Raw genomic sequence first — 72,089 nt, 5'->3', positions numbered from 1 at the left:
GTTTCCAAAAAACAGGAATGATTACTGCGAAATGGATGAAAGAAAACACCTTTCCTGTGTTAACTGCAAAATATATATAAGAAGATGGAAAATTAATTCAGAAAATGTGAAATACCCTTTCTCCCATCAAAAAGGCATCTAGACTCCACATATGCAAGCCGGTGTTTTCCTATGTTTTGACGTGTTGCTTTTGGCCAGTTTTTGGCAGCTGGCGTGAGTCTCTATGATTCTGGATCACGGTAAAACAGCATGGCACATTTTACTAACAAATTGCAATTGGACACTTTGAGACACTTTCATTATTTTAACTTAGGTAATAATTAGTCACTGTCAGAACCAGGACAGAGGTTGTGTAAATCAGAATAAATTTACTTTGCTGTAGCAGCAGTCACAAATGAAGCAATAAATTAAAAATAGCAAATTGTTACAGACTCTAGAGATCGCAAATCAAGATCTCTATCCGAAGATAGGAAATAGCGTGTGTGCGAGATTACTTCATTCTACCCTTACAAGGCTAAGTGTCAGTCTGAAAATAATACACTGCATATACAGTAGTTTCAGGAGAGCACATATTACTGGATTGTGGCTGAAACCGAATGGAACAGATATACTGTGGGTATCTTCATGTCATGTTCTTTACAACAAAATTTGGCATGTTTAAATAGAACTTTTGTGTTATTGAGTTATAAAAGCATAAATAAAGTAAACACGATAATAGCTGAGGGGTTACTGGGAATCTCTTATCCTCTGCTTGATGTTTCCAAATTAGGGAGACCACAATATTATTTAGCCGAAAAAGGTTTCACGTCAGTGCTATAGTGCTACCACTTGCAGGGTCAAGTTTTGCCTCTGGTGGGCACCTATTCCTATTTGTAGCTCTCTCCGTGCTCCCAAGACCCTACATTAACTTCCACTGGGTGCTCCCTACAACCCTACTTCCATCCCCCCTCCCTACTCTTAACTGGTCTCATACAGTGGAGGTAATTTCAACTTTAACTTTTTAACTTTAGCAATGCAGAGGGTGTCCACTGCAGGATCCAGTGGCCATTTTGAGAAAGTCTCACAGTGAGATATACAGTAGTGCTCTTCTGAGGATATGATGGATGCTGAATCTAGCAAACATTGCATTTGAAAGGCATTTCTACTAATGGAATGTATGCAGCACAGGGTAACTTAGCTGCATATAAGTTAGTCTTATGCAAAATGATTTGGCAAATACTGCTAACTAGATAAACCATGCCAGACAGTAAAGTGTCTATGTACTGCAGTATTGTTACAACAGATGTGTGCCATGTTATGGATATATGTATGCTCTTAGTTGGGGGATATGTCTAGTGACAGGTGAGGCTTATGAAACCATTGACGTATTAATTGCAGACATTTATATAGGACCAACAATTTGTGTAGTACTTTACATAATGTACCCTCACATCATTCCCCGGCCTCAAGGAGCTTACAATCTAAGGTCCTTGTCTCATATGCATACATACACATACTGAGTCAATTCAGACAGGAACCCAGAATATTCAGATGACACCCATGCAAGCACAGGGAGAACATGCAAACTCAAGGCCAAGATTCAAACCAAAGACCCCAGCATAGCAGGGCGAAAGTGCTAACCACTAAGCCACAGTGCTGTCCAGTTACATGGTCGTGGACAATGATCACAAGAAGTAACGGAGAAGGTGAACTTTTCTAACAGACATCAATTATAAAATTTAATAATTAAAGTAAAAACACGGCGCTGGATTAAAACCAACAGTAGATCAATCAGATCTCAATAATACACAGTGACACCGAAAAGCTGCTCTCTTTGTATCCCAAAAGCCAGGAGCGCAGATTTGAAGATATACATGCAGAATAAGAGGGCCAAACAAAGGTCTGAGAGTCCAAACACTTTTTTTTTTTAACAAAAGGTTTTTATTGAACAAATTCACATATACAATAGGTACATAAGCGTGTTGAAGGCAATACATCTGTTACATGTGAAAAAATAAAGTTCTATCACAGATATGTGGTAAGTCCAGTGCAAACCTTAATACAGATAGAGACATATCTATCAGGGCTCAATTAGTGATCCCCACATGGTAATAAAGGCGTGGGGTACCTACAGACAATGAGGAATCTTTCTAGGGACCATCATGGTGTTTATGTACATGTTTCAGAAACCTGGAGCCAACGATCCCAAATTTTATTGTACTTGGTTGGGCACCCCCGTTTTATGTACAATAATATTTTGTATGGAAGCGTGTTATTCTCATCTACCTTCCAGTCAGTAAAATTAGGTGGCTGATTTTCCTGGCTGATAATAGTTTCGTGCAAAAAATATCTTTGTGAACTTATCAATTTCAGAGTTGGGGAATATCCCCAATAGGCATTGTTTTGGATCCAAGGTAGGTGGGGAGCCCATCGTGTCATGCAGGAAATCCACAATTTGTTTCCAAAGTGCTTGTAACAACGGGCATGCCCAAATTAGGTATAAGAATATACCTACTTCCTGATGACACAATAGACAGTTGGTAGATTGCCCCCTCCGATATCTAGCTACCCTCAATGGGGTGAGATACTGTATGCCCGATGCAGGATATAGATTTGAGAGAGTCTATCGGAAAGTTTAGGAGAGACAATTTTGATGGCTTCTAAAGCTTCACTCCAATCCTCATCTTCCATTGCTCCCACCTCTCTTTCCCAACGGGGTTTAATATCATAAGCTATTTGGGTGGATGAAGGAGTAATAAGCATATTGTTGGAAGTGGGCTGAGGAGGAGAGTGAGGGAATTGGGAGTGTATGTCATGACAGATCTGTAAGAAGCTGAAGAACATACTATTTTGGAGCATGAATTCACTGTGAAGGGCATCAAAGATCTTCAGACCTCTATCGGAAAGCAGGTGGTGCAGGTAGTAGATCCCTCTCGTGACCCAGATCTCTGTGTTGGGAATCTGTAGGAATTCAGATAGAATTTTGTTGTGCCATAATGGAGTGAAATCGTTATATTGAGGTATCTCGAGTTTGACCATAGCTAGGTCCCAGATTTGCCTATAGTGGTATAATAGGGTCTTGCTATCCCCCTCTGAGCCAGCCCCCCCCGAGCCCACCGACACTGCTCAGAGAGGATCTGAGGTCTGTTGCGCCCACTGTGGGCAGAGTGCAAACACATTTAATAACAATATTTGATCACAAGGAAAAGACCTGGGGCAGCCGATGATTTTAAAGGGCTCAAAGATCTCCCCCTTCCTTAGGACTTACATAGTTACATAGTAGGCGAGGTTGAAAAAAGTCCATCATGTCCAACCTATGTGTATGAGTATATGTCAGTATTACATTGTATATTCTTGTATTTTGTGGTTGTTCAGGTGCTTATCTAATAGTTTTTTGAAACTATTGATGCTCCCCACTGAAACCAGGGAATTCCACATCCTTGCCGCTCTTACAGTAAAGAACCCTCTATGCAGTTTAAGGTTAAACCTCATTTCTTCTGATTTTATTGTGTTGCCATGTGTCTTATTAAACTCCCTTCCACTGAAATGTTTTATCCCTATTGTGGGGTCTCCAGTGTGGAATTTGTAAATTGAAATCATATCCCCTCTCAAGCGTTTCTTCTCCAGAGAGAATAAGTTCAGTGCTCGCAACCTTTGCTCATAACTAATATCTTCCAGTCCTTTTGGCTTTGTTGCCATTCTCTGTACTTGCTTCATTTACAGTACATCCTTCCTGAGAACTGGTGCCCAGAACTGGACAGCATACTCCAGGTGAGGCTGGACCAGAGTCTTGTAGAGTGGGAGAATTATTGTTTTATCTCTTGAGTTAATCCCCTTTTTAATGCATGGCAATATTCTGTTTGCTTTGTTAGCAGCAGCTTTGCATTGCATGCCATTGCTGAGCCTATGATCTACTAGGACCCCCAGGTCCTTTTCCATCGTAGATTCCCCCAGAGGTTCTCCCCCTAGTGTATAGATTCCATTCATATTTTTGCCACCCAAATGCATTTTTTTACATTTTTCTACATTAAACCTCATTTGCAATGTAGTTGCCCACCCCATTAATTTGTTCAGATCTTCTTGCAAGGTTTCCAAATCCTGCGGAGAAGTTATTGCCCTGCTTAGCTTAGTATCGTTCGCAAATACAGAGAACTGTTTACCCCATCCTCCAGGTCGTTTATGAACAAATGAATACGATTGGTCCCAGCACAGAACCCTGGGGGACTCCACTTTCCACCCCTGACCATTACGAGTACTCCCCATTTATCACCACCCTCTGAACTCACCCTTGTAGCCAGTTTTAAATCCATGTACTCACCCTATGGTCCATGCCAACGGACCTTACTTTATACAGTAAACGTTTATGGGGAACTGTGTCAAATGCTTTTGCAAAATCCAGATACACCACGTCTATGGGCCTTCCTTTATCTAGATGGCAGCTCACCACCTCATAGAAGGTTAATAGATTGGTTTGGCAAGAACGATTCTTCTTCATGAATCCATTCTGATTACTGCTAATGATACACTTTTCACTACTAAAATCTTGTATATAGTCCCTTATTATCCCCTCCAGGAGCTTGTATACTATTGATGTTAGACTAACTGGTCTGTAATTCCCAGGGCTGTATTTTGGTTCTTTTTTAAAATATTGGTGCTACAGTTCCATAAGGACCCTTGGGTGCAAGCCATCTGGTCCCAGGGACCTATTAATGTTAAGTTTTCCAAGTCTATCTTTAATTCTATCCTCTGTTAGCCATGAGGGTGCTTCCTGTGATGTGTCATAAGGATAAAAACTGCAGTTTTGGTTACTGAAGCCCCCTGATTCCCTTGTGAAGATTCCCCCTGATTCCCTTGTGAAGATTTAGGTGCAGTCCGTCCCTTCTATAGAACTGGTGACTGACCAGCCCAGTTCTCCAGGAACCCAAATCCCTCCTTACTACACCAGCTCCTCAGCCACTTGTTAACTTCCCTAATCTCCCTCTGCCTTTCTGGTGTGGCTCAAGGTACCGGTAGTATTTCTGAGAATACTACCTTGGAGGTCCTTTTCCTCAATTTAGCTCCTAAGTCCCTAAAATCGTTCTTTAGGACACTCTATCTGCCTCTGACTTTGTCATTGGTGCCAACGTGCACCATGACAGCCAGGTCTTCCCCAGCCCCTCCCAGTAATCTGTGCACCAGATCCGTGAAGGTGCCAAACCCGAGCGCTCGGTAGACAGCAGTCACTTTAGGTCTTTGTCGCAGATTGCCCTCTCTGTCCTTGTAAGAATTTAGTCCCTTACCACCAGAATCTGTCTTTCCCTTCCCTTCGATCCCCCCTCCACTCTCACTGGAGGAGTTCTTCCCCTGGCAGCTAGGGGAGTCCCTCAGCTCCAGCAGTGATGGTCCCTGACTGGTTTCACAAATGTCACTCAATGGAGTGTACTTATTGGGATGTTCCAGTCTAGGATCGGCCTCCCTGGCACTTTCCCTTCTATCCTTCCTGACTGTCACCCATCTACTCTTTTCTAGTGCCTGCACCTCTTTGTCTCCACCCGCCTCTGTGCTGGCCCCTGCCGGTTACGTTCCCGGCTCTCCTTTAGTATGGAAGGTTTTCTCACTGCTGACAGTTGCTTCCCTAGATTCAGATAGGAAATACATCGGCGCTTGCGCCAGGCTCAATGTGAACCCACCAACCTAATTGCATATAGGGGAAGGGAATAGTTAAGATGAATTTTAAAAAAACTGGCTCATATAAAAGTCCATAAAGTCCATATAAAAGCAACTTGAAGGCAGCCCAGTGGAAGATAAGAAGAGTCTTCTGGAACAGCTGAGAATAAAACACAGGCGCCACTCAAAGTGCTGTATGACAGCAAGTTTAATTTCACAAATGGAAAAATGGGTACTCACAAGAGTAAATGGTAACAGGCATTTAGTGATAATTTGTCAGACATCCATGAAGTCGGTGCATCTGTGGGGCTGCTTGCTGGGGGCTCAGAGCGGGCTGCGTCGGTGATCACCTACACTTCCTGGGTCTGGAACACACGCAGAGGGAGCCAAGGGATGCCGTCATGTGTTTGCCTCTGGAGGCCTGAAGAAGGAGCGCATGCTCCACAAACATGTCACCTATTGGTTCTCCTCTACCCGCAAGTGATGGCATCCCTCAGCTCCCTCTGCATGTGTTCCAGACCTAGGAAGTGTCTGCGATCACCAGTGCCCCACAGATGCACCAAATTCATTAATAGTGCTGGTGAAGTGGTAACCTCAGGTGATCCTAAGGCTTCATGTACACTGCTGTTTAGGAGCAGTTGGGCATTTTTTTCAGCTGCCCCTCAACTCTCCTCTATGTTATCTTATCAGTACATGCACACAGGGTCGTTTACAGACGTTTCTAGGCAGTTGAGTTTAGAAGCATTTTTTGGAAAGCAAAAAAATGCGTTCAAGACGGATGTTCAGAGGCATTTGAAATGCCAAATACCTGTAGCAGATTGTAAAAGCGGTAACTTGCTTTTAGCCGCATTTCGTTTACAGGCGTTTTTAATGGAGATACATTTTTGACTATTTGAAAAAAAAAAAATATATATATTTTTTTAAATGCTCCTAAACGCAAACGCGGCTAAACGCAGCATGTAAACGTGGCAAAACTGACGTTTTTAAACGTAGTTTACTATCTGTCAAGTTGAATTGTTAAAGGAGGTTTTAAAATGTCCCATGTACGTTAAGCCTAAGGGTACAGAGTGATTGATGTGCAGCAAATCCTCTAGATGTTTCGTGGTGACAAACACTTCTTCAGGAGGAATCGATTATTACCATCTACAATGAAAACAGTACATCACAACAACAAAATACTGGACATACACAATTTTAAGCATAACTGGTGAAGAAAATGGGAAGGAAAAAAGTTGTTTTGTTGCTTACTTACGGAGTACCAGCAACTGAAAATAGTGGCAACAGCAGGGGCACCCGAGGGTACTCCCTCCGGTGGACACGGAAGGCAAACCACAAGCACATATATCTAGAAATGATTCAAAATAAGAGATGTTGTACTTCATAGCTTTATCCACTTCAGCCCCGGAAGGATTTGTCCCCTTACTGACCAGGCCATTTTTTGTGATACGGCACTGTGTCAACTTAACTGATAATTGCATGGTAGTGCGACGTTCTACCCAAACAAAATTTATGTCCTTTTTTTCCCCACAAACAGAGCTTCTTTTGGTGGTATTTGATGTGGTTTTTATGTTTTGCGCTTTAAACAAAAAAAGACCGACAATTTTGAAAAAAGCACAATATTTTGTACTTTTTGCTATAATAAATATCCCCAAAAAAATAAATACATTTCTTCATCAGTTTAGTCAGCTATGTATGCTTCTACATATTTTTGGTTAAAAAAAATCACAATAGGTGTATATTGATTGGTTTGCGCAAAAGTTATAATGTCTACGAAATAGGGGATAGATTTACTGTATGTCATTTTTATTATTATTTTTTTTTACTAGTAATGGCAGCGATCTGCGATTTTTATCAGGACTGTGATATTGCGGCAGACAGATCGGACACTTTTGACACTATTTTGGGACCATTGACATTTATATAGCGATCAGAGCTAAAAATAGCCACTGATTACTGTATAAATGTCACTAGCAGGGAAGGGGTTAACAATAGGGGGCGATCAAGTGTTTAACTGTGTTCCCTCAGTGTGTTTTAACTGTAGAGGGGATGGGACTGACTAGGGGAGAAGACCGGTCGGTGTTCATACTTAGAATGAACACACGATGTGTCTCCTCTCCCCTGAGAGAACTGGGATTTGAGAGAACCGTCCCAGGGTTGCCAACCGCCAGTAAATTTACTGACAGTTTGTAAAAATCTATGATTTTTTTTACAACTGCCAGTAAATATCAGGGGATGATAATTTCATGCTGTGTTGACTTTTTATGGGTAAATCAAGCAAATTACTTTGTTATAGGTATTGTTATGCCGCGTACACACTATAGCATTTTCTGACAACAAAACCGTGGATTTTTTTCCGACGGATGTTGGCTCAAACTTGTCTTGCATACACACGGTCACACATATGTTGTCGGAAATTCCAAACGTCAAGAACGCGGTGACGTACAACACGTACGAAGAGCCGAGAAAAATGAAGTTTAATAGCCGGTGCGGCTCTTCTGCTTGATTCCGAGCATGCGTGGACTTTTGTGCGTCGGAATTGTGTACACACAATCGGAATTTCCGACAATGGATTTTGTTGTCGGAAAATTTGAGATCCAGATCTCAAATTTTGTTTGTCGGAAATTCCGCCAAAAAATAGAGCCTATACACGGTCAGAATTTCCGACAACAAGCTCCCATCAAACATTTGTTGTCGGAAAATCCTATTGTGTGTACGTGGCATTAGTGTTCCATATCATGTTTATACTGTTCAAACATTCACTGTGTTAGTTTTCAATAGCAGTTCTGTAATTTCTCAGGTTGCCAGTAAAAAAATGTTCTCCGCCAGTAAATTTGCCATGTTTTGTCAGTATAAAAATGCTCCGGGAGGTTGGCAACCCTGAACCATCCCCGTTCTCGTTCTGTCACGAGTGATCGTGGGTGCCCCGGCGGTCACCGCACCTGCCGGGCAGGCGCATCGGCTCAGGAGACACGCGGTGCGCTCCTGCTGTGACGTCTTAAAGGAGCGACGTACACCTATGGCGATTTGCACAGCCGTGCCAACCTGCCGCAGTATAACTGCGGCGGCTGGTCGGCTAGCGGTTAAAGAAAAGATCAAAGAAGAGATCACTTAAATATCCTTTCTTCCCCATGCTGATGCTTGGTTTGAACTTCAGCAAGTTGTCTTCACCATGTCTAAATGCCCAAATGCATTGAGTTGCTGCCACACACGGTCGGACTTTGTTCGGACATTCCGACAACAAAATCCTAGGATTTTTTCCGACGGATGTTGGCTCAAACTTTTTTTGTCTACACACGGTCGCACAAAGTTGTCGGAATTTCCGATCGCCAACCACGCGGTCACGTACACCACGTACGACGAGACTAGAAAAGGCCGGTTCAGAACCAAGCGCGGCACCCTTTGGGCTCCTTTTGCTAATCTCATGTTAGTAAAAGTTTGGTGAGAGACGATTTGCGCTTTTTCAGACTCGTGGCTTTCAGATCGTTTTCTGCCGTTCAGTTTGTGCTTGTGGGTTTGTATCTGCTCTTCAGTGCGTGCAGTCAGTTCGTATCGGAGTTTTCTGTGCGATCTTGCCCGCTCGTTGTTGTTTTTCAGGTCGCTCTTCACAGGCCTTGCTGTTCTTCAGTGCGTTCTGTTACTTCATTCTGAGCAGCCGACCGTTTTCTAGCCATGTTTCGTATGCGTACTCCTCGTAGAGTTCGTGCTGTGCGGGGGCTTGGTGTTGGGGTCCTGACCTTGACACAAGTCCAGTCCATGAACAGGGTGGGGAGGAGTTCATGGACCAAGAATTGGTTGCTTCAGCGTGACCAGTTCTCTCATATGCCTTTGCTCCGTGAGATCCGTGAGAATAATCCTGATGATTTCAGGAACTTTCTCAGGATGACGGACCCCGTGTTTCACCGTTTGTTGGCTTTGCTGACCCCCTATATCAGCAGGCAGGATACCTGCATGAGGCAAGCCATCACTCCGGAGCAGAGGTTGGTCGCTACCCTGCGGTATTTGGCCACAGGGAGAAGCCTGCAGGACTTGAAGTTCTCGACAGGCATCTCCCCCCAGGCTCTGGGTATCATCATCCCAGAGACCTGTTCTGCCATCATACAGGTCCTGCAGAAGGAGTATATGAAGGTAAGATTTTTATCCTTTAATATCACATTTTATTGTATTGAATGTTTGCTAATATATTGTATTTCTTTCCTCATTCTCTAATTACCATGCTTGTAATATGCTGTGAATGTCCCCTTTGTCCTCATGCATGCAGGATTTTTATGTAATTATTATTTTAGGTCGTTCATACATATTTGCCCTTCACTAACCTCCCCAGCATGGTGTCTCCTGGCCTATATTCACCTCATGTAGTCACTTAACAATGTATTTTATCTGCTCCATAGTAGTGCTTTACCCCAAACACCCCCTAAAATGTTTGGAAATGTTATTTTTGATTTAAATTCAGGCAGAGTGGCAGAGGCTTTTTTTTGTGGTGTCCCCAAATAATTTTTAGTAACCCTCCCTCCCCCAACTGCTAAGTCAGCTGATGCCAATTCTCTATCCTCAATCATCTATCTGCTGACTTTGCCAAACCCATACACGCTATACCCATCTCTTTAGTGCTCAGATTTATGGATGAAGTCCCCAAAGCATGTAGTGCAAGGGCCTGCCTGTATACTTTCCAATGGTACTGTTTAAAGTTTTTGTATCCTATTATTATCTTGATAGGTAATAGCAGAATGTCCAAATGTCCTCAAATGTGTACAGTGTGTATTTATATCTTTGTATTATGACACTTCTTACCTGTCCAGTGGGCTGCCAATAGTGTAACTAAGGAGGGGCTGTTCCAAGTAATACCCATTATTTAGGCATTCATCTCTCAATGAAGTGAAGAGGGTTACCTGTCCAAGATTTACACACACCCCCTATAATGTTAGAAATGGCCCATGAGAGGGGGGGAGGGGGAATATGATAAGTGTACCTTATACTTTGGCGTTGTTAAATTACCCTTAGTAAATGCTATCTGGAGGTTGCCCCATAATGTTTGTGTATAATCTGCTTGCCATGTTTCAGAGTAAAAATAGTAATGTTTATTGTTTTTTCCTCAACAGTTTCCTTCCACGCCACAGGAATGGCAGACTGTGGCCTCCCACTTTGCCGAGCGGTGGGACTTTCCTAACTGCGGAGGGGCAATTGATGGGAAACACGTCCACATCGTCCCACCACCCAACTCGGGGTCGTACTATTATAATTACAAGGGGTTTAATAGTATAGTGATGTTGGCGGTGGTGTCGGCTAATTACGACTTCTTGTATGTGGACGTGGGGAAGAATGGCCGGATGTCCGATGGTGGAGTCATCGCCCAGACGGAGTTCTACAGGCGTCTCCAGAATGGCAGCTTGGACTTGCCAGCTCCAGAGGACAATGTGGAAGGACTCCCATTTGTGTTCGTTGCTGATGAAGCGTTTGCGCTGGGGGACCACCTGATGCGGCCATTCCCAATGAGGACCCTCACCCCGGAACAGAGGGTTTTTAATTACCGGCTGGCCAGAGCCCGAAGAGTGGTGGAGAACACATTTGGAATCCTGGCCAGCCGGTTCCGACTATTTCTGACACCCATCCATATGGCGGAGTATAAACTGAACCATATTATACTGGCGTGCTGTGTTCTCCATAACTTTTTAAGGAAACATTCTGCCAACTATGCTGGCTCAGTTGGGCCTGAGGCCGGAATCCTACATCAAACCACACTGACGGCGCTTGAAAGTGGCCGTCCTGGCTTGCCCTCCCTGAGTGCCCGTGATGTCCGGTTACGCTACCTGGAGTTCTTTGCGGGTAGGGGGGCTATCAATATGCCACACAATCTGTGAAGCCTTTTTATAATAAAAAAAAAAAAATTCTTGGTGGACATTTACTGCTTGTGTTTGTTTTAGCTGACCCTGACAGAAATGTGTTGAGTCCAGAAAATGTCGTGATTGTGTAACCTTATACAAAGCACTGTTGGCTGTTATTTCCTAAATGCAAAAACACATTTCACTACAAGTGCACTTGCAACTGCACTGAAACTGCACTTGTAGTGCAAAGAGGATTTGCCCTTAGGAAATAACCCCCATTTTTGCTGAAAACAGCAATTACATCACCCCAAAAGTGTTGTATTGTAGTGTTGAGACAATAATCCACACATTCTTGAGTAAGGCACTTTTTTATACCTGCACAATCACATGTGCATTTCCCAAAGGTTTTTAAAACAAACCAACATGTTTGTTGTATAACAATTTTTGCAGTAGCATTATCAAAAACAGGCCTGTGTAAAACCAACAAGAAAGCCAAAAAACTTGAACTTACACAGTTCACATATGGTAAAACCTGAAGGCTATATCAGACATGAGTATTTATGAACTGTGTTTGATATAGCGTTCAGATGGGGGGAAATCACCCCTGGAAAAGCCAAATTTGGAAGATGCACACCAATTTACGAATGTCAACATGTGCTATCTGCCATCAGGGGGGATCAAGGGACGTGTTTTGGGGGAGCAAGCCCTTCCTCAACGCTACTTTATAATTGAGGAAGGGGTTGCACCCCCAAAACGCGTCCATTGATCTCCCGTGATGGCAGATAGCACATGTTGACACACTGTGTGCATCCTCCAAATTTGGCTTTTCAAAATATTGCAAACATTTTTAAAAGATTGGACCACAATACAAAAAGTGATTTTGTGGGGTTTTAAATTCGCCCCAAAACATCAATGATGTTATTATTTTTTTTAATAACATCATTGATTTTTTGCTGTATGTTTTGCAGTTCTACATTACACCCCATGATCTCCCCGATCAGGATCTGGGCACTTTCTGATTTGAAACGTTCTGGATCCACAACATCACGATCACCTAAAAAGAGGGAAAGAAAACAAAAACAGGTATCAAAAATCTGCCACCATCCATCTCTTTTACCTGAGTCTGTGGTCGCAGACACTCACCTGTTGTGGTGCCAATCTCCACCACGTCTTCTTCTTCCTCCTGCTCAGTTTGGGTTGGTGGTATTTCACCTTCTTCCAGAGGTGGGGGGTCTCTGGTCTCCTCGGATGAGGGGTGTCCTCCGAGTCTTTTCTCCCCTATGTAAAACAAAAATGGTTTAATTAGCACACAGATATTTGATGGCAGAACTATAAATAGGAAACATTGCTTGGAAGTGGGGTACAATTGTCTATTTTAGCCGAGTTCCAAGATGTATATTTTTTATTGCCCTTTGTCAAGCTGCAATACTTTACCTGTTTAGTACAAGCTTCACAGATGGAGACCCCCCTATAATATACACTGGAGCACCTGTGTGGCCCCCTAATAAAAATGGTGTTCTGGTGTCCCACACTAGTGCTCTAGTGTCCAGATGTGAAAACAGCTGCTCAGTGTCCTCTCCTTACACACAATCTAGTTTGCATTTCATTCTAGTAACAAACCCATCTACACAAACAACTATTTGGCATCCAAGTAGGCCCAAAAAAAATGTGGGAAAAAGCATATGGCCTAAACAATGGTGTTTTAGAGGCCGAAAGAAAAATGTTTGATACGAACGAATAATGGGCCCATGAACATTAAAGTTGCCCTTTTAAACGTTACAATTAATAAAAGCATATGTAGCAGCACGAACGCAATAAAGACAGAAAGAATAGGAACACAGCACAACTACTTACTTTTTTGCAGCACTCTCCGGATCTTTCGGTACTGCTCTGGCTCTCTCAATTTCAGGTCCGACCACCGATTCCTGAGCTGATCTTTCGATCATCGTACCCCGAAATTCTTCTGCAGACTTTTGATCACTTTCGCCATGATCTTGGCCTTTCGTATATTGGGGTTGGGGTAAGGCCCATACTTTCCGTCATAGTCGGACTTCTTCATGATGTCGACCATCTCCAACATCTCCCCAAAGGACATATTTGTGGCCTTAAAATGTCTCCTTCTGGATCGGGACGTGTCCGGATCCGGGCTTTCCTCCTCCTCCTCCTCGTTGCTATAATTAGCATGCACCTGCTCTGACTCCGCCATGTGCTCTTCACCCACTGCGCCGAACGAAAAGGGGCGGGGAATAGACTAGAAAGAACGTCAGGGGCGGGCGGAGTTACACGCATGCGCAGTGTGTATAAAGCGTAACACGCGTGCGTATTACGTACGATCTGTGAGCGGAGGAAGGAGCATTGGACGCGCCGATCGTAAGAACGAAGGTAAGAGACAAACTTGTGCCTATACTGCTTCTACATTGAAGCCTATATTGTAACAAGATTAGGAGAGTTTTGTCTGACATTAGGCTTTGTCTTGTGTTGTGTCTTGCAGTGAACATGGATATCTTAGTGAAAGACAATGACTTCATGTCAGTATTCGTAGATATCTTAAGGGAGCTGCCCTGTCTGTGGGAGATTAAACACCCCCATTTCAAGAACCAAGCAAAGAGGAAGGCAGCACTGGTGCAATTGTGTGAAATTGTGAAGCAGGTGATCCCCACGGCAGACATCACCTATTTAAAGATTTTCATTGGTGGCCTGAGAAGTACATATCTAAGGGAGCGCAAGAAAGTCCTGGATTCACAGAGACCTGGAGCAGCAGATGACATCTATGTCCCCAGGATGTTGTACTACGACAGGCTGCATTTTCTGGCAGGCCAGACTGAACCCAGGCCATCCCTCTCCAGTCTTCCTTCCACGCTTCCTTCCTCCCCGGCTGAGGCTTCTGACGCCCAACCTGGGCCTTCCAGGCAACATGTGGAGGAGCCCAGATTGAGCCAGGTATAGCATCCCTCTAAATATTTTTGCTTGTCCAATCAATGATGTTAACTAGATGTTAGTTGGGAGTACTAATTTAGGATTGTGATTGATGAAGCAAAACATTACAACCATGTCCCTTTTTCATACACAGGGAAGTCTCAGCCAGGAGGTGGCCGGGCCGAGCAGGCTGCCTGATATGCCGGTCCCTCCACCCCCCCTGAAAAGAGAAAGTGGCAGTAGGAGGAGTGCCCTAGAGGAGGCTAACGGAGGACTCTTTTGGAGGGCTACAGAGGTCCTGGGAGCATGACAGACCGTGGAGGAGGACATTGCTGCTGTCATTGCATATAAAATGCAGAGGATGGAGGAGGGCCAACAAGTCTTGTGTGAGGCACTCATATTGGAGGCTCTTAACAAAGGTATGAGGGGCCAAATGACAGCTCAGACACACCTTTGCGATGGTCCTCCTCCTCCTCCTGCAGGTCCTCCTCCTCCTTCTCCTCCAGGTCCTCCCAGTCCTCCTCCAGGTCCTACTCCTCCTCCTGCCACATCTCCAACTGCACAGCCATAGCCGGGAAGGAAGCGTGAAAGGAAGACCAGAAAGTGAGGACCCTGGATCCAGTCTGGTCGGCCAAAAAATGCAGCCTCTTGTGGTACCACAGCCTGGGGACACAGATGTCATCTGCTGCTATCCGGATCTCTGCGAATTCTGGACCAGACTGCCCTCCCTTACATATGGACTCCTCAGGCCACCAATTTTGATGTTGAAGAATTGATGTCTGCCGTGGGGGTCCCAGGCTTCACTAATTTCTCCTGTTGAGCCAGTGTTGCCTTCCTCTTTGTTTGGTTCTGATCCCTTAATAAAGGATTTTTGTTTTGAATTATACTCTCCTATGTGTTTTACTTCAAAAATGACAGTTTGTTTGTGAGGATTCAGGTACATTTCAAATATACAATGTGAAATGAACAAGGGACACCAACACCAAACAATCTCCTGGAGATTAAATAATAAAAGATATCAATGGTGTTGGGGTAACTTGACACACAAAACACACCCAAAAATATTCTGGAGTAAAAATAAAAATAACATTGAACAAAGATCAGCCTTTGAAAAAATCCAAACATTAAATGAAAAAAAAGGCTTAAAATCCCCCAAAAAATTAAATAAAAAAAAAAAAATTCTGTCAGATGTGACAACTAATAACAATATATTCAGGGAATCCCAATAATCCCAAATAAAACTTTGTGAGAAGTGTGTGTGAATATGAGCAGCAAAACTACTTCATTCTTGTCACATTATAAAGAAGAAGAGAGTGCGCTGTATTAAACCATTTTGAACATTGCAGCGTGACGAAAGTGCTGTATCCATTGCGAACGCTAAGTTTACCAGAACGAGCTGTTCCGTCTTGGAATTTCTTCTGAGCATGCGTGGCACTTTGTGCGTCGGAACAGGCCACACACGGTCGGAATTGACGCGATCGGATTTTGTTGTCGGAAAATTTTATCTCCTGCTCTCCAACTTTGTGTGTCGGAAAATCCGATGGAAAATCCGACCGTGTGTACGGGGCATTAGTGTATATCTTTCACATCGTAAATGAATGTGCCGCTGTATTGACTAGTTTGTATATAAACTTAGATAAGTTCTTCAACCCAAAGCAAAACTTCCTACTGTATTCTAAATGAGTTATTATCATGTGCAGACATTGTGAGCAATGCAATTCTAGAATAATTACTGATAAACTAATGACTCTAATGGAACTTTGGTATTTATTACCGCACATTCCTATCTGCGTAAGGTTCTATCTCTATTAAATAGAAGGTCACAGGTTTAAGGACAAACTCAGTTTGCTTCATTCCTGCAATGCCAAAAAGTGATTCTTTGCCTGCTCGTGAAATACTGTAGTAGATATATGAATTGAAGGCACATGGAAGCCGATGACAGATTTATGAGTGATTGCATTTGCAATACTATCTGTGAGCATGTCTCAGCTGGTGTCAGTAATCTGGTGTAATATACAACACTTTGCTAAGATGGAATATCATTTATCCCACAATGCTACTGATCACGGTTAAATTTATAAATACTGCACAGTGGAATAAATATCATTACAGGGGCTGCTGCTCCACAGTATTGAAAATGAACTTCTAAAATGAAAATGAAAAGATTATAGATCCCGTTTGTAAAAAAAAATAAAAATCAAGAGCTTGATATAACGAGAGAGAGTTGTGTAGCGGGAGCAGGTAGACTACAGGGTTGATTTTCCGGTAAGGCTGTAAAGGGATCAGCAAAGATGTGCAAATTGCTGTAACCCTCAGCAATAAATCAAATTAGTATTTGTCAGTCATAAATATGAAAAGAAACATTGATCTTTGTAGTTTACTATACTTTACGTATTTGTATATTGGAGATTTGTGGGATTTTTAAGGTGCATGTTAAATAAATAGAAAAAATTAGGTAACCAGTTTTACTGAGGCAGAATGGCACGGTTGAGGGCAAAACGTATCTGTACGTCGGCTCCTTTAAGTGGAATAGCAGACGTGCCCCCGCTGCATTGCGGGGGGATGCTGATGTTCGTGGCTGGGGGTCGCGATGACCGGAGGCCAAGTGCGATCACGGGCACGAGATGCAGAACAGGGATGTGTGTGTGTAAACACACACACATCATCCCTGTTCTGTAAGCTGTGGAGAGGTAGATCGTGAGTTCCTAATAGCTAGGAATCACGATCTGTCATCTCCTATAGTCAGTCCCCTCCCCCTACAGTTAGAACACACAGTCAGGGAACACAGTTAACCCCTTGATCGCCCGCTAGTGTTAACCCCTTTCCTGCCAGTGACATTTACACAGTAATCAGTGCATTTTTTTAGCACTGATCGCTGTATAATTGTCAGTGGTTTAAAAAATGTGTCAAAGTGTCCGATGTGTCCGCCATAACGTCGCAGTCCCGATAAAAATCGCAGATCGCTGCCATTACTAGTAAAAAAAAATAATAATTATAAAAATTCCATAAATCTATTCCCTATTTTGTAGACGCTATCACTTTTGCGCAAACCAATCAATATACACTTATTGCGATTTTTATTACCAAAAATATGTAGAAGAATACATATCGGCCTAAACTGAGGAAAAAATTAGCTTTTTTTAAAAAAAAATTGGGGATATTTATTATAGCAAAAAGTACAAAATATTGTGTTTTTTTCAAAATTGTTGCTCTTTTTTTGTTTATAGCGCAAAAAATAAAAACCTGCAGAGATGATTAAATACCACCAAGAGAAAACTCTATTTGTGGGAAAAAAAGGACGTCAATTTTGTTTGGGTACAGCGTCGCATGACCGCGCAATTGTCATTTAATGCGACACAGTGCACAATCGCAAAAAATGGCCTGGTCATTGAGCAGCCAAATCTTCCGGGGCTGAAGTGGTTCAAAAGTATACATTTTATTAATACATAAAATCAACGCAGTTGCATTAGAAAAGACTCATACAGTGCAGTCCTTAAAGGTACAGCACAATGGTGTGGTTCCCAACATGTTTCGCCCTATAATGGGGCTTCCTCTGTGGACACTGTCCAAATGAATATCAGAGCCTTCCCAAGATATATCGCAATTAATAATGCTTCAAGGGATCAAGCAGACACCATAAGACCAGAAACCGGACTGCAGGCAATCATAGAAGGCAAGAAAGGACCAGAGAGTCTAATTTGCAAAAAAGGTGAACACGAGGATGAGAAACTCCTATTTGGGGACACTCAGCCCATAATCTGAGGTCCTGTAGGGAGTGTGTGTCTCCCCTCATGGTTTTCAGCTGAAAATAATAACTAACTAATAAGAACTTAACTATGACTAACTATTAAATTATAGGTATTGGAATTTCTTTCCAAAATTTGGCTGTTAGTGAACATAACGAATACAAATTTAACGAATGCCGTATCTAAACGAATGGAAGGTAATAAGTTAATAATAATAAATAACAATAACAATAATAAAAACGTTTTATTATTATTATTATTATTTATTATGAATTAGTTCCGTTCCATTTGTTTAGATACAGCATTCATTATTTCGGATAATTCATAACTTTGGATAAATTTGTATTCGTTACGTTCACTAACAGCCACATTTGAAAGGAAATTCCAATACCTATAATTTAATAGTTAGTTATTATTAGTTAGTCATTATTTCGAATTATCGGATTTTCTTTCTTATTTTCGGATTTTCAAATTTTCAAATGTACGAATTTACAAATTGCGGTCATAACGAATGACCCGAAAAAAAAAACAAAAAAAAACAAATGAATTGAACACTAATTTTTCGGCAGTGCACGTGTCTAATCAGTATTTTTTTCAGTTTCCATTGATTTGACACCAAACCCAGGTATGATTGGCTCATCACTAGTGTAGCACCCTTTAGTGTGCTAGAGTAAAATTTCTGTTAGAGTATATAAATTGTTTGGCTTGACTAGCAGCCAAGTCTGTGTTTTTTCTGGGTCAGGGTTTCGGTGACTCTGGGAGGCTGGATGACTCACAGGCAGCATCTCTGAGACCTCCCCCTGCTTCTGGAACTTGCTGGAAACTTCCAAAAGAATGGTTGTGGAGGTGAGGAGGAGCTGCTTGGAGTATTCTGAGAGCCCTGACTAATCCCCAACAGATGGGTTAGCAGAGGGCAAGCCCCCACAAATACTCAGAGTCAGCCCAGCTGGGGCAGTGGAGTCCAAGTGGAAGCTGGGGATGGAATGTTAGGCTGTTGGCGGCCCTTGAGGGTAGCCCCCTTGTCTGTGGGGGAGGGTGACCTCGGGCCTGGGCTCGGGTGCGGAAGGGTTCCTCTTTACGACACAGAGGTGTTCTGACTGGAGGCACGGGAGAAGAAGAAGGACAGCAGGAGGACACTGCTGGTCAAATCTCCAGGGAGGAAGACAGACAGGTGGGCCGGTGATTGATGCAGTCGGAGAAGACTGAGAGGCAGCCTGAGAGGACCGGGGATAGCAGTCTGGGGTGGATGCAGAGTTAGTCTGGGAGGACTGTGGGAAGTAGCCAGGAGGGCTAAAGAAAGGGGCAGCTGCAGCCAGGTGGGCTGGCAGTGCCTGAAAAGGTGGTGCTGGGATCAGTAGCCACAGGAGGAGGAAAGCTGGGCACTAGGACTTTGCTGCACAAACAAGGGGCCCACGGTCCCTGCTTGTAAAGGCCTTTTTGCTATTGATTTGACTGAACTTGTCAAATCATCTAAGCAATGCCAGCTGGTCCTGGAAATCAAGCTGTGCGCATGAGGCAGAGGAGAAGTGTATATATGGACTGTGTATAGTTGTGTCCCTGAAGAGTTCTACTGCTTTGATCAAGTGGGAATCCCATAATACCCCTATCTCTATCCAAGTTTATTCCCCTCAATAAAACATAAAAACAAAGCACTGGATTGTTCTTCTGCCTCAAGTGTGCTGTGAAGTGCGGTGTGCCTGGCTGTGCAGGGTGGGGGATCCCTTTACACTTGCTGCTCTTTAGGGGGCGCACTACACTTATCTCTATGATGATTTATCCAAACTCCATCTATTTATCTGCAGAGATAGCACAAAATCAAAATTCATTGTTGTGATGAAAAAACTCAATCACATATGACCAAAATTATGTTCTATTGAGTTTTACAAGTGCTGGCTAAGAGGTGCTGACTAAGGCCAAAGTGTGGACTGGAGAAGACCAATATGGCAAACTGGTCATAACCATGCTATCTAGCTACTACAAATGAACTAACACGCATCCAGAGAATTTTGAGAAGATGGTCTCCAGTTACAAAGATGGACCCCAATTTCCAAGCGGTCATATCAAGAGAGAGAAACAGGGGGCATGTCCTAGCTATGGAGGATGAGGACATGCATCGCCTCAGCACCATACCACCTTGGCAGACAGTATAGCTCTGGAGGGGGATCCTTACCTGAATTTTTGGAGATACAGACAGCTCCACCACTTTTTCGAGATCCATGGCCACTCTATAAGAGACATTTCCTCTCTCACACCCTTCGAACACCTCTTCCTGGAGGATGACCCGATACCCCACATGGTCTCGGAACTGTACTGCCTGCTAGGCTCCACCACACACGACCCTATACCTACACACACGCGGACATGGGAAAGAGACCTAGGGCTTGAATTTACCGCAACTCAGCTAGCCCACCTTTACTAGCTCACTCACTCAAGCTCTATTGAGTCTAAAACACAAGAAACAAACTATAAAGTTCTTTCCCGCTGGTATAGGGTGCCAGCAGATTTGGCGCGTATCTACCCTTCTGTATCAGACCTATGCTAGCGAGACTGTGGACACCGGGGCACACTCCTACACATATGATGGGAGTGCCCCCCGGATCGAGCCCTATTGGGAAGACATCAAATCCCAAATAAAAGATATACTAGGTCTAGATATCCCTCTATCCCCAGTTCACTTTCTCCTACATGTCCCTCAGATCCACGTTTCGACGGTATATGGGCACCCTGGATGGACTATGTGGCCAACCCAGGGCACGTATCCTCCAGCTAGAGCTGGCAGAACCATCCCTTAGATCCCACGAGGGTAGAGATACTCTTGTTGCGAGATAGCCTTTCCCCATTCCTCTCTGGAGGTTATCTGGCCTCGGTGCGGCTTGCTCAATGCAGATCTGAAGACTCCACATAAGAATACAGGTATGCTCCAATCCCTTCTTTTCACTAATCTCTCCTCTTCTCTTCTCTCTCCCCCTCCTTATTCTTTAGAACAATGTAAACTCTCCACGTTACATGGGTGTGGACCTTCATTTCACTCACACTGTACTAACTGGACTTATGGCTACAGTTCCTTGCTGCTGAAGTGGAAGCCTCCCTTCCGGGGGATGGCATAGTTTTTCCCTTTTGGCACCCAATGTTTACCACAGGCACTCCTGACCCGGATGGTGCGCTGGGAGAGGTTAGCTGGAGGCTAAATTTGCCCCCTTCTCCGAGTGTCACCGCCAACAGGATGTCCTATATCCTTTCTAGAATTTTCAGCTACGTAGACGGGCTTAGTGCTGGCTGTAGGGCTTGCCACAGCCCCCATATATATACTTGTGTATCTTTAAGATATTGTCCATGGATATCACTGCCACAGAATGTTCCTAACTGCCCAGGAGCAATAACCCTGTATAATAGCTTAATATTGTGACAAGCATTGTTCTCCTTACTCCTTTACTTTATTTTCCTGCTTGTTTGTATGCTGCTTGTTTGATAGTCCTTGACTATCTGAAACTGTTTGCTATAACTTGTTAATTTTGTCCTAAATAGAGATTATACAAAAAAAAAAAAAGGGAGAGAGAAGCAAATAAATGAACAGACACATTTTCAGAGAAGCTGACAATTGGGGTTATATCATCAATGAGCAGCAAGCCTGGTGTTTATAGGAAAGAAACTGACACCTTCCTAGTGAAGTTCATAAAGTGGGTAATACCAAGAGCAAGCCCAGAATCCAGTATTCCTGAAAAGAATTTGAAAACTTCCATTGAGGGAAACAAATGTGTTTTTTCCAGAAGATAGCAGCAAGCCAGGAGGCCACTGCACAATAAAAACAATTGACACATTTTCAGTCACCTTCATAGGCAGGGCTTTAAAACTCCACTGCTTAATGAGAGCATATATGGAAGGGACGCTCCCATGAACTATTTCAGTATATACTAATTTGTGAAGACGCATTCAAAAATATTATATATTGTATATGGGCATATGTTTTTTCTTTGGTGGTTATATATGCATTTGTTTTATATTTTTCATCATTCTATGTTTTTAAGTTGACCACATGGGGTCTTTTTAAAATATGTTGAAAATAAACATCATGTGCTTTTAGACAATACATTGACATTGTTCACTGTTTCTCTATGTACCTAAAGAGTTCAGTTTTTTTAAAAAGTTTGGTTTTTATGTCTTCAATTGCTTAATGAGAGCCTCAGTTCAACAATCATACTGCAAGGTTTCCTTTAAAACTGAAATACCCAACTTCCCCGTCACCAGGGACTGGCCTCTCGGGAAGTCAAGCCTTCATTGACCAGGGGGTGGGAGGGTGGGTTGGTGGTTATTTATTTGGTTGTTGCACAGACCAGAGGAGGGGGTTTGGCTGTCATTTGTGTGGTGGTTGCAGCCTGTTGTGGGGGGGGTGCACACTTGATCCCCCCCAAAGGTCTGTGACCTTGGGGGGATCAAGTGTGAGCAGGGTTTGCAGCTTGTCAACTGGGGGTGTATGGTGGTTGCAGCCTGTCACCTGGGGGGGAAGGGGTGCAGCTTATCACCTGGGGGAGGGATCAGGGGTGAGCGGGGTTTTCACCTTGTCTACTGGGGGTGTGCGGTGGTTGCAGCCTGTCACCTGGGGGGGATGCAGCTTACACCAGGGGAGTGGTGGTTGCAGCCTGTCACCTTGGGTGGGGGGTGCAGCTTATCACCTAGGGGGTTGTGGTGGTTGCAGCCTGTCACCTTGGAGGGGGGTGTTGCAGCCTGTCACCTCGGGGGGGGGGGTTGTTGCAGCCTGTCATCTCGGGGGGGATGCAGCTTATCACCTAGGGGGGTGGTAATTGCAGCCTGTTACCTGGGGGGGGGGTGTGGTGGTTGCAGCCTGTCACCTTGGGGGAGGGGGTAGGGGGTGGTGCAGCCTGGGTTCTCACCAGTGCTATGAGATCCTGTCCCTGGCTGGCTCTCCTCCCTTCCCTTCTCCTTCTTTGTGACCACAGAAAAGGAAGAGAGTAGTGGTGCTAGAAGAAAGGGAGTGGCTGCCCTCTGGTGGTTGGAGGGTGGCAGTGCAGGTTGTGCCGGCTTGCTCTGTCTGCCGCCAACCCCCGCTACACGGCCTGACTCCCAGCAGGCCAGGGACTGGCACAGGTCCGCGGCCCGGGAGTTGGGGACCCCTGCTTTAAAAGATATCAGGATTAAATTTATAGTCCTGTTACTTTAATGAATGCATATCCTGTATAAGTCCTTATTTTGATTGTATAAGTGCAACTTGGTGGTACATTATTCCACATATTCTAAAAAAAAAATCTTTTTTTTTTGGTTATTATACAATTTTTTCTGAAACCGCATCTAAGCATTCTGGAAAATGAGTTGATGTGTGGTATGTAATCTTATCAGTCTTAAAACAATTTGCAAATTATGGAGGTCTAATGAAAAGGAACACACACAAAGTTTTCTGTTTTGAGATGACATTGTTGTGATGTGCTGTATAACAGACATCTTTTTTAACTTTGGTTTAATGTCTTGTTCTCCATTTTTCAATTTCCTGTCTTGGAATTTTGAAACTTGGGAGTAATAATCTCATATCAAAACAAAGATTATAGATATAGTTTAGTAACAGTACAGACTTGCACAGTCAACCTTCATCCATCATACGTGACCTTGATTGTCTTGATATAACTTAGCTCTGACCAGACGAATTGCATTTCAGTGGGTAGGGGGCCTTGTGTAGGACTTTTGTCAGCCTTCTCTCTGACTGCTCAATTTAAAGAGACATTTTGCTTATAAGGAGCATGGTCATTTGTCAGAAATGATGCCCTATTCAAGGAAATTTACCTTGTTATATAAACTGGACTTTATTTTCCAAGGATTCATGATGGTGATTAATAAGTAACAGTATGTAACACAATTAAATATTCATTTATCAGGAATGAATATTTATGATAAATACAGATTCTCTTGACAAGAAAATGAGGTTTTGTTTTTAATAAAGTCTTTCCACTGCAGGTAAAGAAGATTCCTGACCAAAACTCTATATGGCTCCTGGAAGGGGTATTGCTAGGGCACTAGTAAGCCTGGAGCACATGGTATCCACAGGGAAGAAAATCATATGGTGTAGTGCCATAAATGGTGGGTTCGGCCTAAAGGGGAGAGTATAAAAAAGTATTTGAGCTTCCAAGGCAACATGCCGTAACCAATATAGCTTAGTTAGCACAGTAATAGAGCAAACAAAAAGAGTACAATCGGTATCTATACAAAACAGAGCAAGTCCCTCCAAGAATTTCTATCTGAAATTGCAAGTCGCCTTGGGATCATGCTGACTATCCTTCCTCAATATACACTATATTTCCAAAAGTATTGGGATACCTCCCTTTACACGCACATTAACTTTAATGGCATCCCAGCCTTAGTCCGTGGGGTTCAATATTTGCAGCTTTGCAGCTATAACAGCTTTAACTCTTCTGGGAAGGCTGTCCACAAGGTTTAGGAGTGTGTCTATGGGAATGTTTGACCATTCTTCCAGAAGCGCATTTGTGAGGTCAGGCACTGGTATGAACGAGAAGGCCTGGCTAGCAGTCTCCACTGTAATTCATCCCAAAGGTGTTCTATTGGGCTGAGGTCAGGACTTTTTGCAGGCCAGTCAAACTCGCACATCCATGTCTTTATGGACCTTGCTTTGTGCACTGGTGTGCAGTCATGTTGGAACAGGAAGGGGCCATCTCCAAACTGTTCCCACAAAGTTGGGAGCATGAAATTGTCCAAAATGTCTTGGTATGCTGATGCCTTAAGATTTCCCTTCATTGGAACTAAGCACCCAAGCCCAACACTTGAAAAACAATCCCATATCATAATCCCCCCTCCACTAAATGAGTTGGACCAGTGCACAAAGCAAGGTCCATAAAGACATGGATGAGCAAGTTTGGGGTGGAGGATCTTGATTGGCCTGCACAGAGACCTCACCTCAACCAGATACAAAACCTTTAGGATGAATTAGAGTGGAGACTGCGAGCAAGGCCTTCTCGTGCCTGACCTCACAAATGCACTTCTGGAAGAATAGTTAAACATTCCCATAGACACACTCCTAAACCTTGTTTACAGCCTTCCCAGAAGAGTTGAAGCTGTTATATCTGCAAAGGGTGGGCCAACTAAATATTGAACCCTATGGACTAAGACTGGGATGCCATTAAAGTTCATGTGCGTGTACTTTTGGTAATGTAGTGTAAGTATGCAGATAAGTTTGCGCTGACTTTTTTTATCTGCATATTTGTTCCAGCACAATACCCCAAAAACTATAATTTTCAGAAAGGGGCCATTGAGAGAAGCCCTCATGTTTATCTCATGACAGGTTTACTGTATTTTTATACTATATGCATTTTGTCTAAAGATACCAGGAAAAAAAATAATTTAGAGCTAGGTTCGACATTTTATGATCTAGATCAGCTATTCTCAACCAGGGTTCAATGGAGCCCTAAGGTTCTTCTAGAGCAGGGGTCTCAAACTAGCGACCCTCCAGCTGTTGCAAAACTACAAGTCCCATGAGGCATTGCAAGACTGACAGTTAAAAGCATGACTCCCACAGGCAGGGGCATGATGGAACTTGTAGTTTTGCAACAGCTGGAGGGTGGCCAGTTTCAGACCCCTGCTCTAGAGGTTGATAGGGCTTCTTTGAGCTGTGGCTGACTGACTTCCCATCTGATTGTGCTTGCATAGTCCCAGGGTCAACACCACTTGGCAGAGTCAGAGACATGTTACCATTGATCTTCTTACTTGTCTCTAAGGGTGGAATTCTGACTACCAATGTAGGGGGGCATTTTTTGCCAAAGACCCCCCAAAAATGCATTTAGCAGGGGTTACCCCCAGGGATCTGAGATTTATTTCAAGGGTGCCCCTGGGGTAAAAAAGGATGAGGAAGGCTGATCAAGATGGTAGATGTATGGCCCCAGATTTGGTGAATTGAAGCAGAGTACTCATCACCTCCATTTAAACTGCATATGTATAGTTTGCAAAAGTAAGTACTTGGTCTGGACCCAGAGTGCAGGACAAATCCTGGAATGTTTCATCATAGTTACATAGTCAATAAGGCCGAAAAAGGACAATAGTCCATCCAGTTCAACCTGTGTAGACACATGGTATGTATATCAGTGTCTATAATGATTTCCCATATCCCTGTATGTTGTGTCCTTTTAGATGTTTGTTTAATGCCCCGTGCACATGGTCAGATTTTCCGACGGGAAATGTTGGATGTGAGCTTGTTGTCGGAAAGTCCGATTGTGTGTACACAAGTCCGTCGCACAAAAGTTCACGCATGCTCGGAATCAAGCAGAAGGAGCCGCACTGGCTATTGAATTTCATTTTTCTCGGCTCTTCGTACGTCTTGTACGTCACCACGTTCCCACGTTCGTAATTGTTGGCCAACATTTGTGTGACCGTGTGTATGCAAGACAAGTTTGAGCCAACAACCTTCGAACAAAAATCCACAATTTTGTTGGCGGAAAGTCCAGTCGTGTGTACGGGGCATAAGATTCTTTTAAAAGTATCCATAGTCCCCGCAGTCACCACCGATTATGGCAGAGAGTTTCACATCCTTATAGCCCTAACAGTGAAGAACCCCCTACGCAGTCTAAGGTTAAACCGCTTCTCCAATCTCATTGTGTGCCACCGTGTCATTATACATTCCCTAGGACTGAATAGTTTAATTCCTATGCTGGGATCGCCATTGAGATATTTGTAGATCGATCATGTCTCCTCTCAATCGTCTCCTCTCCAGCGAGAATAAATTTAGTGTTTGCAGCCGTTCCTCGTAATTGAGGTCCTCCAGTCCCCTTATTAGTTTTGTAGCCCTTCTTTGGACTCTCTCCAGTTCCAGCACATCCCTTCGGAGGACTGGTGACCAGAACTGGGCGCAAAACTCCAGATGAGGCCTAACCACAGTTTTATAAGTGAAAATGTGTCATAAAGGTAAGTAACATAATGTGCCGGCAGCTTGGTGTTGCCTTGGGAGGCTCTACTACCCTAGACCTCAGCCTGTATTGCCTCTTCTGAAGTCTAATTCTGATTGTGTCTGCTTTGTTCTCTGATTAAACAGAAGCAGTGTTTTTAACGACTTGCTGACCAGCCGTCGCAGTTTTACTGTGGCAGAATGGCACGTCTGGGCGAAACGACGTTATGTTACGTCGCTTCGCCCTGTGGCTACTAGGGGTGCACGCACGCGCCAACTGCTCTCCCCTAGAGCCGGTGCGTGTGCCCGGCGGGCACGATGACCGCCGGGCTCCCCCGATCGCTCGTGACACATGAGAACCGGGATCTGTGTGTGTAAACACACAGATCCCAGTTCTCTGAGGGGAGAAGAGACTGATTGTCTGTTCATACAAAGTATGAACAGCGATCTGTCATCTCCCCTAGACAGTCCCCTTCCCTTTTCAGTTAAAACGCAGAGAGGGAACACAGTTAACCCCTTGATCGCCCCCTAGTGTTAACCCCTTCCCTGCCAGTGACATTTACACAGTAATCAGTGCATTTTTATAGCATTGATCGCTGTATGAATGCCAATGGTCCCAAAAATGTGTCAAAAGTGTCCGATGTGTAAACCATAATGTCGCAGTCTTGATAAAAATAGCAGATCGCCGCCATTACTAGTAAAAAAATAATAATAATAACAATTTTATAAATCTATCCCCTATTTTGTAGACACTATAACTTTTGTGCAAACCAATCAATATACGCTTATTGTGATTTTTATTACCAAAAATATGTAGAAGAATACATATCGGCCTAAACTTTTTTTTAAATGGGGATATTTATTATAGCGAAAAGTACAAAATATTGTGTTTTTTTTTTTCAAAATTGTCGCTCTTTTTTTGTTAATACCGCAAAGAATAAAAACCACAGAGACGATCATATACCAGCAAAAGAAAGCTCTATTTGTGGGAAAAAAAGGACGTCAATTTTGTTTGGGCGCAACATCGCACGACCGCGCAATTGTCAGTTAAAGCGACGCAGTGCCGAACCGCAAAAAGTGGCCTGGTCATTCAGCAGCCAAATCTTCCGGGGCTGAAGCGGTCAAACTGTTGAACAACATCACCATGTTCCACCCCTAACTGTTCTATATTCGGGTTGCCAGTCAACGTGACTGCAATCATAACTGACAGAATTGGTTGTCTCTTATTACATCCAATTGGACATCTGAGTCTATGTAAAATTTAAGAACCAGGCGCTAATGATATAAGCCTTATACACTTATTAACCATAGCGTCGTCACTTTTATAGAGGAAACAGTATATCTGCTTTTATAAAGCCATTGAACAGTTCTTTAGTCGCTGTATTTCTGAAAAAAGAAACTTTTACAACACTCCAAGGGAATATCAATGTTAGATGAATGAGAAATGAAACAATTACATTACCAATACACTCCTTTACATGTCATTACCCAGAGTATACACTTTAACCACTGACTGTGACAAAGGGCTTCCTAATAAAGGTTTTGGGAACACATGCACAAATTAATTCTCTTGCTGCTCTGCTTTAGAAGAAGGTTGCTCGCCCCCCTTTTTTTTTTGGATGAAAAAAATAGAAAACAACAACCTGCTCATCCAGGCAGGGTTATGTATAATGAAAGCTGCCTGTAGACATAAAACGGAAGGCTGCTATAAAAGCATGATCCAACCTCAAAGGAGTGTTGCTTTTTTTTTTTTTTTTTTTTGTGTTTTTTGCTTTTTTTGTCCAAAGAGGAGCATAAACAGACACACTGGTGCAGTACAGGCCATCAGGGTGGATTTACTAATGGTGAAAAGGTCGGTTACTTTGCAAGACAATTTTCCCCATAGCTTAGTGAATATGGTGAGGTTTCACTTTGTCAAGAATACCCAATCACATGCACGTGTTTTTTTTTTGTAGTTTTTGTTGTTTTTATGACTTTTTTACGAAAACAGCTGGAAAAACTCCTCTTATGCCCCGTACACACGATCGGAAATGCCGCCAGGAAAACTCCGATGAGAGCTTTTGGTCAGAAATTCCAACCGTGTGTATGCTCCATCGGACTTTTGCTGGTGGAATTCCCGCCAGCAAAAGATTGAGAGCAGGTTCTCTATTTTTCAGTTGGAAAAAGTTCCTATCTGAAAATGCGATCGTCTGTATGCAGTTCCGACGCAGAAAAAAACAGACAGTTCGACACATGCTCAGAAGAATTGAACTTAATTTCCTCGGCTCGTCGTAGTGTTGTACGTCATCGCGTTCTTGACGGTCTAAAGTTCAGAGAACTTTTGTGTGACCGTGTGTATGCAAGCCAAGCTTGAGCAGAATTCCGTCGGAAAAACCATTCAAGATTTTTCCGATGGAAATTCCGCTCGTGTGTACGGGGCATTAGAACACACTCATTTTGGGTTTTTTTTTACAGCCAAAAAAACGCCCCAGCCAAAAACAGTTGATAACAGTCTATGTGTGCACGGACACATAGGATAACATGATGGGGAGTTTATTGACTGTAGAAAAAAAAAACATCTGAAGCCAAAAACAGCAGCTGTAAAAACGTCCAAAAATGTTCAGTGTGCATGAGGCCTTTATCATTTTAGGAATCTTGGAGAGTATGGCTCTCTGATATACCCTGTATTATCCCCTAGACCAGCGATGGCGAACCTTGGCACCCCAGATGTTTTGGAACTACATTTCCCATGATGCTCATCCACTATGCAGTGTAGTTGAGCATCATGGGAAATGTAGTTCCAGAACATCTGGGGTGCCAAGGTTCACCATCACTGCTCTAGACCCTTATATTATTTACCAGTGGTACCTTACTGTCCATATATCTTGTTTGTTATTATAATAATCTTTCTTAGGAAATCTTGTCTGGATGTTATATTAATATACACTATATTACCATAAGTATTGGGACACCTGCCTTTACACGCAGAAGAACGTTAATGACATTCCAGTCTTAGTCTGTAGACAATCTGCCTATTATATAGCTATATGGCAAAACACAATTTGCTAGCCATTATTCAAGTAATCCGAGTAAAAGTTGGCAGGACCAGTGGCGGCTGGTGTTTTTTTTTTTTTTAGGGGGGCGGCAAACAACCACCCCCCCCCCCTTCTATGTCATACATAGTTTCCATCTTTGTTCAACTCTTTCATATACTCTTGAATACAGACCAAGTCATAATGTTTCACTGAGAGGCTTCATCAGGAGTATAAAGGCATAAACGTCAGCTGAAACTTTCGTATAAATGTGACATAGGAGTCAGGCAATTAATACATTTCGCGATATGAATCAACAGGACATTGCTAAGGCCAGCCAGTACTGGCATTAATAAAAAAAATTGAAAATAGCATAACATTGTTATGCTATTTTCAATTTTTTTTATTGATCAGCTGTCAATGGGTTTCTCTGCTGGCAGCTGAGAAAAAAAGTGCCTATTATAAAGAAAAAAAAAAAACAGGGTTGGGTCCACTTCATTTCATACCAGACCCTTTGGGGTTTTTCCTGTTCGGCTCCTATAGACTTCAATGGGGTTCACCATTCGGGAGTTCTGCTGCAAACCGAACAGAGGGGTGTTTGGCCCATGTCTACTCCATAGATAGGAACCAGGATATTCATCTCACAATACAGCCCAGACTGGGGTGTTAATCAAAAAATACCTGGCATAGAAAAACAGGATAGAAAAAAAACAAAAAACAAAAACAAAACAAAAACGCTAAACTTCCACTTTTAAAGATCATTGTAACCTGCAATATTAATATTTAAATTATTCAGCATTACTTACTTTTAATACATATATTTTTTTATCTTATACTGCTAAATCCTCTTTAAAAAATAAAATTGGGACCTAAAACTATTTGCTTGGCTGACTCATAATATGTCTAGGGTTTCATTCTCAGACACAATAATAAGCAGGCGTAAACAGCCATATAATGTTTTAGGTTGGGTTTGTTTGATTTTCATCAGCGCATGCATTTTCACTCTCATGAACCTTGTGTTTGCAGGGTCTACATTACACACAATTAGAGTTGTATAAACTACATGCTCCAGCTCTTCCTTATACGACTTTGCCATTCCTTGTACGCTGAGACCTAATTGATAGCCTCCATTGTATGCAGCGCACGTCAATAAATACTAAAACTGAATGAGAATCAATATTGTGTTAGTATTGGGATTAGGCCGGCTGTTTCCTGCTTTACTCTGGGAAAGATGGATATGAGTAAATAAAATTACTATTTGTCTGAATCTGTGCCTGGGGATTATGTATTGTGTTTTTTCTGAAGAGGCAAAGCGCTGAAACCAGTGCAACCCACTTAATATATGCTGGATTAGATCTAACAAGAAACCATAAGAAAAGTGTTAGGTATAGCTTACCTATACAAGGAAAGTGTTTGTTTTTCATATGCCAGTCGACAGCCTACTACATCAGCAAGCTCATAATAACAAGTATACTGCTCCGGTATCACAGCAGTTCTGTTGGTGCTAAAAGAAAAAAAAAACATTGTATCTTAACAATGATGAATGCTGGCTTAGGATGCACTCAATAAAGGGCTCATTCTGAGATTGGTCAAAATCTAAACAAGGTCCTTCACTACCCTCCACCCAAAACTATTAAAGAAAAACGTCATTAAGTACTATGTACATTTAAAATGACCACACAAACAACCCTTTCCAATGTTTATGGATTCCAGTTGGCTTCAAAGCATCCAATAAAAACAAGATGACATTTGCATTTATCTGGATCAAGTGACAAGCTTATGTCTATGGAAGCTACCCATGAATGCTACAGGAGGAACACTTAGTAGAGTAGGTTAAAAAAATAGCTGCCCTGTTCAACATTATGCTTCCAGTGGCAGTAAGGACAGTGTCTGACCTAAATGACTGTAGGTACTCTTATGCCGCGTACACACTGGCAGACTTTTCGACCGGACTGGTCCGACAGACTTTGCGACGGGCTTTGGACGGACTTTGGACGGACTTACGACTGACTTTTCTACACACGATCACACCAAAGTCCGATGGATTCGTACGTGATGACGTACGACCGGACTCAAATAAGGAAGTGGATAGCCAGTAGCCAATAGCTGCCCTAGCGTTGGTTTTTGTCCGTCGGACTAGCATACAGACGAGAGGATTCCTCAATAGGAACTGGGTCTGACGGAGTTACGACGTAAAGATTTGAAGCATGTTCCAAATCTGAAGTCCGTCAGACTTTCGACAGAAAAAGTCAGCTGAAGGTCCGACGAAGCCCACACACAGTCAGATTGTCCACCGGATTCGGTCCGTCGGACCAGTCCGGTCGAAAAGTCCGCCCGTGTGTACACGGCATAACATGTGACTTCAGACAAGTATACAAGAGTAATGTGAGACCATGCCTCCATCTCAACATGTCCCATTTATTTAGGCCTGAATCAGAGTGGGTGATTTAAAGCCCAACCCCATCCAAAACTATTTTTGAAACTTTTACATAGAGTGATGTAAGCATCATCATTTGGTATCTTGTTATTGCTGTCTTTGACCCCCCTGGAGGAGAGGTACACTTACTTCATGACTGGTTACATGAACACTATGTGAGAAAAACGTCTAGAAATTGGAGTACAGGTTAAGGGTGCCAACTCAGAAACTGATATCTGATATCTCAATCTTGCTAGAAAGGACCGAAGAACATTCCTGGTAGATTTAAAGAGCGTTCTTTCAAGAACCCAAGAGAACCAGGTTGGAATCACTAGCGAATGATACCCTGTAAAAAGGCATACTAGCACATTATGGCTTTACCTTGCAGGTCCAAAAAAAACCCAAAAAAAACACAGCGCTTTTTCGGGACAATGGCTATGATGAAAGAGGAGCTTCACTAGTGCAGCATAAGGGTCTGCCATCTTTGCCAGGTTACAACTTTCTGTGCCCAATTGTCTGAAATTTTCTATGACCAGATGGCCATGAAGACCAACAGATGTCCCCACTCTGAAAAGTGCCTGTAGTCTTGGAGCACTTGTGGGTCACAGGACTTAGGCCAGAAATGTGTTTAGCCCTGGACTTGGAAGCCTGGGAGAAATGAAAGGAGCTCTTTTTAGCCTCAGAGTCAGAAATAGAGTTTGTCCAAAATGGAGATTTTGCCATTTATTTTGGGGCAAAATTGTATTCTTCCCCTAGGGGACTTCCTTGATGATGTCTAGGGATTCATCAAAGTGGCAGTCCCCCTCAAAAGGCACATGCAAGAGGCATTTCTTGCACTGGTGCTTTACAGTCCAACATTTGAGCCAAAGATTCCTTCAGATTTGTACCAAAAGGAGGCCCATTCTGGATTTTTGAAATACACTGTAGTATCCTCTAGCTCATCAACACAATAGAGGAGGGCCACTGGCATGTGCTTCAGTTGCTGGAGGACAGCAGGATCTGTCAGGATAGATCCAGGATCCTAGGACATGATCTTTGATCAGACAAGCTAAGGTCTGTCCGATGGACAAGGTTTTAATGAAAGGTTACAGGGCAGGACCTGCAAGAAAATGGCCTTTTATCCACTTTAAACATAGGGATGTCCTCCACAGGGACAGTCTGAGTCATGTAAGACAGGAAATTGTTGGGTCCACAGTGGGGACAGACGACTTCTTTAGGAACCCCTCCTGCATAGGGTATTGCTAGCAAAACACTTAGGCGGAGCAACCCTGTTTAGGGTTAGGCCAAGCACTATACAGAACAAGCTACAATAAGGAAATTAAAAATCTTAACAGGGCCCAAAGCTTACGCAGCTATAGAAGCGGGACCACATAAGTGTCAAACTTGAAAACTACCACAGCTCTCCTAATTCTGCCACCAGCCATGCAATCAGCTGAGTCGAGGCAAGTGCCCATTTGATTATCCTCTCAGGTGGAACTGGAATGTATTCATCGTAAAACACAAGCAAAAAAATCCCTCTTTAGAGCAGCTGAGATCGAGCAAGGTTCCTGTGATGCCCCCTGGCACATCAGGCTATAGAAAGACAGAACCCTGGCATTATGCCAGTCTTTGCCCCTCCAATGGACATAAACACTAAGGGGTCTTCAGGGACAGATTTCCACCTGCTGGGCGTACTGCGACCCTGGACCTGTAAAGCACTCTGTGGCTTACTCAACACATTGCACACTAATACCTAGATGAGTGCCTTCAGCAGAGTCAAGCGCCAAAGACACATTACAGGCCGGTCCTGTTTCTTCTTTTAAGTGGGGTCTGGGTACAGCATCCATGGCAATGTCAAGAATCAACTAATTCAGAAAGCAACAAAATGAGCCTCTTCTGGCTTTGCAGCAAAGAAACTTGGTAGAAGAAAAATAAATCTTGAAAAAGACAGAACGTGTTTTCTTCTGTCAAAAAAAGAGATGTCAATTCCCCTAGGACACTAGTGAAAAAAACAGAGGAATGCTGAGAGTGAGACAGGTTATACTTGTCCCCACAGTTTTGTATTTCCAGTGTCCAATCTCCTGAGCGGACCCCTAACCAGAGGGATCACTGCTACTGTGTCACCGCTGGATTTGGTGAGAGAGCCTTGTGGCCACAAATTATTGCTACCATTGGAAACTGAGCCCTTAGGAACTGACTACACATCTACTTTCTACTGCCTACAAGCCTTTTTGACTATCCTCAAGTGCGCCAACGGTGCTTTTGGTCCACAATGCTAGCCAGCTGAAAAGTCAGGACTAAAGACTGCTCTTACAGTTGCTACCCAGACACCCTTGCCCCTTATTTAAGAGGTACCTCTCAGTGGATTCTACACCATACCCTAGCCATTCCATTAGAGTGCACTCTAACCCAGTTGTAGAGTTATTATTCACATTGAAGTTAACATTTTTATACATTGTCTATTGCTGAAATTGCTGATTCATGTGTTGATTGCCAATTAGTGGTATAGAACCTGATTCTAAGTTACTTTGGCGTAGTCTGTCTAGCAGAATTTACCTGTGTGTGTGTTCTTATTTATGTTCAACCCACCAGTTATTCTGGCCCATATCAATATACATTTCCATTTATATTTTCAAGAAATCTAAGTAAGTCCCCTTACATATACACTTGCACCAGTTACAGTTATACATATAAGCACACTCTCACACACATATGTTATGTGTTTATATTTTTATCCTCTATTAGATTAAAAAATTTGGACGCCAGTGTGGTGGTGATTTCTTATCCCTCAGCGTCTGGAGAAGTGGAGACCTTGTCCCCCTAGTGCTTTCCATATGACACGCAGCAGCAAAGGATAAGGACTCTTGCTCTTTCTTTTAATCATTGATGCGATTTATTGCCCGTCTTCCTGTGATTCAACGGGTTAGTGAATACCATTATGATGCTATTTAACCGCTTCCGGATCAGCCGCCGCAGTCATACTGTCCCCGGAGCTGATGCAAGTGCCCGGCGGGCGTGATGACCACCGGGCACCCGTGATCGCTCGTGACAGAGCGAGAACCGGGATCTATGTGTGTAAACACACAAATCCAGGTTCTGTCAGGGGAGAGGAGACAGATCGTGTGTTCCTACTATGTAGGAACAACGATCTCTCTTCTCCTCTAGTCAGCCACATTCCCCCTCACAGTTAGAACACACATAGGGAACACAGTCAACCCCTTGATCGCCCCTAGTGTTAACCACTTCACTGCCAATGACATTTATACAGTAATCAGTGCATTTTTATAGCACTGATCGCTGTGTCCATCGCAATGTTGCAGTCCCGATAAAAAATCACAGATCATCGCCATTACTAGTAAAAAAAAAAAAATAATAATAAAAATGCCATAAATCTATCCAATATTTTGTAGATGCTATAACTTTTGCGCAAACCAACCAATTTACGCTTATTATGATTTTTTTTACCAAAAATATGTAGAAAAATATATATTGGCCTAAACTGAGGAAGAATTATTTTTTTTTAATTGGGATATTTATTATAGCAAAAAGTAAAAAATATTGTGTTTTTTTGTTTATAGCGCAAAAAATAAAAACCGCAGAGGTAATTAAATAACACCAAAAGAAATCTCTATTTGTGGGAAAAAAGGACGTCAATTTTGTTTGGGTACAGGGTCGCACGACCGTGCAATTGTCAGTTAAAGCGACGCAGTGCTGTATCGCAAAGAATGGCCTGGTCATTAAGCAGGAAAATCTTCCGCGGCTGAAGTGGTTAAGTATCTATTTGTGTAAAAATATTATGTTTCTAATATCATATTTTGTATTATACAGTAGATAACTATGTTTTGAAATTTTTTTCCCCTGAAAAAATAAAAGCTACTAATTATCGAAATGCGTTAGAATGTTTTTGTCTGCATTCAACCTGCATGTGTTTCTTCCACATGGTTACATACATTTCAATGCATTCCAATTGCGGGCTGCCATTGTCTGCATCCTACCTGTATGTCATTGTACTACATGATTATCTGTATTTCAGTCGCATCCAATGTTTTTTAATTACCTCTTCGTATGTAATACTGTTTTGAATAAACTTTATATTTTTATATAATTCATTTTCAAGTTGTGGTTGCCCTTAAAAGTCCCACTTAGAGGGGTTTGCATTCTGGGTTACTAGATTGGGGACATGGGCCACTCACTTCTTTCTTCCTAGCAACGACTTTTTCCTAATATTAATATATTGAGTTCATCTACCACTAAACGGTCCTGTGTCTATTTTCTGATAGTGACCCACAGCCAGGTTAAAGACATACATAGACTATACTCATGTCCTTACACGTGCTTGCAGTGACTTTCATTCAACCAGGTGTACCAAAGTGGCTGAGGTTGTTCTTGGAATTGAGGCGTAGGACAGAGAACCCAAAATTGCTAAATGGCTCCTTTGGGGGTCAGGCTACACACGTTTTCAGGATGTCTATAAAAGTGGACCCTAAACAATGTTCCTCTTCTTGAGGGAAAGACAAGACATCACAGAATCTTGACCCCCTCCTCCTCTGGCATACAGGTAAGATGCTTTAATATATGCATCCAAAGGCAGGGAAAGGGTCAAGGGCTTAGCCTCTTAGGCAAGGACCAGGGGTTTCTAATGGCCATTTTTATTTTTTGGAATTATTTTCTCACTTTAAGGTTAACCTGCAATTTCAAGTCATATGAAAGGTTTACTGTGTGCTAGAAGTGGGCTAGAAATGAATACCAATAGTTGGCACCACTGCATGCATTTTCTTTTCAGTTACAGCACTAGGTTAAAGGCTAAATGGAGGCTCTTTTAAATAATATTATCTTCATTACAAGTGGAAGAGTGACTATTAACAATAATTACCTACATTACCATAATTGTGATTCCCGTAAACTTTCCATTTGCATTAGCACGAAGTTCTCTGATTCATGCTCTGTCAGTTACCTTACTACCCGACTAAAGTATGCTAGTAATAAAAAAAAAAGAGGATATCGAGGTGACAGACTGTTCCAGGCTTTGGGTAAAAGAATTGGGACTATGCCACAAACAATGCACATATTAGGCATGTCTTTCCTGTTATACCGAGCCTTAAAATGTCAGCTTTTGCTGGTCTGTGACTTGCTTGAGCTACAAGTTGCTGAATAGGAGGTGTGTTTCTATTGCCACTGAAGCAGGGGTGTAGATAAGGGGGGGGGGGGGGTTTAGGGGATTCAACCCTGCCCCCGCCCCCCCGGCGTCCTGTCCATGTGCCAAGTGCACCTGCAATGCTTGTCGACAGCGCACAGGGATGGTGCCAGGGAGATGCATGAGTGTTTTATAGCTCTCCCATAGCACTTCCATCACAGTATACATTACATTTACTCCGGCCCGCTGCAATGTCACCTCCCACCCTCTGCTGTCAGTGCTGGTAGTTGGTTGCTAGAACCGCCAAGTGTCCAAGCAACCATCCAAGTGCTTGCTCTGCCCCCAGCTACAGAAGAGGAGGATAGAACTTCCTCGTACAGACCTGCTTCTAGTGCCCCCCCCCCAGCTTTCACTTTTTGGTTACACTGAGAACAAAACAGAGTGGACTTTGCTGCAAGGGGGCTTATTGAGACCTTGATTTAATGTTGGGGAGGCAACTCTGGTGACCCTGATGTAAGGGGGTGGAGCTCTGGAGACACTGATGAAAGGAGGGGGGGGGCTATGGGGACCCTGATGTAAGGAAGGGGAGCTCTGGGGATCCTGATGTAAGGAGGTGGAGCTCTGGGGACCCTGATGTAAGGAGGGGGGCTCTGGGGACCCTGATGTAAATTGGGGTGACTCTGGGGATCCTAATGTAAGGAAGGGGGCTGTGGAGACCCTGATGTAAGGGGGGTGTCTCTTGAGGACCCTGCTATAAGAAGGGGGAGCTCTGATGATCGTGATGTAAGGAAGGGGGCTCTGGATACCCTGATGTAAGGGGGGTGTCTCTGAGGACCCTGATGTACGTAGGGGGAGCTTTGGGGACCGTGATGTAAGGAGGGGGCTCTGGAGATCTGGATGTAAATTGGGGGTGACTCTGGGGATGCTAATGTAAGGAAGGGGGCTCTGGAGACTCTAATGTAGGGGGTGTCTCTGGGGACCCTGATGTAAGGAGGGGGGCTCTAGGGATCCTGATATAAGGGGGGTGTCTCTGTGGACCCTGATGTAAGTAGGGGGAGCTTTGGGGACCATGATGTAAGGAGGGGGCTCTGGAGATCTGGATGTAAATTGGGGGTGACTCTGGGGATGCTTATGTAAGGAAGGGGGCTCTGGAGACTCTAATGTAGGGGGGTCTCTCTGGGGACCCTGATGTAAGGAGGGGGGCTCTAGGGATCCTGATGTAAGGAGGGGGAGCTCTGGGGAGCCTGATGTAAGGAGGGGGGCTCTGGGTACCCTGATGTAAATTAAGGGTGAATCTGGGGATCCTAATTAAAGGAAGGGGAGTCTGTAGACCCTGATGTGAGGGGGTGTCTCTGGGGACCCTGATGTAAAGAGGGGGGTTTTGGGGACCCTGATTTAAGGGTGGTGTCTCATCTCTGGGGATCATTATGTAATAAGGAGGGCACTGGGGACCCTGATGTAAGGAGGGGGCTCTGGGGGCCCTGATGTAATGTGGGGATAACTCTGGGGACACTGGTATAAGGAATTTGGCTCAGGGAACCATGATGTAAGAGAGTGTCTCTGGGGACCACGATGTAAGGAGGGGGAGCTCTGGGAACCCTGAAGTAAGGAGGGGGCACTCTGGGGACCCTGATGTAAGAAGGGGGATCTCTGGGGACCCTGATAAAAAGTGAGTGTGACTCTGAAGAACCCTGATGTAAAGGGGGTGTCTCTGTGGACCCCGATGTAAGGAGGTGGAACTCTGGGGACTCTGATGTAAGGGGGGTGACTCTTGGGACCCATATGTAATGTGGGCATGACTCCGGGGATCCTGATGTAAGAGGGAGTAACCCTGGGGACCCTGATGTAAGGAGAGGGAATATAGGGACCCTGATGTAAGGGGAGATAACTCTGGGGATCCTGAACAAGGGGGCAACTCTGAAGGAATGCTGATGTTGAGTCATGATGTAAGGGCGGAATCTGGTGTGAACAGGTGGGCCCGTCCTGACTGCTGCACTCTATATATTGTATTGTATGTCACTTATTTTGGCACCTGCACTCTATATACATTATATTCCTGCCAATCCACCCTGAACTTAGGTTAATTTGCACCTGTGTGTTGGTGTTCAAGCAACATGTCTCCACATGGAAGCCAGACCCCTTTGTTCCTGTGGTGTTCGCCACCATCTGAGTATTCCTATATTTTGTTTGATCCTGTCTTTGTTCTCAGTGCTTTCCCTCTGGGTGTGCAGTTATATTCCCTTTGGTTTCTGTCCTTGGATCCCTTCATTTCCTGTACTGTGTGTGTCTTTCTCTACATTGTTTCTTGTTGTCTTGCCTGCAGTCCTTTCTAGCTTGCCATGTCTTTCTCTCTCTGCACTGTTGCTTAGCATCCCCCTCTCTTCTGTGCTTTATCCTTGCTGCCTGCGTCCTCTCCCCCGGTATCCCTTCCTAGCTAGCTGCAGTAAGTTTCTTGGTCCCTAGTCTCCTGCACATACCCGTGTCTTTCCAGCATGATATTGGGTTTCACTGTGCCCGCACAGGTGTGCTAGAGAGCTGCAATGCGGGGGCTGCCTTGCAGTGAAACATCCATCTGTGAGGACTGGTACCCGGGTACACCTGTTTAGTTGTTACATTGGCCTGTTAGATCTTAAGTTTACAGTCCCAGGTGGTCTTACCCTTTGATCGTGACAGCACCACACTTTCTTTTTCTGGGGCATGAGACTTATAATCTTGCACACAAGACCATTGCTTTCAGAAAACACCCTCAAAGCCAACCTTATTGAGCAGGAGCAAGAGGCGCCATCTTGTGTCACTATTGCAGTTTGATTTCTTTGATTTCAAAGATCACTATGCATTGTATGAGTTGCATACAAGTACATTAAGACTTAATCCTACAGGGGGACCTTTTTTTTTCCAGGGAACTGGACTACTAATGGAGCTAAAGCCTGGTACACACAGACATTTTTTAATTTGTTCAGCCCAGTGAACTAAACGAAAAAAACCTGAGGAGCTCTCAAGGAGGTCATGTACTATTGATGCGAATAGAACACTGCTCTCCCTGTTGAGCTATTGTGTTCTGAGAAGGGGACCGCCCCACCAAAAGAAGATATCGGTCAGCGCTCGCAGCCATTGGCTAAGAGCGTTGATCAGAAGCCAATCGACTGCTGGTTTTCAAGCATGCTCGTTCATCAGAAGATGGTCATGTCTTCTGTCAAACAAAGACCTGTACAAATGAGCTGATTGTTGGCCGGTATCTACTGTACCGGCTGATTTCGCCCAATATTTGGCCCATGTGTATGACGCTTAAAAGAGAAGAATGTTTTTGTTTTTTGTTTTTTAGATTCATACTTACCTGGGTGGATGCAGCATCAGACTGATGCTGCATCTGTCCCCCGCTGTCTCTTCACTGAGAACCGAGCCACCGAACATCGCCGATGGCTTGGTTCTTCCACCTCCCCGAGTTGAGAGCTGCTGCCTGTCAATCAGCAGCTCTCCTGCTCTGCTCCTCCACGCTCACTGGAGCGCTGAGCTGTGGAGGGGGCGGGGAGTGGCTGCCTCAGCCTCTCAGCGGCTTGCTGAGAGGCTGACACTGCCATCATTACAGGCAGCTGGCGGATCCAGACTTCCTAAGTCGGGATGATGCGCTGCCTGGACTGATTCAAGTGACGTCAGTGGAGAGCGGACTTCAGACCGCTCTCTGCTAAAAACGGGTCACAGGAGTGCAAAACGAATTGCACTCCTGTGTGTGACCCATAGGAGAAGCCCAGCCAAACAAGCTCAGGCTGGACTTCTCCTTTAACATGGGCTATTAGTGCGGTCCTATGCTGTTTGTAACAAACATAACAGAAAACAATTGTTATACAAAGGGAACTAAATAAATAGTTACATAGTTAGTCAGGTTGAAAAGGCACAAGTCCATCTAGTTCAACCATAAAAAAAATAAAAAAAATAAATAAAAAATATCATACAATCCTATATACCCAATCCTATACCCACAGTTGATCCGGAGGAAGGCTAAAAAAACTCCAGCAAAGCATGATCCAATTTGCCACAGCAGGGGAAAAAATTGCTTCCTGATCCCAGAGAGGCAATCGGATTTTCCCTGGATCAACTTTACCTATAAATGTCAGTACCCAGTTATATTATGTGCATTTAGGAAAGAATCCAGGCCTTTCTTAAAGCAATCTACTGAGTTGGCCAGAACCACCTCTGGAGGGAGTCTATTCCACGTTTTCACAGCACTAATGTTGCGTACACACGGCCGGTTTTACCGTCGGAATAAACTCCGAAGGTTTCTCCGATGGAGCTCCGACGGAATTCCGCTCAAGCAGCCTTGCCTACACATGGTCAAACCAAAGTCCGACTGTCCAGAACGGGGTGACATACAACAAGTACGAGGGGACTAGAAAAATGAAGTTCAATAGCCAGTAGCCAATAGCTTCCGTCTCGTTCTTGCTTCAGAGCATGCGTCGTTTTTGGTCCGTCGGAAAAGCATACAGACAAGCGTTTTTTCCGATAGGAATTGGTTCCTTCGGAACTATTTAGAACATGTTCCATTTCTAGGTCTGTCAGAATTTTCGAAAAAAAAAATCTGATGAGGTATACACACGATCGGAATAGACGATGAAAAGCTTTTTCTGTCGGACATTCCGCTCGTGTGTACGTGGCATTAGTGTGAAGAAACCTTTCCTTATTTGGAGATGAAATCTCTTTTCCTCTAAAGAGTTCCCCCTTGTCCTCTGTGTTGACCGTAAAGTGAATAACTCAACACAAAGTTCACTATATGGACCCCTTATAATACATGGTGATCATATCCCCCCCTTAATCTCCCCTTCTACATAAACATCCCCCCCTTAATCTCCTCTAATAAACATCTAAGTGTAAAAGCACTGAAACTACACTTGAAAGACAATTAAAAAAAGAATTATGACAATGTCCTATACCGCATTTTTTTTTTTTTGGCATGTACGTCAAAAGGCTAATATCTCTTTATTTCTCCTCTGAACAGAAGATCTGCTTGGGAGCAGAAAACTGGACAAAAGAGAAACGGATTGGGAATAAATACTTGGAAGAGTTTCCAAGGGCACCATGGGTAACCCTCTGTTGCCACCTGTCTTCTGGTAAGCTGCCTGTATTACATAGCTGTGCACAGTGGCTGATTATATCAGGATGTCCTTGTGGCGTCTGAATAAGTGAGACATCATGTAGATGAGCAAATCCCACGTGGAGCGAGGGACTCAAAACGTCCGTGAATGTCATTGTTAGAAGACAATTTTTGTTGTTTTTTTTTTGTTTTCCGTACGCTCAATTATTCAATAAACCGCTATTATCTGCTCTATACAAATATCTGTTTTTATATGCATCTCCGCAAGTAACAGGTCTGATCCATGTTCCCCTTTTCTTTTTCTTTTTTTTTTTTTTCCTAGATCTCCCTTTTGTTGCTCTACTTAAAATGTTTCTACATCTGTAGGCTGCAGCCAACAAAGCGGTTGAGAACAGGAGGTAATCTTTCTGTTTTCGTTCCAGCCACCTAGCCCTGAATGAGTGTAATCGGCTGAGAAATAAGAGTGAAAAGCTTTCGCTACCCTTTCTAACTCTGTCGGGCCTTGGCTTTTTTTTTTTTTTTTTTTTTTTTTTTTTTCGGCCTACTGAGCAACACCCTGTGTTTTATTTCATTGTGGATTATTCAGAAGGCTTCAATAGTGGCAGGTCTGCGGGCCTGCGACAGATCAAGACACGCTCTCCAGAGAAAGAAACTCTGTGTGAGTATGACGTGACTGGTAAACAATAGATTAATACCTCTTAATTTAGTCTTTTAAAAGTGCTTTACCTCCCGTGGCCTTTTGGAAAAAAAAAAAAAACGGCATCTATCATTAAAGAAAGAATAAAGACTTTTTTTTTTCTTTTCTTCTTATCCCTCAATATCCCGCTCCATAACCTGCGATTATTGATTCCAGCCTCTGTGTACATTTCATAGGCCTTAGCTGTAGCCCCACTTGAAAGAGATTTATTAATGGTGTCATTTGAAAAGTACCATTGTTCAACCGGTATTAGATGTGACATATTTTCCCGGGTTGTTGTGACAAAACATTTCTCCCCTCGTTATAGAGAAGTAAAAATCAATTCATTACAACATTATTTCGGGAGCTTTGAGATTTTAATTGACAGTTCCAATTTATAAAATTCTCGCAGGCCGGCTTGATAAGTTAAAAAGTGGTATTAAACACCCCCCCCCACCCCGAAGCTTATTAGTTCTTAGATGTAGTGGCTGCATTCGTTTTCTTCCCCCCCCCCCCTTTATTTTTACCTGGTGATACAGCCGGTAAGTATGTTTTTTTTTTCAACTTTTGTTAACAAACCAAGCTGTCCAGCAAAAGTGGCAGTTTAAGGATTGAGACAAACCATTTACCACTGACAGCAGTGCTTAGAACAGCGGCGGCCCGTACATAAGGATTTTAGAATTTTAGCTACTGACCCTTATGCCACGTACACACGAGCGGACTTTTCGACCGGACTGGTACGTAATTGTCCGGCGGACAATTCGACCGTGTGTGGGCTTCATCGGACCTGCAGCGGACTTTTTCAGTCGAGAATCTGACGGACTTTAGATTTGGAACATATTTCAAATTTTTCCGACGGACTCGAGTCCGGTCGAAAAGTGCGCTCGTCTGTATGCTAGAACCGAAGGACGAAAACCGACGCTAGGGCAGCTATTGGCTATCAACTTCCTTATTGTAGTCCGGTGTACGTCATCACGTACGAATCCGTTGGACTTTGGTGTGATCGTGTGTAGGCAAGTCCGTTTGTTCGGAAAGTCCGTTGAAAGTCCGTTGGATAGACCGTCGGACCAGTCCGGTCGAAAAGTCCACTCGTGTATACGCGGCATTAACCACTTGCCGACCGGTTCACGCCAATATACGTCGGCAAAGTGGCACGGCTCCCAACTGTCCCTGATTTGGAACAATGTCCCTCTGTCCTTCTTTCCTCCTCATTTGTCCCCCATTTTGGTCTGATTTATATAGTTGTAAATAAAATGCACTTTTTATCTTTCAAAAAGTGTTTCCCAGTGCTAAACCTTTCATTTAATTTCTAAATTGCTGCATTTGTACATTTTAATTTTTTTTTCAATATAAAGGAATAGTAGTGATAAAAAAAAGTCCTTGTGTATTTAATTAACCTTTTTTTTTTGTTAATTCTCCTTTAAGGGGGTGTGGCAGGGGGAGTGTCCTATGCCTACATACATTTGTTAGTAGATGTCCCTCATTCCCATCTCAAAATGTCGGGAGGTATGCGGGTGCGCAAAAGGACTTACCCATACATCACTCCGTCATCGGTGGCTAGCGTGCGTGCGCATGGGAGGGAACCCGCTGGTGCCGTGGACTCAGTGTTAGCCGGTGGCCCGTGATCATGGCACGGAGCGGCAAACAAGGCATTTCCCTGTTCTGCCTAGCAACATGACAGTGATCGGGAGCAGTGATCTTTGTCATGTTGTAGTGAGCCCATCCCCCCTACAGTTAGAACACATTGAGGGAACACTAAAAGAAAGCTCTATTTGTGGGGAAAAAAAGGACATTGTTTGGGTACAGTGTCGCACAACCGCGCAATTGTCAGTTAAAGCGACGCAGTGCCGTATCGTAAAAAATGGCCTGGTCAGGAAGGGGGTAAATCCTTCCGGGGCGGAAGTGGTTAATCATCAACCATGTGAATTGCTAAATGTTGTACCTTCATTAAATGTAACCATATTGCTAGACTTAGAGGCACCTCTCTTTTCTTTATACTCTGTAGCTCCTGCTGGATTTTGCTTCTAATCCCCTTGTGGAGGCTTCCATTTGTGGATGGACATTTTATGGTTACACAACCTATCACATTTATACAGCGCTCAGTGCTATAAAAATGAACTGATTACTGTGTAAATGTCACAAGTGACATATAGTGATGTTCCTGGTGAGAATCTCCACCATCCACCACCCTGACTTATAATTCTGTGCATCAACACCACCACCAAAAGCTGAAAGCCTCTCTTACCAACTCATATAGACCTCTAACTACAAAAGGTAAAAAAGCGCTTGTGGCTCCATACCCAGCCAGGGCCTTTAGAACTTTTTTAGGGTCTTCAAGCATTGACATACCAGTCTTCCCAAAACACAAAAAGCTTCTGTCAAAGAAATTCCCCAAAACACAAAAAGCTCCTCTGCTGCCACTTCCAGCGATGTCTCCTCCTACTTCCTCCTGAACATCCTAGAGGAAGTAGGAGGAGACATCCCTGGAAATGGCAGCAGAGGAGCTTTTTTTTTGCAGTTGTGGAAAACCAGATTGGAGGGGTTCAAATAGGTTATTTAAAGTGAGGCAATCATGTAATTGAGATATCAAAGAATCTTGACAAGGAAGGGTAAGTTAGATATTGGGCAAAAGTTGTTTAAATTGTCCAGAGCCATGTTGGGTTTTTTTGGTACCAGGGTGATAGGATATCCAGCCAGTGAGTCTTTTTTTTTTCAACTTCCATTAACAGGTCAAGCTGTCCAGCAAAATGGCAGTTAAAGGGTTGAGACAACCCATTCACTACTGACAGGGCTGCTTAGAATGGAGCTCACCAATTCTGGAGTTTGCCATGTGCTTGTATGGATGTGCTTTGGTTTCCTCTCACACTCCAAAGACATGCTGGTAGGTTAATTAGCTTCTGTCTAAGTCGGCATTAGTATGTGTATGCATGTGACGTAAGGACAGTGTCGGGACAAGGTCATCTAGTGCCCAGGGTAAAGATGACAAACTGTGACCCCCCCCAAATGATGTGTGAGCATCAAGTCTCAGCAAAAATACCTTCCCCGCAAACAAACAGCACTAATCTGCATGCTCACCCCCCTAACCATACATTTCCCAAACAAAAATGCAAAAATTTTCCCTCCTCCCAATAGAAATCCCCTCTCCGAGCACAAGGCTTTGGCCCCTAATCCACCCCTCTCCCAGTTCGTACCTCCTAGAACAAACATCCCCCACTAATGTAGCACCCTCTCGTGTGCTACTAGTGTTAGTACAGGAAAATGTATGTTTCTGACTCATGCTTAAACCTGTGGGTCTTTAATTGGGTCATGGGTTTACGTTAGGTCAGGCCTGGATGACTCATACAGACAACTCTCTGGTGCCTCCCCCTGGAGGGTAGAGGCTAGGAGGGTTGTTCTGCATACGTAGGGGACTTTAGCCAATCCCCAGGCAGTAGGCCTGGCATGGGGCTAAGCCAACTCTTAAATATGAATGGGTCATGCTGCCAAGGAAGTCGGGTGGAAGATGGAGATGGAGTGCTGAGGGGACTGTTGGTGGCCCTTGAAGCAAACCCACTAGTCTGGGAGGGAGTGCACTGCCTCAGGCTGGAGCTCCAGTGCTGGCCTGGGGGGATCCTGACAACAAGAGCAGTTTGGAGAGAGTCTTTCCTGAGAGGCAGTGGGAGCAAGGAAGACAGCACTATAGCACAGACTGATACTTACAAGGCTAGAGACTGACACACGTTGCAGGTCTCTGGGGAAAATAGCGGTGTGCTTAAATGTTCCTTAACCTTGTCCTGGGAGATCTCTGGAGAGTCAGTTGGGTAGACTGTTGAAGAAACAGCCGGGTGGGCTGGAATTTCCTGCAGTTGGTAGAGTTGGGAGTTGGAGGTACTCCAAGATGCAGTTTATAACACTTTGTGCTACTTCCTAAAGGGACTGAGGGTTCCTAGCCCTTAAAGGGCTCTTGTTTTTCTAACAGACTGTTAGCTGCCAAGGAGAAGAATCAATTGGAGTTGTACATAGGGAGGAAGTTGTCCCTAATTCTGTTGCTATCATGTTCTGCATTCCATAATTCCTATTCCCCAACCAAGTTATTACTCCCTTAATAAAACATTAAAAAAAAACAAGATCAAAGACTGTTCCTTGTGTCTGGATGAAAGCCGGGGTAGTGCTACACTAAAATAATCCTACTTGAACAAATTCCCCTTCAAATTACCTATCCTAACTGTAGTAGCGGGAACTCATCAGGCAGCACCCTCCTTTCTCACATTAGTTCTTTGCACCAGGGGCAGATAACCCTCCTGCCCCCCTTTGTTCCTGCCCTAGGTAGAGACCTTAAATTGTAAGCACCTTGTGAGCAGGGACTGGTGTGAATTTTTAATATATGTAAAGCACTGTTAATTGTCTGCTCTCTGTGGAATGTAAAAAAATCATATATACTCACCTAAGTGGATGTAGCATTGGTCCAACACTGCATCTGCCCCCTGACGATTCTAGGACAGAGAACTGAGCGATCAAATACTGCTGATTGCTCAGTTCTTGGTCTTCAGGGAGCAGAGAGCACTGTCAGTCACTTGCTCTCTGTTCTGCCCCTCCAGCACTCACTGGAGATCTGGGCTGTAGTGGGGGCGGGAGCAGTTGGCTCACTGAGAGGCTGCCAGTCCAGGTATCTGGGTGGACTGTAAAGTCGGGGCATTTTCAGATCTTGGACCAGCTTAATGATGTCAGCTGTCAGCTGACTTTAGCCCGCTGCCAGCTGAAAAAGGGTCACATGAGTGCAGAACTAAGTGGCCTTGGTCCTACTTCTCCTTTAACTATTTCAGCTCTGGAAGGTTTTATCCCGTTCATGACCAGGCCAGTTTTTGCTATTAAGCACTGCACTAATTTAACTGGCAATTGCGCGGTCATGCAACACTGTACCCAAATTAAATTTATATCATTTTTTTCACGCAAATAGAGCTTTCTTTTTAGTGATATTTGATCACCACTGGGTTTTACATTTTTTAATATATAAACAAAAAAAGACCGAAAAATTTGAAAAAAAAAACAATATTTTTTATTTTTTGCTATAAAACATATGCAACAAAAAATGTAAACAAATCACATTTCTTCATACATTTTAGACAAAATGTATTCTACTACATATCTTTGGTAAAAAAAAAAGATCCCAATAAGTATATGTATTGATTGCTTTGTTTGAAAGTTATAGTGTCTACAAAACTATGCGATATATATTAGATTTTTTTTTTTTTAAATACTAGTAATGGCGGTGATCAGCGACTTATAGTGGGATTGTTATAGTGTGGCGGGGAATCTGACACTAACACTGGGGGAGGGGACTGACTAACTGCCACTGACATCAACAGTGACACTAATACAGTGATCAGTGATAATAATATATGCTGTTACTGAATATATAAACAATCCACCTGCACTTAAAGTGGATGTAAACCCCCTCCTATACCCAGTGAAGTGAACAGCCTCAGATGATACACAGAGATAAAACAAATCCTCCTACATAAGTTTTCATTGAATATCTGCTGTCTTTTCCTTTATACACTCTTTGGAAAGTGCAGATCATGTTAGTAATCTTTCTTCCTCTTTCAGCAGTAGGTGGGGAGTCTGGACTTACACTGTTTGAGAGCTAATTGGAGGAAATGGACACCCCCCCCCCCCCTCCACATAGGCAGAGGAACGAAGGAACATGCAGAGCTGTAGTCTGAATAGATAAGCTCTCTGCTTATCTCCCTCTAAGTACCCTCCTCGACACAAACTTTCAGCTGCTGTTATCTTGTGTGTTGGAGAGCTTATCAGAAGTGATTCTGCTGATAACAGAGGAACGGAGCAGCAGAGTGAAACAGCACTTAGAGCTTTGGAGAGCGATAAGTAAACAGTACAGATATATGTGCTTAGGTCAAATTTCATAAATGGGGTTTACAACCACTTTAAGGTAATGCAATTCAACTGGAAAAAGCAGCTAGCACAAACCGGGTGTCCCTGATGAAGTCTGCTTATGACAGAACTCATTGGATGCGTGACATCACTGCGCACGAGGACCGCGGCCATCTTGTTGGTTGGAAACTTCTATAGGATGTTGATGACATGCTTGAAAGTGCTTTGCAAACTGTTGGCGATATATAAATCCTGTATAGTAATAATAATAATAATAATTTGATCATATACTTTGTAAGTAATCCGGAATATTTCAATAACCATTGAAGTGTTTTCACATACATCATGAGACGGTTTTGTTCTCCCTTTTGACATACATGTATGGTGATCTGACCTCTTGAGAGATTATCCAAGAAGGGAGACCACAATTGAGCCATAACCTCTGTAAAGTTTATTGGGAGTCGGACCGTGTCTGGTGGCTGATTGAGTGCTGTTGACCACTTATAATATGGTGGTCCATACCTGAGAATAAGAAGCCCCGTGTGCTGTGGTGTTGATGGAGGATCTTTTCACCACTTATGGGAGAATATTAGACATACACCCGAGGTGCTCTCTATACCTTTGATTTATATGGACATTTTTGAAGGCCTTTCTAAATTTTAAAAGCGCTGCATTTTATTTTTAATCCGTAACTGTACCAATGACACTGGCTGGGAAGGGGTTAACATCTAGGGTGATCAGGGGGTTAACTTTGTGCCTAACAATGTGTTAATGTGTGTATTATGTGCTGCTTTTTACTAAAGATCACTTTCTTTCTACTGCCTGTTTTGCAGGGATAAGAAACAGAGAGATCATTCCCTCTATACAGAGTCATGTGTTGTGTGTCAGCACAGGGCTCTGGGCTGTGATTGCTGCGATCAGCAAGTCCAAGCTGCTGACAGACTCCCGCTGTGTACAATCACAGCGGGTGTTGGTGGAAGGCATGCATGCGCACACCCTTAACCCGAAAGCAGGCAGAGACGTACGGGTATGTCGCTTTACCTGCATGGGCCGCCCGTTTGCAGTACATTGTGGGCGGGCAGTCTGAAAGTGGTTAAAGTGTAAGTTCCCCTTTACAGAAAATCTGTAAGGTGAACTTACACTGGACCCACCCCCCTCCCCCTTCCCCTGATCCCGCTGTACCTGAGGCCGGCGATCACCCGCTAGAAGATATTGTGTCGTCGCTTTACAGGTCCGGGGATTTGGGGCCTCCCCGCCTTTCTCTCTTCTTCTCCCCGGCTGACAGGACGGGCAAGGCGGGTTCTGACTGGTCAGCACAATCCATGTGACGGCGCCGACCAATTAGAATGCCTCCTATATGAGGTACGTTTAGGAGATTAAGCCGCAAGGATTTCAAATCCCTGGACTGGTGAAGCAACCCGATGTCTCCTATTGGGTGATCATCAGCCTCAGATACAGCGGGACCAGGGGTTGGGAGGGGGTCCACCAGTGTAAGCTCACCTTACAGATTTTCTGTAAAGGTGAACTTACCCTTTAAAAGTACCATAAATAATTAGTGTGAATGGACCTTTAGATTTCATAGCTTCATGCTTGTTATACTCACTGTGAAACCTAAGGGGTTAATCCTCTGCATTGTGTAAAAGGCAGTTTGATCCTGTCTTCTCTGATCCTCCCCTTCTTACCTGGGGCGTACCTAGAGCATTTGGCACCCGGGGCGGATCCTATATCTGGCACCCCCCACCTTAAAATGTAAAAACACCCCACTGTGCCCCCTGCATACCTCTGCATCCTTCAATATCTCTTTGTCACTACTGTGTACCCCCTTTCCACAACTGCACCTTTGGACCCCTTTACATTACACAGCACCCTGCACCTCTGAACCGCTTTACATTACACAGCCCTTGTACCTCTGGACCCCTTTACATTACACTGCACCCTGCACCTCTAGACCCCTTTACATTACACAGCACCTTACACCTCTGGAGCCCTTTACATTACACAGCACCCTGCACCTCTGTACCCCTTTACATTACACAGCACCCTGCACCTCTGGACCCCTTTACTAGCCCTTGCATCTCTGGACCCTTTTACATTACACAGCACCCTGCACCTCTGGACCCCTTTACATTACACAGCCCCCTGCATCTCTGGACCCCTTTAAATTGCACAGCACCCTGCACCTCTGGACCCCTTTACATTACACAGCACCCTGCACCTCTGGACCCCTTTACATTACACAGCACCCTGCACCTTTGGACCCCTTTACATTACACAGCCCTTGCATCTCTGGACCCCTATACATTACACAGCCCTTGCATCTCTGGACTCCTTTACATTACACAGCACCCTGCACCTCTGGACCCCTTTACATTAGACAGCCCTTGCACCTCTGGGCCCCTTTACATTACACAGCACCCTGCATCTCTGGACCCCTTTGCATTACACAGCCCCCTGCACCTCTGGACCCCTTTACATTACACAGCCCCCTGCACCTCTGGACCCCTTTAAATTACACAGCACCCTGCACCTCTGGACCCCTTTACATAACACAGACCCCCATAGCTCTGGACACCTGTATGTTACACAGACACCCCCCAACAGTTCTGGACCCCCTGCATGTTACGCAGACCCCCCTACAGTGCAGACCCCCCATTCAGTACAGACCCCCCTACAGTGCAGACCCCTGCCTACAGTACAGATCCCCTCCCTACAGTGCAGACCCCCTACAATACAGACCCCCCCACAGTGCAGACCCCCCTACAATACAGACCCCCCCTTACAGTCCAGCCCCACCCTACAGTGCAGATCCCCCTCTACAATACAAACCCCCCTACAGTGCAGACCCCCCTACAATACAGACCCCCCTCTACAATACAGACTCCCCCCTACAGTGCAGACCCCCCCTACAGTGCAGACCCCCCTACAGTACAGACCCCCCTACAATACAGACACCCCTCTACAAAACAGACCCCCCCTACAGTGCAGACCCCCCTACAGTGCAGACCCCCCCTACAGTGCGGACCCCCCCTTCAGACCCATAATGTACCTCAGTCCTCAGATGATCAGGCGGAACATGCGTAGCACTGGTCGGGTCCCTTCCCAATGTGTAAACATAAAGGAGGAGGGGGAGGTGCCTTCACCTCTGCTCGGCTGTATGAGACAGCCGAGCCGAGACTGATCGCAGCCGCGAGAGAAGGGAATCGTTGCGGCCAGGTCCCAGGTGTGCCGACGGATGTCACTCGGGTGCGGCTCACACCCCCCCTCCTGCAAAGCCACTGCAGCTCGCCAGTCTCTCCATGTGCCTGTCACGGCCCGCTATCTCTGCTAGTCCGCTTCAGCCGCGGAGGGGGGGCACCGGCCTGACACCCCCCCAGTGTGTGGCACCAGGGGCGGCCCACCTCCCACTTAGTACGCCACTGCTTCTTCCACAGTCCCAAACCCATCGCCTGATAGTACAGAGTCTTGCAGGCACTCTGCACATGCTCAGTTTGGTGTGTATTGCTAGAGTTTCTTTTTTTTTCTTGGGAGAGTGCATGTGATCAGCACAGGGCCAATCAGCACTGTCCAGACAGAGGGTTAGGGGTCCTGCAGCCTCATAGCACAGTCAGAAGAGAATGAAAACCCCTCCTACAAGCTTTAACCAGACACTGGTAGAAGTCACAAGACTGCTACAGTGCCTTGCAAAAGTATTCACCCACCTTGGCTTTTCACCTATTTTGTTACATTACAGCTTTTAGTTCAATGTTTTTTTTTTAATCTGAATTATATGTGATGGATCAGAACACAATAGTCTAGAAAAATATATACATAAAACTATTTTTCAGAAATAAAAAACTGATAATTGGCATGTGCGTATGTATTCACCCCCTTTGTTATGAAGCCCATAAAAAGCTCTGGTGCAACCAATTACCTTCAAAAGTCACATAATTAGTGAAATGATGTCCACCTGTGTGCAATCTAAGTGTCACATGATCTATCATTACATATACACACCTTTTTGAAAGGCCCCAGAGGCTGCAACACCTAAGCAAGAGGCACCACTAACCAAACACTGCCATGAAGACCAAGGAACTCTCCAAACAAGTAAGGGACAATGTTGTTGAGAAGTACAAGTCAGGGTTAGGTTATAAAAAAATATCCAAATCTTTGATGATCCCTAGGAGCACCATCAAATATATCATAACCAAATGGAAAGAACATGGCACAACAGAAAACCTGCCAAGAGATGGCTGCACACCAAAACTTACAGACCGAGCAAAGGAGGACATTAATCAGAGAGGCAGCACAGAGACCTAAGGTAACCCTGGAGGAGCTGCAGAGTTCCTCAGCAGAGACTGGAGTATCTGTACATAGGATGACAATAAGCCGTACGCTCCATAGAGTTGTAAGTGGTGTTTTTATCTTTTTACTATAACTATATAGTGACTAAAAAGAAAACAGCCACAATCAGCCTTCAGACTGGAAGGTAAGCTCAGGGAGAGCGGAGAGTAGAGCGACGAGCGTTGTTCTGGTGGGAAGAACAATTTCTACACACACTTTGAATTTTGGTCTGCCGCTTTAACCCTTTCTGTGTGGTTATAAAGCGTTTGAGCCTTGCACGCAAGTATAGGCATTTGGAGTCGGTGAGTGCATTTCTTAAGGGAGTGGGATCACTAAACACTTTGGTGTGGTGGAAGTAAATAAGAAGACACAACTATTCAAGGACTTTGTTTGTACATTAATTTATGGACTTTTTTTTTAGATTTATTCACTTATAAATCTCACTTGTCACATGGTGATTTAATTGTTCATTACAATATTCACACAATATTTTAGACAATTCTGTCTTAGGTTAGAATTACTGTTTTTTTCCTTTTTTTTTGTTTTCTTTTTAGTCACTATATAGTTATAGTAAAAGGATAAAAACACCACTTACATTTCCCAATCTTTAAAGTGGCAGCTCTATTTTAGCTAGCATTTTTTGTCCGAGGCGCAGCGGTGGTAAATTAAGTAGGGGCGGTTTGTTTTAACTTGAATACCAACAACTACTCAATAGAGTTGGGCTTTATGGCAGAGTGGCCAGAAGAAAGTCATTACTTTAATCAAAAAACAAAATGGCACGTTTTGAGTTTGCGAAAAGGCATGTGGGTGACTCCCAAAATGTATGGAGGAAGGTGCTCTGATCTGATGAGACTAAAATGTAACTTTTTGGCCATCAAAGAAAATGCGCAAACCCAACACATCACATCACCCAAAGAACACCATCCCTACAGTGAAACATGGTGGTGGCAGCATCATGCTGTGGCGATGTTTTTCAGCAGTCGGGACTGGGAAACTGGTCAGAGTTGAGGGAAAGATGGATGGTGCTAAATACAGGGATATTCTTGAGCAAAACCTGTACCACTCTGTGTGTGATTTGAGGCTAGGACGGAGGTTCACCTTCCAGCAGGACAATGACCCCAAACACACTGCTAAAGCAACACTTGAGTGGTTTAAGAGGAAACATGTAAATGTGTTGGAATGGCCTAGTCAAAGCCCAGACCTCAATCCAATAGAAAATCTGTGGTCAGACTTAAAGATTTCTGTTCACAAGTGCAAACCATCCAACTTGAAGGAGCTGGAGCAGTTTTGCAAGGAGGAATGGGCAAAAATCCCAGTGGTAAGATGTGGCAAGATCATAGAGACTTATCCAAAGCAACTTGGAGCTGTGATAGCCGCAAAAGGTGGCTCTACAAAGTATTGACTTTAGGGGGGTGAATAGTTATGTACATTGACTTTTCCTGTTATTTTGTCTTATATGTTGTTTGCTTCACAATAAAAAAAAATCTTCAAAGTTGTGGGCGTGTTCTGTAAATTAAATGATGCAAATCCTCAAACAATCCATGTTAATTCCTGGTTGTGAGGCAACAAAACGCGAAAAATACCAAGGGGGGTGAATACTTTTGCAAGGCACTGTACTGCTGATGAGAAAAGGTATTTAACAGTTTATATTTACTAAAATAATTGCATTTCCATGTTCTGTGTACTGTGGGAGACCAGATATAGCGAATGCAGGCTCCTGGGTTTAGTAACACTTTTAAATTTATTTTTTCTAATAGTTAAGAGAATAAATTTAAAATATATTTTAAAGCATAACCTCATCGTCCAAAACCTACACACTGATAAATTGCAAAAACAAAAGAGGTCTGGTCCTTATTCGCTCATCCCGCTTTTGCAGATAGATTCATTTTTTATCTTTTGTTATACAGCTGTATTTAGAAAATGAAAAAGCTTTAATATTTCAAGGTTAATCTAAGGAAACAGTGATATGAAAAGAATATTATAAAAACAACCATTTAACAGCTGGAAACTCACCCACTCTAGTTTCACACAAAAGCACTGTTTACCAAAAATGAAAGCCTGCCAATTTTTTTTTTTTTTTTTACTTCTTGGACCTCACATAAATGATACTCTTCTTATTCTTACTGCTGTGCCGATGTTATTTTTGACATCATGGTTGCTAACCTTCCTAACTCACCAGGTCATGCACTTAGTGGCCCGGTCTCTTCCTCCCTCGGGATACTAAAAAAAAATATTTGTAGGACATGAAATCCTGCACATTGCACACCTGTGCTTTCTCTAGGGGGGGTTGGGGGGGGGGACGCTCATCTGAAACTGTCTAGTTTAATCACTTAATTCAAAAATAAGCTCTGTCACTAGAATATATTCTTCTGTCACAGTGAATTTCATTTTTGTTGTAACGTTGATCTGCCTTCTCTCTCTCGTTTTGAATCCTGTCTTATACATGCCGTTCACAGCATAAAGAATCAAAACAATCATTTAGATGTCAGATATTCGCTATGCCCCTATTAATCATAGGAAGAGAGAACAAAAAATACATTAATGCAAAGAGATGCATTTAACCACTTGCTGCCTGCGCTATAGCCGAAAGAAGGCGACAGCGTGGGCTGAAATTGCCAGGGGGAGGGCGTACATGGACGTCCCCCCGATCTCGCGCTTCCCGGGCGGTGTGCTCTGTGATCCCCGAGTCTATGTGACTCTGCTGATCAGAGATCGGGTAAAGGGCCAATCACAGCAGGCCCTTTACAATGTGATCAGCTGTCAGCCAATGACAGCTGATCACGGAAATAAACAGATGCCGGCTATCAGGTTTATTTTTTTCTTCACGCTGAAGGAAAAAAAACCTGCAGCTTTTGTTAGAGGGATTAGAGGGACATCAGTCCCCTAAGCGCCCACATGTCCTGGTAATCAGTGCCATCTATCAGCGCCCACCAGTGCCACATATCAGTGCCCACCAGTGCTGCCAATCAGTGCCTCATCATCAGTGCTGCCTATCAGTGCCACCTACCAGCGCCCACCAGTGCCACCTATCAGTGCCCATCAGTGCCACCTATCAGTGCCCATCAGTGCTGCCAATCAGTGCCTCATCATCAGTGCTGCCTATCAGTGCCTATCAGTGCTACCTAATAGTGCCCATTACTGCCACATCAGCATAGCTCCCAACTGTCCCTGATTTTGAGGGACTGTCCCTGATTTGTCCTTCTGTCCCTCTTTCCTCCTCATTTGTCCCTCATTTTGGTCTGATCTATATAGTTGTACAGTGGAACCTTTTATTACGAGCATAATCCGTTCCAGGAGAATGCTTGTAATCTAAATCACTCGCATATCAAAGCGAGCTTCCCCATAGAAGTCAATGGAAACGAAGATAATTGGTTCCGCATTGACTTCCATTACATGCAATACTGCATGTGGCCAGAGGTGGGTTGGGGGCACCGAAGAGCCTCGGAAAAACTCGGGGACAGCTCGGAAACACTCAGGAAAGGAGTGTTTCTGAGTATTTCCGAGTCGATCCCAACGGCTCCGAACCGCTCCGAGTGTCCTCGGCGCCCCCGCACCTCTGGTCAAATGCGGTACTGCACCACTCATTAGCTTAAATTCTGCTCGTTTTGCGAGACAACACTCGCAAACCAAGTCAGAATTTAAAAAAGTTGCTTGTCTTTTAAAGCGTTCGTTAACCACGTTACTCGTAAACCAAGGTTCCACTGTATATAAAATGCACTTTTTTTATCTTTCAAAAAGTGTTTCCCAGTGCTAAACCTTTCATCCAATTTCTAAATTGCTGCATTTGTACATTTTAAAAGCCAACATAAAGGAATAGCAGTGGTAAAAAAAAGTCCTTGTGGATGTTTTTTGGTTAATTCTTCTTTAAGAGGGTGTGGCAGGGGACGTGTTTTATGCCTACATACATTTTCTAGTAGGAGCCCCTCTTTCCTATCTCAAAATGTTGGAAGGTATGCCATCAGTGCCACCTATCAGTGCCCATCAGTGCCACCTAAAAATCCTAAGTACTTCTCTTTGTTTATGAGGGGGCTGGACAGCTGTGTTTGTCATAATTAACGCTGTCTGTACAGGCAGATATTTAATGTTGACTGTAACAGGATTTAAAGATGATCTTCAGGTTTTCTTAACACTTTAACCACTTCAGCCCCGGAAGGTTTTACCCCCTTCATGACCAGGCTATTTTTTTCTATATGGCACTGCGTTGCTGTAACTGACAGTTGCGCGGTCGTGCGACGCTGTACATAAATAAAATTGACGTCCTTTTTTCCCACAAATAGAGCTTTCTTTTGGTGGTATTTGATCCCCTCTGTGGTTTTTTTTTTTTTTGCGCTATAAACAAAAAACGACTGACAATTTTGAAAAAGAAAAAACAATATTTTGTACTTTCTGCTGTAATACATATCCTATAAAAAAAATGTAAAAAATCTAATTTCTTCATCAATTTAGGCCAATATGTATTCTGCTACATATTTTTGGTAAAAAAAAACCCCAATAATTATATATTGATTGGTTTGCGCAAAAGTTATAGCGTCTACAACTATGGGATATATTTATGGAATTTTTTTTTATTTTATTTTTTACTAGTAATGGCGGCGATCAGCAATTTTTAGCGTGACTTTGACACTGACAAATCTGGCACTAAGTAACACTTTCTGGGGACCAGTAACACCAATACAGTGATCAGTGCTAAAAATATGCACTATCACTGTACAAATGACACTAGCAGGGAAGGGGTTAACATCAGCAATCCCTAGGGCGTGTTAGCTAACTCTGGGGGAGGTGCATGTACTGGGGGAAGACAGAGATGCGTGTTTCTGCTTAGCAGAAACACAAGATCTCCATTTTGCCCTCTAGCAGAACGGCGGTCTGCCTTGTTTACATAGGCAGACCGGAGTTCTGCCTCTCCTCAGAACGATCGTGGGGTCCCGGTGGACATCGCGTCAGCCGGACCCGCTTATTGGCTCCCGCTGTGTCCAATCGTCGTAGTTCACCGTAGGCGCACGAGCCCCAGACCCTGTGCATGAATTCACGTACAGGTACGTGATTTTGTGCAGGAGGGCCACCCTGCGGCAGTATGGGGTGGTCCAGAAGCGGTTAAATAGTTTGTTTGGACCAAGCTAATCAAAACTATTTCCTTCACTTACTGCTGCATTAGCTCTAAATGCTGTATGAACTGCATGTAGCTTTAGCATGGAGGTCTGGAGGCCTAGCCTCCATTCTTTAGCAAAGAATGGAGGCTAGGCCTTGCCTGCATGATTACCACAATGCAGAATTTGGAGGATTTTATGGGAGAAGCTGTGCCATGCTGGGCAGGTGAAGATCTCTAAGGGACAGATTTGATCTAATTTAAAGTGGTTCTTTTTACCTTCATACGTTCTATTTTATTCTAAAAAATTAATGGCATATTAGGAATACCCACCCAGGTGAAATGTGCCATTAATAATTTAAATCAGAACTCCAGTATTTTTTCTCCTTTTTAAATCCTCTCAATTCTGTGTAAAAAAATTGTTCATCTTTTAGCCCTATCTACTCTCTTATTTTAGAACAAAAAAGTGTATGCCCAAAGAGCAAAAAAATGGAGTCTTAAGGTGCAAGAAAATCAATCAAAATCGAATTTACAAAAAATATAGAATTTTTATTACATATAGATAGTATAAAACAATTTATAAAATTCGGGCCATATTAACCCATTGGTCAAAGTACAAAAGTGTGATTGCCTCTACATGTTTCACCACAAACGTGGCTTCTTCTGGAGCTTTTATAGGACCTTGTTTTTTAGTATATTACCACCTTTCAAAGTGATCTCGGTTCCAAATGATCCCCTAGACCCATCAAGGGATTCAATGGGGAACGTCTGTGCCACAAAAAATGAGAGAAGAGAAGAACGATTTCCCTATAGTCACGCCTAATATCTTAAGAAGTTTTGCAAATTGTTCGATCAATATTCATATCCTTTCCCGAATGCAAACTTCCTCTAGTGCCGGCAAATTTCAGGGTATTTGTGCCATCTGAGCACTTCCCTCTTTTAATTTGCCACTGTTCCTTAGTTCAGTGTCAATATGAAACCTCTTTAACCAGTGAAGATCAAAAAAACTTTTTTTGAATCCATCACAAGGGAATGGCCATTCACCATGTTACCAGTGAGGCTCCATATCCTGTCTAAAAGGGTTAATCCCTTGTGATAGATTGAAAAAAGTTTTTTTGATCTTCACTGGTTAACCGCTTCCCGCCGCCGGCTGTCATATGACGGCCAGGTGGCGCGGCTCTCGTTCTAGAAGGGCGTCATATGACGTCCTCGCCTTCCCGGCCCACCAGGGGGTGCGTGCGCGCTGCCGACGGCACTCGCGCGCGTGCCGCGTCACTGGGGACCCGGTGCACGTGCCCCGCGGCCGCGATGGCCGCCGGGCACCCGCGATTGACCGGTAACAGAGCAGGACCGTGGATCTGTGTGTGTAAACACACAGATCTACGTCCTGTCAGGTGAGAGGAGACCGAAGGTGTGTTCCCAGTACAGAGGAACACGGATCGGTCTCCTCCCCTTGTGAGTCCCCTCCCCCTACAGTTAGAATCACTCCCTAGGAAACATAATTAACCCCTTGATCGCCCCCTAGTGATAAACCCTTCCATGCCAGTCACATTTATACATAAATCAGTGCATTTTTTTTTAGCACGGATCACTGTATAAATGTGAATGGTCCAAAAAATGTGTCAAAAGTGTCCGATATGTCCGCCGCAATATCGCAGTCACGATAAAAATCGCAGATCGCCGCCATTACTAGTAAAAAAATAATAATAAAAATGCTATAAATCTATCCTCTATGTTGTAGACGCTATAACTTTTGCGCAAACCATTCAATATACGCTTATTGCGATTTTTTTTAACCAAAAATATGTACAAGAATACGTATCGGCCTAAACTGAGGAAAAAATTTGTTTAAAAAAAAAATGGATATTTATTATAGCAAACAAGGTCCTACAAAAGCTCCAGAAGAAGCCATGTTTGTGGTGAAACATGTAGAGGCAATCATACTTTTGTACTTTGACCAATGGGTTGATATGGCCCGAATTTTATAAATTGTTTTATACTATCTATGTAATAAAAATTCTATATTTTTTGTAAATTCGATTTTGATTGATTTTCTTGCACCTTAAAACTCAATTTTTTTTGCTCTTTGGGCATACACTTTTTTGTCATATTTAATGGAGGTGGTGCATTTATTAGAATCCCCAAGCTCCAATACCAAATTTGATAAATCTCTTATTTTAGAAGTTAGAACAGTAAGAACAGGACATGGAACAACTGACTGGTTCAAAACTGAGAAAGGATGTATATCATGTGAAATGCCAGGATTGACGAATCACAACCCGGAATTAAGATCGCCTGGAGAAATATGAACAACCTGAGATATGTTGGCGATACCACACTAATGGCAGAAAGTGAAGATGAATTAAAGAGTCTCCTAACATAGGTGAAAGAGGAGAGTACAAAAGCTGGCCTGAAATTGAACATTAAGAAAAATAATATCATGGCAACCGGTCCCATCACTCCTTGGCAAATAGAAGGAGCAGGAAATGGGAACAATGACAGATTGTATCTTACTAGGCTCAGAGATCACTGCAGATGTTGACTGTAGCCATGAAATTAAGAGACGCTTGCTTCTTGGAAGGAAAGCAATGGTAAACTTAGACAACATTTGAAAAAGTAGAGACATCACCCTACCGACAAAGTGCTGTATAGCCAAAGCTATGGTATTCCCAGTAGTAACCTATGGCTGTGAAAGTTGGACAATAAGGAAGGTTGAATGCCAAAGAATTGATGCTTTTGAACTATGGTGTTGGAGAAAACTCTTGAAAGTCCCTTGGACAGCAAGGAGATCAAACCAATCAATCTTGAAGGAAACAAACCGTGAATATTCACTGGAAAGACAGATCCTGAAGCTGAAACTCGAATACTGTAGCCACCTAATGCGAAGAAAGGACTCATTGGAAAAGACCCTGATGCTGGGAAACATGGAAGGAAAAATGAGAAGAAGACAACAAAAAACAAGATGGATAGATAGCATCATCAAAACAACGAAACATGAAATTAAGCAAGTTCCGGGAGGCAGTGGAGAACAGAAAAGCCTGGCGCACTATGGTCCATGAGGTCACAAAGAGTCAGACATGACTAAATGACTGAACAACAAAAACAACTCTCTTCTTACTCCAGTGCTTCCATTCACGTGCTCCTCCACCTCCCAAGGTTGATGACCAGTGTCAGTCACACCTTTCCTGTGACCCAAGGCTTCCATGGACACACCCCCTTGGGGGTTTGGCATTGGGGAGAAGGAGTGGGGTGGCAGGAACTGAAGGCCGGAGATGGGCTTTAAAGCAGAGTTTAGCAAAAAACACAAACTGTAGCTGCTGACTTTTAATATTAGGACATTTACATGTCCTGGAATCCAGCGATGTTGGCACCTCAGCCGACGTTTCCATCAGCTCTTGGGTGCTGCCGCAACCATTGCCTTTAAGGGAAACTTTTAGTGAAGCCTTGCTGCTTCACAGCCGGTTTCCTATTGCACATGCTCGAAGCGCACTGCACTTTCTGAATGGCCCGACGGCGGGGGAAGGAACTTCCAAGCAATCTCACTATCCGCTCCCCCGAAAGGTACCAAATGTGGCACCTGGGGGGGGGGGAGGCAAATAAGCGGAGCTTCTACTTTTGGGTGGAACTCCACTTTAAAGCAAACATTTCTTACCATTTCTTACCATTTCTTAGATGTGATGGCGGCATTCTTTTTTTTTTTCTTTCTTTTTTCATCTGGTTATCTAGCCATCAAGTCTATTTTTCACAGTACAGACTCTCCAGCAGAATGTATCAGTTTACATGGATGAGACAAACTACTTAACACTGGCAGGGGTGCTTAGTTTCTATTTATTCATGCAAAACCTTTATCACAAATGGAAAAACGAATTGTTTTCTGTAACTGATTATGTGTGAGCTGGAATTTGGCATTAATTTATTGATGTATCTAATCTGCGAATACATTTAACACTCCCCTCCCCAAGACTGAGATTGGTGCAGTCTGCTTTGTCTACTGTGCTCATTCCTCCAGAGTTGTGTCTCACTAATACAGGAGGTGTGTTGCTGGCCAGATCACCAGGTCACCATCACAAAGGGGGAAAAAGCCTTATGCCCCGTACACACAGTTGGATTTTCCCATGGAAAATGTGTGATAGGACCTTGTTGTCAGAAATTCCGACCTTGTGTAGGCTCCATCACACATTTTCCATAGGAATTTCCAACACACAAAGTTTGAGAGCAGGATATAAAATTTTCCGACAACAAATCCGTTGTCGGAAATTCCGATCGTGTGTACACAAATCTGACGCACAAAGTGCCACACATGCTCAGAATAAATTAAGAGACAAAAGCTATTGCCTACTGCCCTATTTATAGTCCCCACTGTTTTACGTCACCACGTTCAGAACAATCGGATTTTCCGACAACTTTGTGTGACCGTGTGTATGCAAGACAAGTTTGAGCCAACATCCTTCGAGAAAATCCATGGATTCTGTTGTCGGAATGTCCGATCAATGTCTGACCGTGTGTACAGGGCATAAGAAACTGGATGCAGCCACCACATCTAATGATTGGTAAGCTGCTATATATTACATTTTTAGTTTTGGCTTTAATACTGATTTGATAATCATTGCACAACACTTGTCTATTGCTTATGCCAGCCAGACTACAGTTAAAAAGAAGGTAAAATATGTTTCTTCATGTGTTGTGGGAAAAATAAAAAGAAGCCGTTTGAAAATGCCAGGAGAGCAACTTGCCTTCATGTATTCTATCTGGAAGAATCCCCGGGATTTGTCTCTTGTGTGAGTTTCTTTCTGATGAAAGCATTGTATATATTTATAGGGAAGAATGTGAAAAAATGATAATAAACATGTTAGTTTTATTGACAAGAAAAAATGGCATCATGTAGAATAAAAGGAGATGTAAATTATTTGAATGTTACAGAAAGAAGATATTTTATAAATTTAATATAGAAAACAGAGACATATAAGATAGATAGATAGATAGATAGATAGATAGATAGATAGATAGATAGATAGATAGATAGATAGATAGATAGATAGATAGATTAAAACCTTGGATTGCGAGCATAATTTGTTCCGGGAACATGCTTGTAATCCAAAGCACTTGTATATCAAAGCGAATTTCCCCATAAGAAATAATGGGAAACCCTGATGATTCCACAACCATGTATTTATAAGTCCTTCAGTTTATAGTCCATATAAAAATATTATAGCAATGTGATTGATTTTAAAGTTGTGCGACCATAAAATGTCCATCCACAAATGGAAGCCTCCACAAGGGGATTAGAAGCAAAATCCAGCAGGAGCTACAGAGTATAAAAGAGAAGAGAGGCGCCTCTAAGTGTAGCAATATGGTTACATTTAATGAAGGTACAACATTTAGTAACTCAAATGACTGATGATCAAATCTTGTACCTTCATTAAATGTAACCGTATTGCTACACTTAGAGGCACCTCCCTTCTTTTTTATACTGACTCTACTTGTATATCAAGACATCACTTGTTTTTAAGTCAAAATTCATAGAAAAATTTAGCTTGTCTTGCAAAACGTTCTCAAACCAAGTTACTCTCAATCCAAGGTTAGGCGATCCCTGAAAACTTTCCTCTTCAGAGAAGCCTATCCTGCCTCCATCTAACAACTGCACTATTTTCTCCATTAGCTCATCCCCCACAGCTATTACCCTTTTGTATAACTTGGCCCTCCCTCCTAGATTGTAAGCTCTAACGAGCAGGGCTCTCTGATTCCTCCTGTATTGAATTGTATTGTACTTGTACTGTCTGCCCTAATGTTGTAAAGCGCTGCGTAAACTGTCGGCGCTATATAAATCCTGTATAATAATAATAATAATAATAATAATAATAATTTGTTGTAGATAGATAGATCAAAAGATAGATTGGTAGATGGATAGACCAACATAATTGTGTAAGTAGGATCATTGAGAAATAAATGAACCTACAGACACACTAAGACTGGGTTCACATTGGTACTACATACACTTTGACTTTGGGAGCTCATGTCGCATTAGTTGTATAAATCAATGGTTCCCTATGAGAGCCATCTTAACTGGTCCGACACAAGTCAGATTTTGGCAGGCAACTTGTGCTCTGAGGATCTTGAAGAGGAACCCAACGCCCAAATTTTTTAAAAAATGGCGCAGGGTCCCCCCCCAATTCCATACCAGGCCATTTGTCATGTTGATGACTACAGATAAAAGGGTGCCTTGGCGGGGCTCTGTAGCTTATACATGTATTTGCAAATGTGTGCAGACCACACCCCTGTTTTTAACGCATACTGGTTGATTCGGTTGTCCGCGTGCTGGTCGGTAAGTAAGCTTGGAGTTTTCCTTGGATTTATCCTTGGCCATGTTTATATCATATGTTGCCTTCCAATGCTGGTTGCTGCAATGGCCAGTTATAGGTGGGGGCAGTGGACACCTTTTTTATATTACTGTTATATTGGTCAGGCAACGCTCTGACACCTTTGCAGCCATTGTGCTATGTGCTGGGTGTTCAGTGTGCCCCCTGTACCTTCAAGAAGGGGTGGGTTCCCTTCAGTCCATCTGCCCTCCATCTATCCATCAGAATGCATGTGCGTCCATTGTGGAGTCACTCTCCAAATAGTGATAGAACTACAGATAATACTGGGGTGCCTTGGCGGGGCTCTGTAGCTTACGCATGTATTTGCAAATTTGTGCAGACTAAACCCCTGTTTTTAATGCATACTTTTAGATAGGTTGATTCAGTTGTCCACGGGCTGGTCGGTGAGTAAGCTTGAAGATTTCCTTGGATTTATCCTTGGGCTTGTTTATATCATATGTTGCCTTCCAATGCTGGTTGCTGCAATGGCCAGTTAAAGGTGGGGGCAGTGGACACCTTTTTTGTACCTTTATCATGTTGAGGGCATGTGGCCTGGTATGGTCCAGGAGGGGGGGGGGGGCGCTCACCCCCCCTTCCTGACTTGCCGGGCTTCATACTTGGATAAGGGTCTGGCAAGGATTTTGGGAGGACCCCGCACTGTTTTTTTTTTTTATTGTAGCATGGGGGTTTGCCTTAAAATCCATACCAGACTCAAAGGACCTGGTATTGTCGGATCAAAGTCAGATCCCGTTCATTGAAGTCGCATGGAAGTCGGACATGAAGTCGTAGGGCAAAATCGGAGCGGAAGTCGTCTGACTTTCATGTCGTATCAGCGTGAACCCAGCCTAAGGGGTGCAAAATCTGGTGTAGCTGTGCATAGTAGCCAATCAGTTTCTAACTTGTTCAGTTAAGCTTGGACAAAAAAAACCTGGAAGCTGATTGGTTTCTATGCAGATCTGCACCAGATGTTGCACTCTCCAGTTTTAGTAAATCAACCCCAATGTGTTATTCATCCTGTAATATGCCTCCAATTTAAAGCGGTAATAAAGCCAAAAATGTAAATCCGCAGTTGCAGGCAAGAATTCCACACCGTCTATGGCCTGCCTTACCCTCCCTCTTAGATTGTAAGCTCTAACGAGCAGGGGCCTCTGATTCCTCCTGTATTGAATTGTATTGTGTCTGCCCTCATGTTGTAAAGCGCTGTGAAAATTGTTGGCGCTATATAAATCCTGTATAATAATAATAACAATATTAATAAAAAAAAAATCATAAAACCCTTCTTACCACAGTAACTCAAACAATCATAGATTAAGATGCACATAAATAAGTTTAAATAGTATCATCAACTCCCGGTTGGCTAAAAATCACTTTTTCCAAGAAGAGGCTTCTCCCTCTTGATGTGAAGTGTACATTGTTAAGAATGAGCGGTATTCTAGACAGAGTCTCATAGGGGTAAGTCTAACAAACTAACAGGATTCTGATTAATAAACCCAGATAGGCAAAGATCACATCGGGGAACCTTCACAGCTTACTGCGCTGTTAGCAACGGCAGCATATTTTCAGCCCCATTTCGCAGCCGAGACTTACGATCTTTAAATGACCCCCACTGTGCTATACATGGAAATAGCTAAAACTCAGTATGTCAGTTTACTGAGTCATTTCACTGTGACTACTGGAGCCTGTCTTGAATGATAACAAAGATATTAATCTAGTGGCTCCCATATTTTATACCTTTCCGCTGTTCCAAGTTAGTGTCTAAAGGATTCTATTCATGACAAGATTGTAAGGTTACCAGCTGAATCGGGAAGGTTGGAGCTGGAAGAGATTACGCTATGCCTAAAAGAGGCACCTTTTCTGTATAAACACAAAATGTTGAATGATTATAGCAAAATACGAAATAATTTTCATGAAAAAAAGGTTATTTATTCCCAAATATGGTTAAAAGTAAAAATATCATGCAATTATTACTCTTATCTTTATCTACTGCTATTCCCCCAATCCTAGTGTCATTTAGGTACCCCAGCGTTTTGGAGGTTGGTACGATTGTTCTCTCCCTGTCCTTGAACTCTCTTTGTAATTTGAAATTAACTTTCACCTGAAAATAATATTGGTGGTTGGTAAGATTTTTCTCTTCCTGGGCTTGACATTTTTTTGTAATTTAAAATTAAATTTCATTGTAAAATTATTTTGTTATACAATGACAAATAAATCTTATCTTATCTCTTATTTTTATTATTGTATACATTTTCTATGGAGAATGTAATGAGTGTCCCTTATTTGCTCAATCTCAGTGTTGTTTAGGTACCCCAGCATTTTGGTGGCTGGTAAGATTGTTCTCTTCCTGTACTTGAATTTTCTTTGTAAATTGAAATAAATTTTTATAGTAAAATTATTTTTACACAATGACAGTAAATCTTTTCTTATCTATCTTACCTCTTATTTCTATTATTGTATACGTTTTCTATAGACAATGTAATGAGTGTGCCTTATTTCCCCAATCCTTTTTTTTTTTCCACACTAAACGTTTATTGAAAGTTAGGTTGAATACATGGTATAGTATGGTATAAATCAAAATAAAAGAAAAAGTAAAAAAAAAAAATAATAATAAAAATGAATAGGGGTAATATAATATTAATTATTATTATTATTATACAGGATTTATATAGCGCCAACAGTTTACGTAGTGCTTTACAACTTGAGGGTAGACAGTACAAATACAATACACTTTAATACAATAGGAATCAGAGGGCCCTGCTCATTAGAGCTTACAATCTAAGAAATTCTGTATTAATATATGTTTTATTATCACCAATGCTAATGATGTTTATTTACCCCAGAATTTTGGTGGTTGGTAAGATTTTTCTCTTCCTGGGCTTGAAATTTCTTTGTAATTTGAAATTAAATTTCATTGTAAAATTATTTTTTTTTTTTACAATGACAATAAATCTTATCTTATCTATCTTATCTGTTATCTTTATTATTGTATACAGTTTCTATGGAGAATGCAATGAGTGTCCCTTATTTCCTCAATCTTAGTGTTGTTTAGGTACCCCAGCATTTTGGTGGTTGGTAAGATTGATCTCTTCCTGTACTTGAAATTTCATTGCAATTTGAAATGAAATTTCATTGTAAATTTATTTTTTACAATGACAATACATTTTATTTTATCTATCTTATCTCTTATCTTTATTATTGTACACATTTTCTATGCAGATTGTTATCCCTGTCCCCTGTTTATTGTGCTGTAAATAACTGTGCAATAAGTTAGTGATTTGTGAATGTAAAATTAAAAATAATAGTGAAATCGTATGACTCTTGTCAAACAACGATATGCCAATCTTATATAATGTACAACTAGTCAATAAGGTTTACAGAACATTATTAACTGGTTAATACCAATTGGTCAATGTTAAAAAATGTCAAGAGGTTATACCATGGCATGGCATACTTTGCATAGCCTGACTGATTGGTCACCCTGTCTCTTTATGATCTAAATCAGGAGTCTCCAAATTTTCTAAGCAAAGGGCTACTTTACTGTCTTTCAAACTTGAGGGGGGCCGGACTGTGGCCAGTGGCAGAAGAAACTGCCCTGGTGTCAGTGGGAGTAAACAATGCCCCGTCATTGGTATTAGGCGGAGTAATAGTATCCCATCATTGGTGTCAGTGGGAGGAATGATGCCCCATCATTGGTATCAGTGGGAGGAATGGTGCCCCATCATTGGCATCAATGGGAGGAATAGTGCCCCATCATTGATATCAGTGGGAGGAATAGTGCCCCATCATTGATATCAGTGGGAGGAATAGTGCCCCATCATTGGCATCAATGGGAGGAATAGTGGCCCATCATTGGGATCAGTGGGAGGAATAGTTCCCCCTCATTAGTATCAGTGGAAGGAATAGCGCACCTTCATTTGTATCAGTGGGAGGAATAGTTCCCCATCATTGATATCAGTGGGAGGAATAGTGTTCGATCATTGGTATCAGTGGAAGGAATAGTGCCCCATCATTGGGATCGATGGGAGGAATAGTGCCCCATCATTGGTATTAGTGTGAGGAATAGTGCACCTTCATTTTTATCAGTGGAGGGAATAGTGCCCCATCATTGGTGTCAATGGGGAGAATAGTGCCCCATCATTGGAATCAGTTGGAGGAATAGGGCCCCATCATTGGTATCTGTGGAAGGAATAGTGTCCCATCATTGGTAATAATGGGAGGAATAGTGTCCCATCATTGGTATTAGTGAAAGAATTAGTGCCCCATTATTGGAATCAGTTGGAGGAATAGTGCCCTATCATTGGTAATAGTGGGTGGAATAGTGCTCCATCATAGGGATCAATGGGAGGAATAGTGCCCCATCATTGGTATCAGTGGAAGGAATAGTGCCCCATCATTGATATCAGTGGGAGGAATAGTGCCCCATAATTGTTGTCAATGGGGAGAATTGTGACCCATCATTGGTATCAGTGGAAGGAATAGTGCCCCATCATTGATATCAGTGGGAGGAATAGTGCCCCATCATTGTTGTCAATGGGGAGAATAGTGACCCATCATTGGTATCAGTGGGAGGAATAGTGCCCTATCATTGGAATCAGCAGGAGGAATAGTGCCCCATCATTGGAATCAGTGCGAAGAATAGTGCCCCATCATTGGTATCAGTGGGAGGAATAGTGTCCCATTATTGGTATCAGTGGGAGGAATAGTGTCCCATCATTGCAATCCGTTGGAGGAATAGTGCCCCATCATTGGTATCAGTGGGAGGAATAGTGCCCCATCATTGGCATGAGTGGGAGGAATAGTGCCCTATCATGGGCATCAGTGGGAGGAATAGTGCCCCATCATTGGCATCAGTGGGAGGAATAGTGCCCCATCATTGGCATCAGTGGGAGGAATAGTGACCCATCATTGGTAATAGTGGGAGGAATAGTGCCCCATCATTGGTAATAGTGGGAGGAATAGTGCCCCATTGTCTGTGTCAGTGGCAGGAACTATGTCGTCAGCAACAATGGGGGTGGGGGGTGGAATAATTCCCTAAGGGTTTCCTCCCACACTCCAAAGACATGCTGGTAGGTTTATTGGCTCCTGTCTAAATTGGCCCTAGTATGGGTCTGTATTGTGTGAATATGACTTAGGAACCTTAGATTGAAAGCTCTATGAAGCAGGGAGTGACGTGAACATATAATAAATATGTAAAGTGCTGCATAACATTGACTGTGTGCTATATAAGTACATGTAATAAATAAATACATAAATTATGTGGCAATTAGTAGTTGAGTTTTTTTTAGATGTCTTCACACTCACCATATGTCTCCTATTTCAAAGTCCAAGCAGTACTAATTCAAAAGTTTTAGCAGAATGTAAAAAAAAAAAAGACAATTTCTAAGGAAAGGAAAAAAAAAAAAAACCTGAAAGCTTGTCCCGAAAAATTGTATGTTAGTGCAAATAAAAAAAGTATCAAGGACAGTACTAGATTGTTTCTATGGCAAGTGCACTAATATGGCTACAATCACCTCAAGCAACATATACAAGAACATCTTTGTCACATTGCAATAATGTAAACTATCCTCTGAATGCATCCCATTGTTAAATTAGTAGAAGGCACATACTACTTTAAAAAAAAAAAAAAAAAAAAAGAGAATTTTCCAATTTTTATTCAAACAATTTTATGGCAAATATATTAGATCATTAACCCCTTGCCGACCAGCGCACGCCGATATACGTCGGCAGAATGGCACTGGTTGGCAAAAGGGCGTACAAGTACGTGTTGCGGGCACGTGACAAAACAAAGCATTTCCCCCATTCTGCCTAGTGACAGGACGGAGATCACGGCTCTCTGTCTTCGGGAGCAGTGATCAGTGTCATGTGAGGTGTAGCCCCTCCCCCCCACAGTTAGAATCACTCCCTAGGACACACTTAACCCCTTCATCGCCCCCTAATGGTTAACCTCTTTCCTGCCAGTGTCATTTACACAGTAATCAATGCACTTTTATAGCACTGATCGCTGTATAAATGACAATGGTCCCAAAATAGTGTTAAAAGTGTCCGATGTGTCCGCTATAATGTCGCAGTCCATGATAAAAATCGCAGATCACCGCCATTACTAATAAAAAAAAAATAAAATAAAAATGCCATAAAACTATCCCCTATTTTGTAGACGCTATAGATTTTGAGCAAAACAATTAATATACGCTTATTGCAATTTTTTTTTTTTTTTACCAAAAATATGTAGAAGAATACATATTGGGCCTTTTTTTTTTCCCTAATTTTGTTTGGGTACAACGTCGCACGACCGCGCAATTGTCAGTTAAAGAGACGCATTGCAAAAAGTGCTCTGGTCAGGAAGGGGGTAAATCCTTTCGGGGCTGAAGTGGTTAATAAATGACTAATGCGCAAACCAAATGCGGATGAGTCAATGAGTGGCTGCCGACACGAAACCAGTGTTCCCACACAGTGATAAATATTAATGTAAATAATGTGGCGCTTACTCAATATATAAAGTGCAAATCTTTCCAAAGCAACAATGCAATAAAAAAGTGACAACGCAATATTAATGATTTAATAATTCAATAGATGATAATTCCAAAAAACGTGATCCAAAAATGTAAAAAAAAAAAAAAAAATCAAAAGCCAAAAAAAAAACTTCTGGCTCACGTTTTTGGAAATGCCATCTATTGAATTATTATTTACATTTATATTTTAAATATATTAGATTGTATCCACTTCCAGCATGTATTAATACTGTTAGCTTGCAGGTCTGCTTTAAAGGCAAGTACGTTATCTTTGTATCCCATACTAAGCTCAAAAGCTATAGCAAGTAGCATCTGCGATTGAGATGCTTCCATAGGTCCCAAAGCTCCACTCGTTATGGAAACAAATAAAATGTCACACAAGAACCATCATACGTGGTTGCTCATATATAAAATATAAGGTCTTCTATCTGGAGTTCCTTCAGTCGCAACTATTTCCCAGGGGTCTCTGACATTTCCAATTGGCTTATGACTCCGAGCCGTTAAACGGTATTGTGCAAATCTGTTCTTTTTTTCTTTTTCTTTTTTTTTTCCAGTTCTGCATATTATGGGTATTGCTTGTGTACAAAGCAGATACACGCTCTTCCCTGCTCCCCAATCTTCTTATCAAATAAAAAAAAAAAAAAAATAG

This window comes from Aquarana catesbeiana, linkage group LG03, assembly GCF_042186555.1.
Source record: "Aquarana catesbeiana isolate 2022-GZ linkage group LG03, ASM4218655v1, whole genome shotgun sequence".
Lineage (NCBI taxonomy): Eukaryota > Metazoa > Chordata > Amphibia > Anura > Ranidae > Aquarana > Aquarana catesbeiana.
Note: the sequence above shows the minus strand (reverse complement) of the source record.